The sequence below is a fragment of the Ornithorhynchus anatinus genome, chromosome 2 (genome assembly GCF_004115215.2).
Source record: "Ornithorhynchus anatinus isolate Pmale09 chromosome 2, mOrnAna1.pri.v4, whole genome shotgun sequence".
NCBI classification, from domain to species: Eukaryota; Metazoa; Chordata; class Mammalia; order Monotremata; family Ornithorhynchidae; genus Ornithorhynchus; species Ornithorhynchus anatinus.
The window spans coordinates 106,262,780-106,334,868 of record NC_041729.1 but is presented as its reverse complement, the minus strand read 5'-3'; the positions used below and the strand labels follow the sequence as shown (position 1 = coordinate 106,334,868).

Here is a 72,089-nt window from a genome sequence, read left to right as displayed (position 1 = left end):
AATGTGAGTCAAAGCAGGGAAAAAGGCGACGAGGAAGTGGGAGCATGTGGTTGGTCAATCAGGTGATTTCCCCAAGAAGTCCAGCACAGATTTAAACTGCACTCTCCTAACTCCAATGAGGAAGGTTGGGGTTTGGAGAATAACCATTCTCTGCTTTTCCTGCCCTCCTTGCTAATGGTGCTGTAAGCTATAATTCCTTTCCTTTTCAGCCAGCATCTCTCCCCTCTCAGATTTTCCTGTTGGTACGAATCTGGGATGGTGTGCTCAGCCCTCTAGACTGTAAGCTTCTTGTGGGCAGGGAATGTGTCTGTTATATTGTCATATTTTATTCTCCCAAGTGCTTAGTACAGTGCTCTTCACACAGTAAGTGCTCAGTAAATATGACTGATTGGCCAGAAAGGGTTGTAGGAGGACAAATACAACGCTTTCAATTGTAATGCTAGTCTTGATGGGAAAACCACTTAAGTAACCCATCAATCAGTCCTGGAGGGGCCAATTCACCTGATGATGGCAATAGGTTGAGCTTAGCCGGTTGCAGCAGGGGTATAGTTTAAAGGGGAGATCAGAACCACCAATTAGAGAGAAATGGATGAGAGGTCAAATAATAATAATGATGGCAGTATTTATTAAGTGCTTACTTTGTGCCAAGCACTGTACTCAGTGCTGGGGTGAGTACAAGGAAATCAGGTTGGACACAATCCCTGTCCTGTTTAGGGCTCACAGTCTTAACCCCCATTTTGCAGATGAGGTAACTGAGGCACAGAGAAGTGAAATGATTTGGCCAAGGCCACACAACAGACAAGTGGCAGAGCTGGGATTAGAACCCATGACCTTCTGACTCCCAGAGCCATGGACTAGAGTTCTCCTGCCTTTTTGCTAGGAACTGAAGAAGAATCCTGTAGTGTGGGGACAGAGAATAATCTATGTGTAGATTTTTCCAAGAGGAGAAAAGATAAATGGACATTACTAGCTTTGGGATAACGCAGAGTAAATTAAGACTAATTCCAGACCAGCGATCATCTGTGGCTAAGCCAGGATTTTCTTGGGAAATATCTATTGCCTAGTTATTGTGCCTTTTTGTTTGTACTTCCTCTCTCCAACTGAGACATGCTTAAGATTCTAACCTGAATAGCTTATTAGGCATAGTAAATGTGTTTACAGTTTATTTTAGAAAGAGTGTTGTCTGTGAAAGCCATGCTTAGTTCAGTGCCTGGCACATAGTAAGAGCTTAACAAATACCATTATTATAATTATTTATTATTTATTAATAATAACACCACTATTTGGGGGAAGCAGTGGAAGCAGTTGGCTTTCTTTCCCAATTAGTTGCTGAATTGACAGGGTTCAAGTGAGCAGAAAATCCACTGAAAGCTTCCCATGCCTCTTGGGATACTAAATGAAATGAATAGAAAATTAAATTTTTGGGAGCACAAACCAGAACTCCGTCCCCATGAAGCAAAGTTATCCTCTTACCTGAGATGGGTCTAATCAAGGAAGCTTAAGAGGTTGCTTTGTTGTTTTTTATGCCATTTAAGTGCTTACTATGTGCCAGGCACTATACTAAGCACTGGGGTAGAAACAAGATAATTAGGTTGGACACAGTCCCTATCCCACAGTCTTAATCCCCACTTTTCAGATAAAGTAATTGAGGTTTAGAGAAGTGAAGTGACTTGTTCAAGGTACTAATAAGCAGTGTGGCTCAGTGGTAAGAACATGGGCTTAGGAGTCAGAGGTCATGTGTTCAAATCCTGGCTCTGCCGCTTGCCAGCTGTGTGACTTTGGGCAAGTCATTTGACTTCTCTGTGCTTCAGTTACCTCATCTGTAAAATGGGGATTAAGACTGTGAACCCCACATGGGATAACCTGTTCATCTTGTATACTCTCCAGTGCTTAGAACAGTGCTTTGCACATAGTAAGCACTTGACAAATGCCATTATCATTATTATTATTCTTACCAATAGGCAAGTGGAGGAGCTGGGACTCCCCGCTCTATCCATTAGACCACTCTGTTTCTCTTTGCAGCCTGGCATGGGAATCTGAGAGTCTTTGAGTTTGGGTGAACAATGCCTCTCCTATTGTCTTCTCTCTGTGACATGATCAGTCCCACAGGGAACGGGAAGTGACTTTGTTTCTCAGTGTTTCCCAGCAGAAGCTGTGAAACATTACCAATTTTGAATCTGAGGTAAAATCTCCCCCTGCAATGATTTAGACCACCACAGAGTCAGTAGTTAGGGAAGCAACCACCAATTAATTAATCAATGGTATATACTGTATGCAGAGCACTGTTCTGTCATGAGAAGCAGCATGACTCAGTGGAAAGAGTCCGGACTTGGGAGTCAGAGGTCATGGGTTCAAATCCCGGCTCTACCACTTGTCAGCTGTGTGACTGTGGGCAAGTCACTTAACTTCTCTGTGCCTCAGTTACCTCATCTGGAAAATGGGGATTAACTGTGAGCCTCATGTGGGACAACTTGATTACGCTATATGTCCCCCAGCACTTAGAACAGTGCTCTGCACATAGTAAGTGCTTAACAAATACCAACATTATTCTGAGCACTGGGAGAGTACAGTAGATTTGCTAGGCACAATCTCTGCCTACAAGGATCTTACAGTCAAGAGCGGGGACAGGCACTGAACCAAAAACATAGGGGAAATTGCAGAGTATAGGATATGTACTTGAATTCTGTGGGGCTGAGGGTAGGGTGAATATCAAGTGCTTAAAAGGTGCAGAACTAAGTGCTTAAGCAAAATAGAAGGGAGAGGGTGAGGAGTGGAAATGAGAGCTTAGTCAAAGGAGGTCTCTTGGAGGAGCTGTGATCTTAGAAGGGCTCTGAAAAGGGGAAGAATATGGTAACCTGCATATTAAGGAGGGTGGATATGGGTAAGGGGTCGGCAGTGCAGTAGATGAGACAGAGGTACAGAGAGTAGTTTGGTATGAGAGGAGTAAAGTGTGCAAGCTGGGTTGTAGTAGAAAAGCAGCGAGGTAAATCGGGAGGGGGAGAGCTGATTGAGTGATGATAATTTTCTGTTTGATTCAGCGGTAGATGGGCTACCACTGGAGCTTCTTGAAGATGGTGAGATGTGGACTAAGTGTTTTTTGAGAAAAACGATCTGGGCAGCAGAGTGAAGTAAGGATTGGAGTGGAGAGCGTCAGGAGAGGTCAACGAGGAGACTGATGAGGTAGACAAGATGGGAAAAAAGTGGTTGGAAAAGAAAAGGTCACAGGGGCCCCACTGGGTCACTGGGATCCTCCAGGTATGGGTCCCAGCCTTGGCCATCGAGTCAAGTTAAGTTTCAGGCCCTGGTAAACCAGCCAGGCCTCTTGCAGATACTCCACTCATGGTGTTGGTTCTGCCTGAAGAGCAGATACAAGAGGTCTGCCCTGGCCACCAATCAATCAATAATAATAATAATGATGGTATTTGTTAAGCACTTACTATGTGTCAAACACTGTTCTAAATGTTGAGATAAATACAAGGTAATCAGCTTGTCCCACGTGGGGCTCACAGTCTTTATCCCCATTTAACAAATGTGGTAGATGAGGCACAGAGAAGTTAAGTGACTGATCCAAAGTCACACAGCTGATGAGTGGTGGAGCCGGGATTAAAACCCATGACCTCTGACTCCCAAGCCTGGGCTCTTGCCACTAAGCCGCGCTGCTTCTCTGTGAGCAATCAAGCAATCCATCAAACTATCACCTCTTCCCTCAGGCTTCATCCCTGACATGGCTGAAGGGGTCTTGATGGCGTTTACCCGGGGCCTTGTTACTGTAGCTGAACCGTGAACTGGGAGGTGGGGAAGGGAGGGCATCAAGTGGTGACCTCTGCCCTGCTGTAGTGGTGTTTCTTAGTGTTTAGTATAGGGCCACTGGACAGATCCACACAAATATATTCATTTCCTCTTCTCCCACTCCCTTCTGCCTCACCCTTGTACTGGTTTTGCTCTCTTTATTCACCCCTCCCTCAGGCCCACAACACTTACTTACATATCTGTAATTGATTTATTCATTCATTCATTCAATCGTATTTGAGGGCTTACTGTGTGCAGAGCACTGTACTTAGCACTTGGAAGAGTACAATATAACAATGAACATATTTCCTGCCTAAAACGAATTTGCAGTCTAGAGGGGAAGACAGACAGTAATAATAATAATAATAATGCTGGTATTTGTTAAGCGCTCACTACGTGCAGAGCACTGTTCTAAGCACCGGGGTAGATACAGGGGAATGAGGTTGTCCCACGTGAGGCTCACAGTCTTCATCCCCATTTTACAGATGAGGGAACTGAGGCACTAAATAAATGAATTAGAGATATGCACATAAGTGCTGTGGGGCTTGGATGGGCGATGAATAAAGGGAGCAAGTCAGGGTGACACAGAAGGGAGTGGGAGAAGAGGAAAGGGGGTTAAGTCAGGGAAGGCTTCTTGGAGGAGATGGGCCTTCATTAAGGCTTTGAATGGGGGGAGAGTAATGGTCGGATTTGAGGAGGGAGGGTATTCCAGGCCAAAGGGAGGAAGTGGGCTAGGGGTTGGGGTGAGATACACGGAATTGAGGTACAGTGACAAGGTGAGCATCAGAGGAGTGAAGAGTGTGGGCTGTGTTGTAGTATAATAGCAAAGTGAGATAGAAAGGGGCAAGGTGACTGAGCTCTAAAATCAATGGTGAGGAGTTTTTGTTTGAAGCAGAGGTTGATGGGTGATCACTGGAGTTACTAAAGGAGGGAGGAAACAGGGCCTGAATGTTTTTGTAGAAAAATGATCCAGGCAGCAGAGAACAGTTTGGACTAGAGTGGGGAGAGACAGGAGGCTGGGAAGTCAGCAAGGAGGCTGGTAGAATAATCAAGGCAGGAGAGGGTAAGCAATTGCATTAACATGGTAGCAGTCTAGAGTCTTCCCCCCTTGAATGTAAAATTGTTGCGTGCAGGGAACATGTCTACTAACTCTGTTATATTGTCCTCTCCCAAATGCTTAGTACAGTGCTTTGCACACAGTAAGTGCTCAATAAATATAATTGAATGAGTGGACACTGGACAGGAAAGCCATGTGTGTGTTCACCTTCTACCCCAAAGCTGTCCTCTGTTCCTAACCATCGCTTCCTCACTACTCTTCTCCCAGAGATTCATTGCTCACACATCATTTTCCTCCCAGGAACCAACTCCTCTCTTAATTTTATCAATCAATGTCCCTTGCCTCTTTCAGAATTCTCCCTAAAATCCTCCTTTTCCAGGGAGACCACCCTGTTTATTACTCCACCCTGGCCCTCTCCCCAGATACCATCCCAGTCATGTAAACTCCTTGTGGGCAGGGAACATTCTTACCAACTCTATTGTGTGTGCTCTCCCAAGCAGTATAGTTCTCTACAAATGGTAAGTGCTCAAGAAAGCAGCATGACCTAGTGGATATAACACAGACCTGAAAGTCAGAAGGATCTGGGTTCTAATCCCTTCTCTGCCCCTTGTCTGCTCTCTGACCTTGGGCAAGTCACTTAACTTCTCTGCACCTTAGTTATCTCATCTGCAAATTGGGGATTAAGATTTTGAGTCCCATGTGGGATTGGACTGTGACCAACCTAATTAGCTTGTATCTATTCCAACAGATAGTACAGTGCCTGGCACATAGTAAGCGCTTAACAAATACCATAAAAAGTACAATTGGCTGATGCCATCCCCTCAGCACTCATGTGATTATCTGTTTGTTATTAACTTATGTTTTCACTCGTGCTTACTGTTTTACTTTCAACTTCTATACAATCTATTCTTGTCTCCTACCTCTTGAGGGTGGGGAACATGTCTTCAACATTTTGGGGCTTGGGGTTTTTTTTTAATGCTATTTGTTAAGCACTTAATAAATGCCAGGTACTAAGAGCCCGGGCTTGGGAGTCAGAGTTCATGGGTTCGAATCCCCGCTCTGCCACTTGTCAGCTGTGTGACTGTGGGCAAGTCACTTCACTTCTCTGTGCCTCAGTTCCCTCATCTGTAAAATGGGGATTAACTGTGAGCCTCACGTGGGACAACCTGATGACCGTGTGTCTCCCCCAGCGCTTAGAACAGTGCTCTGCACATAGTAAGTACTTAACAAATACCAACATTATTATTATTACAGAAAGCAATGGGGTAGATACAAGATAATCAGGTTGGACACTGTCTCTGTTCCACATGGGGCTCACTGTCTCAATCCCCATTTTCCAGATGAGGGAACTAAGGCATGGAGAAGTGATTTGCCCAAGTTCACACAGCAGGCAAGTGGCGCAGCTGGGATTAGAACCCAGGTCCTTCTGACTGCCAGGCCCAGGCTCTATGCACTAGGCCACGATGCTTCCCAATCTCCTAGTTCTGCCCAGTAGGTGCCCAGTGTAACACCCTGAATGCTGTGGCAGCTTAATACTTGCCAGGGTGGACATCAAGCTCGTGGGCAGGGAATATGGCTATTTACTGTTGTCATGTACTCTCCCAAGCTCTTAGTACAGTGCTCTGCACTCAGTAAGTGCTCAATTAATAATAATGACTAATGTCGGACAAGTTGAAATGTCATACGTAACAAAAATGAAGAATATGGAAGCCCGAAATATAGGTGATAGAATGATGTTAGCTCTTTTACTCTCCCCAAATCCATTATCAAAGCTGTCAGAAGAAGAGAAGCTATCAGGATTTCAAATAAGAGAAATGAAAAATGCATTGACGAATACTTATCTCTCGATCCTCTCTGAATCTAAAGTAGAAAGTGACACCTGACTCGAGAAACAATCACATTTAAATACCCTGCATGGAATGGGGAAAGGAAGGAGGGTGGTGGATAGAGGGGTGAGAGTAGCGGGTTGGTGGGTGATTTTTTCCCACTTCAAGTAAGCAACACAAACCTTTCTAAAGTCTATCGATGTTCCCCATGCAAACTTTGCAGTGCTGTTGCCAGAGAATAAAAATCCAATTAGACCAGTCGAGACAGCTTAGACATGAATTTTCTGTTCTTCCCATAAGCCACTATCTGAAGCCCCATTAGTCTTTACTCTAACTTCACTCTAGACTGTAAGCTCATTATGGGCAGGAAATGGTTGGTGAGCCCTCACTAAGTGGTTTTACCAGTGACTGTTTGTGATCCTGCAAACAACAACAAAGACAAATCTTGCGAAGGAACTGGAGTGCTCTACTTCGTGGTGGGTCACTGCTGGCCTGAGGAGTCAGGGCTTGGAGAGAGATGTTGCCTTCTCTCCCTGCTTCATCCAGTAACGGGCCTGGACCAATCAATGACGGCCATGTAGGGCCACAGCTGTGATGCCTAAGGCAGATAAAAGGCAGTCACTTTGAATCACGAGGAAGCAGAGAATCAGCAGCATGTTGGGGGAAGCTTTCGAAGGGGGAAGCAGTGCTAGGGAGAAGCAGTGTTTGGAGGGACAGAGCCTGAGGGACACAACATTTGGGAGAAGCTGTGAGTGGAGGAGGCTTGTCAGGGTTCTGTGTCGCCAGTAACTTCTCCCAGTCTTCTGCCGTGGGATCGGCAGAATGAGCTCCCTTGACCAGCAGACTGGTACTGGACCCTTGGTGGAGTGAGAGAGTGAGAGTGTGTACGTGTCACTCCCTTGCACAATGTTTAAAAAAAAAAAAAACAACCAACAACAGAAAACTAGAGAGTTGGCTGTCAATCGTATTTATTAAGCACTTACTTTGTGAAAGAGTACAATATAATAGACACTTGCCCTGGCCACAGTGAGTTGTGACAAAAGATATCTCATCCCATATCATTCATACACCTCAGTGCTTGGCTGGACTAAGCCCCCCTTATCTTCTGCTCCTCCTCCCCAACACCCAAACTAGCTCCCTCTGCTCTACCCACCTCCCATCTCACAGCACTTGTGTATATATGCATATTTATTATTCTATTTTATTAATGTTGTGCATAAATTCCATTTATATTGATGCCTGTTCACTTGTTTTGATGTCTGTCTCCCCGCTTCTAGACTGTGAGCCCATTGTTGGGTAGGGATTGTCTCTGTTGCTGAATTGTACTTTCCAAACGCTTAGTACAGTGCTCTGCACATAGTGAGTGCTTAATAAATACGATTGAATGAATGAATGATTGAATGAAGTAGGTGCAAGTCTGGGCAGAGACCTGTGAATGCAGAGATTGGAGGGACAGAATGGAAAGCAATTTTCCATTTGATGGGTTTCTCTAACGAGGCCAAGTTTACTGTGCAGCTTGAATCTTTCTCTTCTAATGGGTGTTCGGGGCCCAGTCCTTGCTTCCGTTGCATCCCACAGTGATCAAGGAACGATTCCTGTGGAAATGTTCTGCACAGACACCACAGGTGGTCTTCATTACAGTGACTTGAATCTTAGAATCCTTAATGAGCTTTCTCTGGAATTTGGGGTGGGAGGATAGATGAGAAATGGAGGCAGGTTTCTTTCTCGGTAACTGAAGGAAATGGAATTGAGACTCGCTGTCACCCTGCCCATGATGCAGGGCAGGCTGCAGGCCATCAGCAAAATAATCAGGTGTCTCAAGGTGTCAATCAGTCAGTCAGTCAATCAATGGTATTCGTTGAATGCTTACTGTGTGCAGAGCAATAGGTTAAGCATTTGGGAGAGTGTGTTACCACAGAGTTGGTAGACACATTCTCTGCCCACAAGAAGTTTGTAGTCCAGAGGGGGAAAGAGACATAAAAATAAACTCCGGTATATTCACAAGTGCTGTGGGGCTGAGGTGGTTTGAATATCGGGTGGCTAAAAGGTACAGATCCAAGTGCATAGGCAATGCAAAAAGGAGAAGGAATTGGGGAAATGAGGGCTTAATCTAGGAGAAGGTATGATTTTAATAAGGCTTCTGAAGGTAGGGAAATAATAATAATAATGGTATTTAAGTGCTTACTTTTGTGTTGGGCACTTTAATGAGCACTGGGGTGGATTCAAGCAAATCAAATTGGACACGGTTCCTGTCCTATGTGGGGCTTACAGGTTCAATCCCCATTTTACAGATGAGTTAATGGAAGCACAGAGCAGTGAAGTGACTTGCCCAAGGTCACAAGTGGTGGTCTATTATATATGAAGGGGGAGGCAGTTCCAGCCCAGACAGAGGACATGAGCAAGGGGTTGGGAGCAAGAGAGATGGAATCAATAGAGGAGTAGTTTGGCACTAAAGGAGTGAAGTGTCCGGGTTGGACTGTAGTAGGAAATCAGAGAGCTAAGATAGGAAGGGGCAAGATGATGGAGTGCTTTAAAGCCAATGGTAAAGAGTTTCTGTTTGACATGGTGGTGGTTGGGCAACTACTGACAGTTCTGAGGAGTGGGGAAACCTGGACGGAACTTGGTTTAGAAAAATGAGTGAAGTAAGAACTCGAGTGGGGAGACACAGGAGGAAAGAACATCCAGAGCATTCTGGGTTTCTCCCCACCCCAAGCTGGCAAGAGTGCAGCTAGAAGAAGTCTCTGAAGGAGTTGCTGGCCATTCCGCTGGGACTCTTGGGAGGAACAGAAATTGTGAGGTCATTCTGTTATGGGGTGAGGAGGTCACAATTGCAGCCCAGTGTTCTTCATTTGTGGGAAGGCAGTGGAATGGGCCACATTTGCCAGAATCAGGAGGTAGTTTCCTCTTAGCAGTAATAATAATAGTAGTAATAATAATAATTGTAGTAGTTAAGTAATAATTAAGTAATCACCTTATATTATTATAAAATATAATAATAATGAAGTGATTATTAAGTAATAGTAAACTTACTATGTGTTGAGCACTGTTCTGAGCACTGGGGTAGATACAATCTGTAGGGTGGGACACAATCCTCTTTGCACATGGGGCTCACAATCTTAATCCCCCTTTTACAGATGTGGTAACTGAGGCCCAGAGAAGTGAAGTGACTTGACCAAGGTCACACAGCAGATACACGGTGGAACCAGGATTAGAATCAAGGTCCTTCTGACTCCCAGGCCCGTGCTCTATCCACTAGCATGCAGTGTTTTCTTCTTTCACTCTGTTCTGTATCTCTCTTGTACTTGTCTTTGCAACCTTTATTCACCCCTCCCTCATCCCCACAGCACTTATGTAATAATAATAATAATGTTGGTATTTGTTAAGCGCTTACTATGTGCCGAGCACTGTTCTAAGCACTGGGGTAGACATAGGGGAATCAGGTTGTCCCACGTGGGGCTCACAGTCTTAATCCCCATTTTCCAGATGAGGTAACTGAGGCACAGAGAAGTTAAGTGACTTGCCCACAGTCACACAGCCGACAAGTGGCAGAGCTGGGATTCGAACTCATGAGCCCTGACTCCAAAGCCCATGCTCTTTCCACTGAGCCACGCTGTTATGTCCATATCCATAATTCATTCCTTTATATTCATGTCTGTCTCCCCCTCTCTACTGTAAGCTCTTCGTAGGCAGGTAATATGTCTACCAACTCTGATAGATTGTACTCTCCCAAGTGCTTAGTGCTGGGCACAAAGTAAGCGCTCAGTAGCTATTACTCATTGACTGATTGATTGACCTGTCATCCTAGAAAGGTTTTCAGCTCTCCCTCAGCAGCGGGCACACAGAGGAAAGGGGAGACAGGAGGAATGGAGCAAATTTTCCCAGAGTCAGGGAAGGGAGTCAGGGCTGGCGGACGAGTGACCAGATATCGCTGCCTGGGTCACCCATCCCTGAGGAGGGGGTCTCCTCAGCCCAGCTGTCCTGACCACAGGCAGAGGTGGGAGCAAGGGTGGGATCTGTCTGGCATGGCAGTGCTGGTGCCAGTGACCTGGATCTGTTCCACATCATGTCCTCAGCAATCCCCCAAGGATGCCAACCATACCCTCTGATACCTTCCTGGGACTTCTGCCTCTAATAGCATCAGCCCTGTATTTGACCTTTTCATCTTGGAGAAACCTTAAGTGGTTTGAGCCCTTCCCTTCTCCATCCAAGCTGTTACCATACTGATCCAAGCATTTATCCTATTCCACCTTGATTGTTGCACCTGCCTCCTCACTGACCTCCCTGCCTCCTATCTTTCCCCACTCCGGTCCACAGTTTCCTCTGCTGCATGGATCCTTTTCAACAAGCAACGTGCAGCCCATGTCTCCCCATTCCTCAAGGACCTCCAGTGGCAGCCCATTTGACTTTTCATCAAACAAAAACGCCTTACCATTAACTTTAAAGCACTCAATCAGCTCGCCCCACCCTACCTCACCTCACTCACCTACTACAGCCCAGCTGGCACACTACATTTCTTTAGCGGCAACTTACTCACTGTGCCTTGATCTCATCAATTTCACTGCCAACCCTTTCCCACATCCTCCCCCTGGCCTGGTACTCCATCCCCTTCCATACAGGCCAGACCACCACTCTCTCCACCTTCAAAGCATTATTAAGGTCACATCTCCTCTAAGAGGCCTTCCCCCATTAAGCCTCTTTTCCTTAGCTCACTCTTCCTTCTGTGATATCTATGTACTTGGATCTGAAACCTCTGGAGGTTCAATATTCACCCCATCCAAAACCCTGCAGCACTTATGACATATCTCTAAATTATATATTATTACTTATTTATTCATATTAATGTCTGTCTCCCCCTCTAGACTGTAAACTTGTTATGGGCAGGGAATGTGTCTGCTCATTCTATTGTATCCTCCTCATTCTATTGTATTCTCCAAAGCACTTAGTACAGTACTCTGCACATAGTAAGTGCTCAATAAATATCATTGATTGATTGTCTTCCCTTATTTCCCTGACTTTCCTTCTCTTGCCACTCTTCCGGGGAGCAGCACGACCTAGTGGATAGAACATGGGCCTGGGGGTCAGAGGACCTGGGCTATAATCCCGGCTAAGCCACTTGTCTGCTGTGTGACTTTAGGCGAGTTATTTAATTTCTCTGGGCCTCAGTTCCCTCATCTGTAAAATGGGGATTAAGATTGTGAGCCCCATGTGAGACAGGGAAGGTGTCCAACCTGATTAGCTTGTATCTACCCCGGTGACTAGGACAATGCTTGGCACATAGTAAGCACTTAACAAATACCATCATCATTTCTGCACCAGCACAATCAGCTCCAAAATAGTTGGGGCTGGGTGGGGTTTTGGGGCACTGTACTATGTGCTTCAGGGGGAATACAAGCAAATCGCCTGGGCATTCTGAGGGTTCCATTAATTCAATTGTATTTACTGAGCACTTACTGTGTGCAGAACACTATACTAAGCACTTGGAAAATACAGTATAACAATAAACAGACACATTCCCTGCCCACTATGAGCTTATTCATTCAATAGCATTTATTGAGACTTACAGTGCACTTACAGTGCAGAGCACTGTACTAAGCTTAGGGTCTATAGGGGAGCTTACATTCCAGAGTCTGGAGGTTCCATTCTCCACCCGGAGCAAAACAGCTGCTGGAAGCCCATGGCGGCCTCAGCCTTCTCATTGACGGGGTTCCGGCTTGGCATGGGCGAGCACAGTACAGTGCGCTGAACAGTGGGCCCCAGTTACAGTCCAGCCAGGAAACAGTTCTGCCGTCGGGTTCTGTTTGCTTTGCTCTTTCTCTTCATGTCATCAAGCCCCAGCCTAGAGAGCAGTTGATGCCTAGCAAAGCGGCAGTAGAGAAGGGAAACAACCCTCATGTTTGGATTTCATTTCTTTGGTCAGGAGGAGGCGGCCATTGGCTTTAGCAGAGGAACCCAGCTGTTGTGTGGCTCTTGGCTCTACACACAGATTGATACACGGCAGCCCGGGCTTAATTGCATGGCCTCATCCTCCGGTAAGAGGGATCCACGTGCCTTTTTTCCATATCCATCAGTGAATGGCTGTGAGTGAACAACAATAACAATGATAGTAATTGTGGAATTTGCTAAGTGCTTACTATGTGCCAGGCACTGTACCATGTGCTTCAGGGGGAATACAAGCAAATCGCTTGGACAGAGTCCCTGTCCCACATTGGACTCACAGTCTTAATCCCCATTTTGCAGATGAGGCACAGAGAAGTGAAGTTCATTCAATAGTATTTATTGAGCGCTTACTATGTGCAGAGCACTGTACTAAGCGCTTGGAATGAACAAGTCGGCAACAGATATAAACGGTCCCTGCCGTTTGACGGGCTTACAGTCTAATCGGGGGAGACAGACAGACGAGAACGATGGCAATAAATAGAGTCGAGGGGAAGAACATCTTGTAAAAAAATTGGCAACTAGATAGAATCAAGGTGCTGTACATTTCATTAACAAAATAAATAGGGTGATGAAAATATATACAGTTGAGCAGACGAGTACAGTGCTGAGGTGCTGGGAAGGTAGAGGGGGAGGAGCAGAGGGAGATGGGGGGAAAAGAGGGTTAAGCTGCGGAGAGGTGAAGGGGGGTGGTAGAGGGAGTAGAGGGAGAAGAGGAGCTCAGTCTGGGAAGGCCTCTTGGAGGAGGTGAGTTTTAAGTAGGGTTTTGAAGAGGGGAAGAGAATCAGTTTGGCGGAGGTGAGGAGGGAGGGCGTTCCAGGACCGAGGGAGGACGTGGCCCGGGGGTCGACGGCGGGATAGGTGAGACCGAGGGACAGCGAGGAGGTGGGCGGCAGAGGAACGGAGTGTGCGGGGTGGGCGGTAGACAGAGAGAAGGGAGGAGAGGTAGGAAGGGGCAAGGTGACATAAAGCCTCGAAGCCTAGAGTGAGGAGTTTTTGTTTGGAGCGGAGGTTGATAGGCAACCACTGGTTAGTTGTTTAAGAAGGGGAGTGACACGCCCAGATCGTTTCTGCAGGAAGATGAGCCGGGCAGTGGAGTGAAGAATAGACTGGAGCGGGGCGAAAGAGGAGGAAGGGAGATCGGAGAGAAGGCTGACACGGTAGTCTAGCCGGGATATAACGAGAGCCCGTAGCAGTAAGGTAGCCGTTTGGGTGGAGAGGAAAGGGCGGATATTGGCGATATTGTAAAGGTGAAACCGGCAGATCTCGGTAACGGATAGGATGCGTGGGGTGAACGAGAGAGACGAGTCAAGGATGACACCAAGATCGCGGGCCCAAGAGACGGGAAGGACGGTCGTGCCATCCACGGTGATAGGGAAGTCTGGGAGAGGACCGGGTTTGGGAGGGAAGATGAGGAACTCAGTCTTGCTCATGTTGAGTTTTAGGTGGTGGGCCGACATCCAGGTGGAGACGTCCCGGAGGCGGGAGGAGATGCGAGCCTGAAGGGAGGGGGAGAGTACAGGGGCGGAGATGTAGAGCTGAGTGTCATCTGCGTAGAGATGGTAGTCAAAGCCGTGAGAGCGAATGAGTTCACCGAGGGAGTGAGTGTAAATGGAGAACAGAAGAGGGCCAAGAACTGACCCTTGAGGAACTCCAACAGTTAAAGGATGGGAGGGGGAGGAGGCGCCAGCGAAGGAGACTGAGAATGACCGGCCTAAGTTCACACAGCAGTGAAGTGGTAGAGTCAGAATTGGAATCCATGACCTTCTGACTCCCATGCCTGTGCAGCTCCCAGAACCGTGTTCTATCCATTAAGCCATGCCTCATCTCTCCCTCTAGACTGTGAGCTCATTTTGGGCGGAGATTATCACTCTTCATTGCTGTATTGTACTTTAGTACAGTGCTCTGCATACAGTAAGTGCTTAATAAATGATTGAATGAATGAATGATGGAATGAATGAATAATTCTCTTCTTCAGTGAGCACTCACTGTATGCAGAGTACTTTCCTAGGCCCAGTTGGTAGACTTGACCCCGGTCCATGAGGAACTGAAATCTAGTGGGAAGGTCACAGAAAAGAACCCATAGCATGTCACCTTTCTTTGTTCAGTTCATCTTACCAGTATGGCATAGTGGATAGAGCAGAGGCCTGGGAGTCAGTGGATAGAGGTCATGGGTTCCAATCCCTGCTCCACCTCATGTCTGCCGTGAGACCTTGGACAAGTCACTTCACTTCTCTGTGCCTCATTTCCCTCATCTATAAAATGGGGATTGAGACTGTGAGTCTTATGTGGGACAAGGATTGTGTCCAACCTGATTTGCTTGTATCCACCCCAGTGCTTAGTACAGTGCCTGGCACATAGTAAGCTCTTAACAAATACCACAATTATTATTATCATTATTATTAAGTGTCTCCTTGACTCTGTAAACAACCAGACCCTCATAGGTTTCCAGGTAGCCTGCCTTCCAGTGTAAAGCCCCTCTTTCCTCCTGCAGTTCTGTAGGGCTAGGAGAGATTTACTTATTGGAAAATGGCTTCTCGGTAAATACATTTTCATCCTTCATTTACTGATTTTCCCCTTTAAATAGGACAGCTAAGGATTTCATCAGTTTGTCACCAATTTCTCCATCATGTTCCTGCTACTTCGCACCTTCTCTCTACTTCTTCACCTCAACAACACTCCAAATGCACTAAACAGATTCAGCGTCTTCCAAATTGAGCAGCTCCGTTCTAGGGAAAGGGCACACGAGGATGATGAATTAGGTCATTGTGTGGTGAGGGTAGAAAAAGTCATCCATTTCTGGGCTTCTCCAGCCCAACTTTGCCCCAACTCTATTACTACTACTATTACTAATAATAATACTAATAATGGTGCTAAGTGCTTATTATGTGCCAAACACTGTTCTAAGCACTGGGGTAGATGCAACTTAATAGAGTTGGATGCGGTCCCTGTCCCACGTTGGATGCCTATTTTCCAGATGAGGAAATTTAGGCCTAGAGAAGTTAAGTGGCTTGCCCAAGGTCATAGAGCTGGCAAGTGACTGAGCCAGTATTAGACTGAGCAGTCTTCTGACTGCCAGGCATGTGCTCTGTCCACTAGGCCAAACTGTACCTCTACCCTTGGAATTCCTCTCTTTTGTCCCTTGCTACGCCCAGGGGAGGAGAGAGCATCAATCTGCTAGCGTGGCCCTGGGCATCCACCCCTCAAACAACTGTCACTGCCAGGAAAGCCCCGAGACCCTGTGTCTTCCTTACATCCCCACGCTCTGAGCATGAGGGAAGGAGGAAGGGAGGACCCACAGGACCAGAGGAGGGACAGGTAGGAAGACAAGCACAGAGACAGAGAGATAGTAACATGGAAAGATGGACATTTCACGGAGACAGATAGTCGTGCAGGTAGTCTGACTGGCAGACACAAATACACTTGTAGAAATAATACTATTAATTATAACTGCGATACTTGTTGAGTGTTTAATATGGGCCAAATACTCTACTAAATGCTGGAGTAGATCCAAGAAAGATCAGGTTGGACATAATCCCTGACCCACTTGGGGCTCACAGTCTAAGTTGGAGAGAGAAATCGGGTATTGAATCCCTCAGAAGTGGAAACTGAGGCCCAGAGCAGTTAAGGGAGTTGGGTCAGATTGCACAGGCAAAGAATTACAGATTACAGAAAAATGCAGACGCTTCATAGTGTAGTAGACAATATCCGACAAGAAGACAGATGCCCAAACAGGTAGGATAACCAACAGAATGCCAGACAGACAACTGAAGATATTCAAGAATCTTGTGGAAATAATAGGCAACAGGATCTCATGCAGAATCTGAGGGATGTATGTGACAATAGTAGGATAAATCCGTGACCCACAGGTTAGCTCCAGGAAGCGACCTGTAGGCTGTCACTTCTCCCTAGATCCAGCTGTAAACGCATCAACCCACGTGGGTCTAAAAGCAGTAAACCGAACCTGGGGATGATTTTCCTGCTGAAGCAGAACGCAAATGAGATAGAATGCCTTTAATCAGCTTGACTGTGAAACTTCAATCTTTCCCTCCAACGCCATCCTCTAATGCTGTAGAAGGAAATATTTTGCTGTTTCAAAACTTCTTAATACTTTCTGTCAAATGCACAATGCTCCATTGTATGTTGAGCATTTAAGAGGCTTTTTTAAAGAAAAAATCATTTTTCTTGGTACAAAATGTCATTTGTGTACTAAATTGGAAAGAGGAACATTTTGGAGAAGACTGAAAACCCTTCACTTAAGAAATATTCGAAGTTATGGTTCACAACTCTGAGTAAGTCTTATCCAAAATGAAGGATTGAGCTCTTCCTTGGTGAGAAAGGAGAACTAATAAGTCGATCAATGGTATTTATTGAGCACTTATCGTGTGCAGAGCACAGTACTAAGCCTTCATCTCTAGACTGTAAGTTTGTTAGTCAGGGAAAGTGTCTACTAACTCTGCTTTATTGTACTCTCCCAAGTGCTTAAGTGCTTAGTACAGTGCTTTGCACACAGTAAGTGCTCACTAAATATGACTGAATGAACGAATGCTTAGGACAGTGCTCTATACTCAGTAGGTGCTCAGTAAATCCGATTGATCGATTGATTGAGAGAGTATAATTCAACAGAGTTGTTGACACAATTCCTGAGCACATTCAGTGAATGGTATTTATTGAGCTCTTACTGTGTGATGAGCACTGAACTAAGGGCTTGGGAGAGAAAGATAGAGTAGAGTCAAGGCAACAAGGAGCTTACAGTCCAGAGAGAATGATTGGGATGATTGAGAAGCAGCATGGCCTAGTGGATAGAGCATGGACCTGGAAGTCAGAAGGACCTGGATTCTAATCCTAGCTCTACCACTTGTCTGCTGTGTGATCTTGGTCAAATCACTTAACTTCTCTGTGCCTCAGTCACTTTACCTTTAAAATGGGGATGAATACCATGAGCCCCATGTAGGATATGTGTATCCAAGCTGATTAGCTTGTACCTACCCCAGTGCTTGATCCAATGCCTGGCACAAAGTAACTGCTTAACAAGTGCCATTAAAAAAAAAAAAAATCATTCCCAAGGGTAGAGCTGAAGTTCAAAGGAAATAGTGAATTTCTTCTGGAAAATTTGAGCATGGGGTTTCTACCTCAACTGACTTTATAATGGTTCAGAATTCTGAAATCATTATTTCTAGGTAGTCAAATCTGCTTAAATAAATTAAGATTCATCAGTCAACCAAAAGCCCAACATCATTAATCTATTCTCCTTTCCCCTATTAGTTTCACTGACTGCTTCATACAGAATGAGTTTTCTGATACCAAAATTTCATCTAAGAAAGAATATGTATGCCTAATTAAACTTCCAGTCAACTCTCAACTGTCCCTGATTGGGTTATAATGATAATAATGGTTGTGGTATTTGTTAAGACCATTCTATGTCCCAGGCAGTGCAGTAAGGCCTGGGGTAAATATGATGCAGTCAGACACAGTCCCCATCCCATATGGGCTCACAGTCTAAGGGATTTGGGATTTTACAGATGAAGAAACTGAGACACAGAGAAACAACCTGACTTGCAGGAGGCTCTGCCATAGGAAGTAAGTGGCAAAGCCAGGATTACTGTCCAGGTCCTCTGACTCCCAGGCCCATGCACTTTCCCCTAGTCCAACTTGCTTCTCATTAACCATTGATTTTCTGTGGAGATTATCTGTGGTTGCTGTCCAAACCCACCTGCCTTTGACATCTCTCACAGTGAAGTCTTGCCATCCATAACAGCCTCCTATTATCCAAACCGGAATTGGCATGATCTAGTTTGGGATGAAAGTCATCTTTGCTTGCTCTGTATTAGCTACTGTGTTGTATTACCCATCTCTCCCCTTTTCTCCGCTATTGGAGGTAGTTGGGTAATAGCTACAAAGTGGGAAAAATGGAAAATTCCAGGAGAATAGCCAAAAGGCTGACAACAGTAACAAGAAGAGGCCTATGAAAGCCTCTGCTTCCGTCTCCAGGATTACATTTACGCCAAGGTCCATTTGGTGCACTGTGGAAGCACTGAATAAATGATGAGGCTGCTACAGCTGATGGTGGACATGATGGGAAGGCTGACAATGCACCGTAGATTCAGCTTTTCTTAGTTCTCTTCATTACCCCAGCATTCCTGACAAGCCTAAAGTAGAAATACTGTAACCTATAATGAAAGCTCTAATACTGGGATGGTGACTGATGGGCTTTTTATAGGGACAGAGCACAGCTGATCAATGGAATGGAGCATTTCCGTATCTTTGAGCTTCTTTGAAAGCACCGGGAGAATTTCCGGCTGCACCGGGACTCCAGTTAACTGGAGACTATCTTCTCAGAGTCTAGTGCTTTCTGCCCTTAATGAACACGCCTCCTGGGGAAGCCAAGAGGGTAAACTTAGTGACCGATAGGCTTAGAGTTGGCCCTTGAAGCTCACTTATTCATTCTGGTTTCTGCACTATTCAGGTAGTAAAAGAGAGAGGGAGCATGTGCAGGCAGTTGCTGTGCAATTGTGAGCTTTGGAAGAGAACAAATGCCTGACTTTGGCTGAATTTGAGAGTCTCACAGAACTTAGGAGTCGCATGGAGTAATGGATAGAACATGGGCCTGGGAGTCAAAAGTTCATGAATCCTAATCCCGGCTCTGCCATTTGTCTGCTGTGTGACCTTAGGCAAGTCACTTCGCTTCTCTGTGTCTCAGTTACCTCATCTGTAAAGTGGGAATTGAGAGTTTGAACCCCACATAGGTCAAGGACTGTGTCCAGCCCATTTTGCGTGTATCCATCCCAGGGCTTGGACAGTGCCTGACATATAGTAAGTGCTTAACAAATGTCAGAATTATTATTATTATTATTGATTGAAAGTTTCCTGTGTTGGTGCCCTCCAGCTGCCTAGGTGCCCTGAGTTAATCTGATCTTTGACTAGCTGGGAGCAAGATGAATGCCCTGCCCATAGATCATTCAAGGGACAGGGGTGGCACTCCATCTTCATTTAGTAAGGGAGGATGAGGGGAATGTCTTTGCTTATTTCTTTACTGAGGGCAATATTTAGTGTTTCAATGTAAATTAATTGTTCACTATTGACATGAAAGTGGTATTTTAGTTCTCTACACCAGATCAATTCATGCTTTTAAAATTAGTCCCTTCTTGCTACTCCCTCCCCCCTCAAAAAAGGCAAAAAGGTCCTGGATTCAATATTTGGGGAGTTTCAGTAAATACTTTCTTCCTCTGCCTGGATGGGTACGGTACAACCTGCGTTTCTTTGGGGCTAATTCTGAGAAACTTTTTAAGATCAGGACACTGGAGGGTGATTAGCATACATTACTTTTGCCTGTATTGGCACTTTGTTTATAAATTAAAGTACTGCAGCTGGGAGCTTGCACATTTTTAATTAATCAATTTACTTCTCGGGCTTTGGACAACAGCATGAACTACCATTTATTGCTATTTTTTCAAGTGATAAATGGGGTTGCCACGAATATTCATTAACGGTATTATAAATATCTCCGATTACTGCAAGCTCCTAAGTCCTTCATTTGTAATGTCGTAGGTCCCTCCTTAGTGAAATTTCAGTTGGCTGGCTGGAAAGATAGAGCAGCTGATATGCAATAGAGACGGATGATAATAGAAACAGGGATACTGAGTAATCAACAGACTACTATTTGCCTTGTTCCGGCTTGCCTGAAGTTAGAAGCCATTTGATTATCTGCCGTATTTATCAGTCCCAGAGAAGTTTGGTTAGGGCAATGGATGAGCAGTCCATGTTGGTGGCTGGAGGGAAAGTCAGGGATGGAGATAGGAGAGTTAGAGGGTGTTGGATGATCCATTTCTAATTCTGAGGGTGGGGGGTCCAGGAGGGCAACCAGTTCTTGGTTCTTCTAAGTGGGACCTGACACAGACGGAACCCCCGACTGGCTTAATGCACACAATGGTGTGTACATATCTATAATTCTATTCATTTATAGTGATGCTACTGATGACAGTTTACTTATTTTGAGGTCTGTCTCCCCACTGTCTGCCCATTGTGGGCAGGATTTGTCTCTATTTGTTGCTGAATTGTACTTTCCAAGAGCTTAGTACTGTGCTCTGCACACAGTAAGCGCTCAGTATAAATATGATTGAATGAATAAATGAAATACCCTTCTATAACATCATAGCAGGCAGGAACAAGCCTGTTATAGTGTACTGTCCCAAGCTCTAAGTCCTGTGATCTTCACAGTAAGCATTCAATAAACACGCTTGACTGACCATCCATAATGATAATAATAATTGTGATCTTTGTTAAGTGCTTACTATGTGCCAAGCACCATTCTAACCACTAAGCACTGTTCTAAGCGCTGTCTGCCTATGTTCTTAATTACTAACCCAAGCTGCAGTGGTGGGCATCCTGTAGAGATTAAATAAAATCTTGTTGAGTGGCTTCACATTTTCCTCTCCAAGTTTTTAAAAAAGGTGCATTCCACCTTTACTCACCTGGAGAAAGTCTGTGATGGGTTTTTCTATTGTGTTCTCCTTAGAAGATGAAAATATATATGATCTATCTTTGGGGTCTGTTGGGTCAAGGTATCCTACTCATAATGTAATATGTCTTTTATAAATACTGTAATACAGATACTGCATTTAATATCCCATAATGGATTAAGAAAATCAATAACATACAAAGGTTACAAAGAACACTTTCTAACCTGGAACAATTCTTTCAACTGGAGCTCAGAGATTGGGTTTTCTTAATGCATCTTGCAACTTCAAGTCAATAACTGTTAAATCGGTTTAGAAGAAAGGATGAAGTTAGAATATTGCTATTCGCTGAAGATGTTCCTGCTCATTATACACATTTCAATGCATTCAGCATTTTAAAGGAATATAAATCTCAAATTGCTCATTCTCGCAATATGAGTAAAAATAATGAATTTCCTGATCCTAGCTAGGAAAAACAATTTTTTCTAAAAAAAAAAAAATTATTGGAAAGTTTGCCTGTGCTTTATATGGTTTTGATTTGAATTATAAATGAAGCAATCATCATTCTGGGGCCCAGAAGAGAACAGTGTCCCTGAAATGATAGTCAGGTCTCTAAAATTAAACAAGAGCTGGATAGAAAAAAATTATTGGAATTTGGAGAGTGCTGTTTGGTCAGAACATAATGCCTTAATAGTTAGAGTATGGGCCTGAGAGTCAGAAGGACCTGGGTTCTAATCCCAGATCCACCCCTTGTCTGTCATGTAATCTTGGGTCAGTCACTTAACTTCTGGGTGCCTCAGTTAACTCACATGCAAAGTGGGGATGAAGACTGAACCCCATGTGGGACATGGACTATTTCCAACCTGATTAGCTTCTATCTACCCCAGCTCTTACCATCTCAGTACTCTACCAGTCTTGACTTTGGGAGGGAGAGTCAAGCAGAGGCATACCCATTCCATTCCTAGCTTGGGCAGTGACTAGAGAGTGGAAGGCAATCTGCTACAAGTTAAAACTCGCCTGTGCTAGGTAGCAGCAGCGTGGGAGAGAGTCAAGGATGGACATCAAGTTTACTGCACGGAAAAAGGCAGTGGTAAACCACTTCTGTATTTTTACCAAGAAAATTCTATGGAGACACTACCAGAATAATTGCAGATGGAGGTGGGCCATTCTGGGAGAGATGTGTCCATGGAATTGCTATGGGTCAGAGATGACTCGACAGCATAAGACAAGACCCCGGCACTTAGTACAATGGCTGGCACCTAGTAAGCCCTGAACCCCCATTAAAAAAAAAAACAATTCTGAGCTATCATCCAGTCAGTCAGCCCTGGACTCAATCTCTGATAGAGATACCCAGGATGCCTGAGGGAACTGTGTACTAGTTGCTTTCCGGGACACCCACTGTTCTGGTTAAGAAAGAACCAACCAACACCCTTAGCTCTTCTGTGCTCGTCTCTGGTTTCCAAACAAGCACAGTTTCCAGACTACATAAAGATTTAATTAACTATTCTGTTGATTCAGCATTTTCTGTTCTCTATGAAGATTCTGAACTGTGTCCTTGAATTGGAATTAAGCAGGGAGAGGTAGGCACAAAAAGCCATAGCATTCTACGAGCTACGGTTAGGAAGAAGAAGGAATACTGTTCCCCTGCTTATAAACCAGAAGAGAACAGGATGTAGACAGGGACAGAGAAGCACTATGACATAGGGGCTAGAATAAGGCCTAGAGTCAGAAGATCATGGGTTCTAATAACTGGGTCCGCCACTATCTGCTGTGTGGCCTTGGGTAAGCCACTTCACTTTTCTGAACTTCAGTTCCCTCATCTGTAAAATGGGGACTGAGACTGTGAGCCCCACATGGGACAGGGACTCTGTCCAACCCGATCTGCTTGTGTCCACCCCAACATTTAGTACATTGCCTGGCACAAAGTAAATACTTAACAATTACCACAATTATTATTATTATTATTATTAGAGTGGAGAAGGGAGGGAGTGGAGGCAGAGCTCGGTTGGCAAGAACCCCATGGCACAATCATTGGGTTTCCAGATTCGTACCTAGATGTGATCTCCAGGATTGAAATGTAGCATTTCTTCAGTTGGTTTTCTTGTTTTGTTTTCACTTAATGAGCGGAATAGGCAGCAGCTTCTGATCAGCGATGTCTGAGGCACACGTGTTGTCAGAATACTGATGGGCAAAGGAACAACACGTTATTATTCCTGTCACCATTAAGCGCAGCAAAATACCATTGTTCAGAGTAGCATGTGGACTGCTCACACTGTTCATTAACTTCTAACATCCTCAACTAGCAGTGACATTCATTCTGAAGTGGCATTATATTGTCATTACTGGATTTAGTTTTAAAAACTATAATCAACACATGGATGATACTTTAATTACTTGTGCCAGGAAGGAAGAGAGAAGAACATTCTGTTAATGGGATGAACACGAGCCATATACTTTTCTGCCTTTTCACTGGGGATAGGAAATCTTTAGGATAGAGGCACTTTTTTATGTTATTAGTTAACCGTTTATTGTGTTCCAGGCACCGTACTAGGAGCTCTGGTAGATAGAAGTTAATGAGGTTGGACACAGTCCATAACCCATATAGGGCTCCCAGTCTCAATTCCCATTTTACAGACGAGGTAACTGAAGCACAGAGAACTTTAGAGACTTGCCAAAGGTCACCCAGCAGGCAAGTGGCAAGACTGGACTAGAACCCAGGTCCTTTTTGACTCTCAGGCCTGTAATCTATATACTAGGCCACACTGCTTCTTGTCGGATGGTGCTTCTTTGTTGCGGGTACATTGGCACTGTGCTAGATGTTGCAGGAGGGATAAGGGGAGGGAAAAATATGTTCTGTTACTGACAATAATAAATTAATCAGTGGTTTGTTTTGAGTACTTATTGGGTGTAACTCTATCACCAGGCCTGCCCACAGGGGCGGCTTAGTGATAGATGTGTAAGTCCTTGCTTTAGAGAGGGCACAGCAAGCTGGAATTCAGAAGCTTCCAGATTTCCTACCCTAATCCACCTTTGACTCTTCCTTTGTTTTCATTTCCTTAGCCATGTAGATAATGGCAGGTTGCTTTGACTGAAGATCGAGGGCCCTTATCCAGCTTTCTCTGCAGATCCACCCTGGCCCTGGTGATTTCCATGAAATAGCTCCTTCAGACTGCAAAGAAATAAATGTCCTTTCCCCCTCCCTCCACTAAACAAAAAGACCTGAATATGATTTGGTGATATGTTAAAGGTTTAGAGAGAGCATTAGTGTGGGGTTTACTGTCTAATGAAAAATCTGTTTTCAAACAGTGTATAGATTTTTCAATAGAATTAAGAGAAAATTTAATCATAAAGCTACAAAGTAATAGCTGGGTGATAAATCCCCAACCCTTAGACTCAGGAGCTGCAGCTTTTTCAGGGGGAAGAAACTTCCTCAGATTAAATAAACCCAGTTGGAAATCAGATGGCATGTCCAAAAGGTGAGCTGCATCTTTAAATCTAAGGAGCGGAAAAAGGCAAGGGCTATTTTTTTTCTTTCTTTCTTTTCTCACTAAGAATCAGAAATGCTTTGCAAGATTTGGGGCTGTCGAGTTTTGATGTCTGCAGGACCCATTATCTGGATTCTCTCTGATCTGGTTTGTGTCAACTGGATGTGTACTGTCCTGGGTGCTACTGATCATTCTATCTGGTGCTTGGGCAACAGACAGAGTCATAATCAATCAATCAATCAGTGATATTCACTAAGCACTCGCTGTGTATCGAGCACTGTAATAAGCATTTGGGGGAGTTTAATGCAATTCACTTGGTAGACATGATCTCTGCCCTCAAGGAATTTACAGACTAGTGGAGAGACAGATGTTAAAAGATCATGCATATTGGAGAAACAGTAGAGTATAAGGTTATTTCATAAGTGCCTTTGGGGGGCCGGTGAGTATCAAACTTCTTAAAGGGTACAGACCCAGGTGCTTAGACAATGCATTGAGGAGGTCTCCCTCTCTAGACTGTGTCTCTTCCTCTAGACGGTAAACTCATTGTAGGCAGGGAATGTTTCTGTTACATCATACTCTCCCAAGCACTTAGTACAGTGCTCTGCACAGACTACGTGCTCAATAAATATGATTGACTGCCTGACTGTCTGAGGTTGAATAGAGGGGGGAAATGAAGGGTTAGTAAGGAGACAGAAAGTTTATTGGAAGAGATATGATTTTAGTTGGGATTTGAAGGAAGGAAGAGGTGGTTTGTTGGGTATGAAGGGGCAGGGAGTTCCAGGCCAGAAAGAGAACTCAGGTAAAACAGATAAGATTGAGGTGATTAGGTTGGTGTTGGGGGAGTGACATGTGCAGGCTGGGTTATAGTAGGAGATTAATAATAATAATAATTGTGGTATTTGTTAAGCTCTTACTATGTGCTGAGCACTGTTCTAAGTGCTGGGGTAGATACGGGTAATCAGATTGTCCCACGTGGGGCTCAAATCTTTTTTTTTTAATCCCCATTTTTATCTATGAGGTAACTGAGGCACAGAGAGGTTAAGTGACTTGCTTAAGGTCTCATAGCAGACAAGTGGGGGAGCCGGGATTAGAACCCACGACCTCTGACTCCCAAGCCATGATTAGGTAGGTGGGGGTGGGGGAGAGCTGAATGACTGAGTCGTGGCCTGGAGGTCTAAATCCTCCTTTCAATGAATTGTGATCAAATAACAAGGAGGAAGATTATTCTCTGTTCTGAAGAAGACTGCTGACTCACTCCATGGCCAGGAGCAACAAATCAGAGCAGAGCTTAGAAGGAGAATATCTGCTGGATAGGAAAAAACTACCCACATTTACACTGGCTCAGTAAATGAACTTCTAAGGAAGATGGTGACACCAATCCCTCCCCAACCCTGAGGGTGCTTGTCTACAAAGTAACCAGCACTTGGGTCCTCCATGGCCTCCTCCAGAAGGCCTTCCTAGACTGAGCCCTCCCTTTCCCTCTGCTCCTCCTCCCCTCCCCATTCTCCCCACTGACTCCCTCTGCTCTACCCCTTTCCCTTCCCCACAGCAGCACTTGAGTATATTTGTATATATTATTTATTACTCTATTTTATTAATGATGTGTATACATCTATGATTCTATTATCTATTTTGATGGTACTGATGGTCTCCCCTTTTTAGACTGTGAGGCCATTGTTGGGCAGGGGTTGTCTCCGACTGTTCCTGAATTGTACATTCCAAGCACTTAGTACAGTGCTGTACACACAGTAAACGCTCAATAAATATCATTGAATGAATGAATGGCACCAGGGAGGCATCACTTAGGGTCTGAAGCATCACTAAAGGAAAAGCGAGAGATGGAGAAGAAAGTTAGGCATGTTGGATGATTTATGCCTAGCCATGAGGGTGGGTATCCAGAATACAGTCAGCACATGTTTCTTCCAAGGATCTTGGTGCCCCTGTGGAAGACAGAGTCCCGGTAGGAACAAGCCATGGAGGTGTCCTAGGAGTGATTTTCTTCCAAAGTACAGTGTTTTGCACACCATAAGTGCTCAATATATGTAATTAAAAGATTGAATGATTTTCATGGGGGCATTAGGACCTCCCTCTTGAATACTGCTTGAAGGAAATAATAATCATAATGGTACTTGTTAAGTGCTATGTGCCCAGCACTGTTCTAAGGACTGGGATAGATACAAGTTAATTGAGTGGGACACAGTCCCTGTCCCACATTGGGCTCACAATCTTAATCCCCATTTTATACATATGAGGTAACTGAGGCACAGAGAAGTTAAGCAATTTGCCCAAGGTCACACAGCAGACAGGTGGTGGAGCCAGTAATATAACCCAGGTCCTTCTGACTCCCAGGCCCACGCTCTATCCACTACACCATGCTGCCTTGGGCTTGGCCTCTGCTAACAACACTATCACTTCCCAAGCCTGTCATTTCTCCCCAACACAATCCTTGGGATGGGCATTACTATTCACCCCCCAGAAACCAAACTTTGTTTCCCATCCTTTGGCGAAAACAGAGCTTTGTCTATGAAATGGTCACTGGCTCTGGCTGTTTGCCCTAGGCTAGAGAGAGAATGTGTAGGTAGGGACAAAGAAGACCATAATAGTTTCCAATCAATCAACATGAATCTCTCCAGGACTCAATAGAGGTCCGGTGCCGAGGCATCTTTGGGATGAGTTATGTGGGAGAAAACAATTATGGCTGCCAAGTTATCATTTCATTATCAAGGCCAGGATGAGCGATGGAGGCTGTAGCCCCGGGTGGCTCCTGTAGGCATAGAATAGGAAGTCAAAGAGGGCTGTGATTCTTCAGAAAAATTAAAAAAAAAGGACTCAGATAAGGATAACTAAAGAAGCCCATTCAGGTACCAGATCGTATTGCATGGAGGCAGCTGTATTCAGAGGCCTGAATGCATCAAGATCAGCTCTTAAACAGTCCACTGCTCTTTCCTCAGCAGACTCACAATCAGCAGGCATCTCTCTGGGAACTGCTGACTTCAATTCTGATTCTCCATTCTGTCATTTCTGGGAGGTTAAATATACCTGTTTGTACATGCACAATTAATCTAAGATATCTTGTAGCCAGGGATGAATCAGAGCTTAATTATATGAAGATGGTTGCACCCACAGGCACCCACATAATCCCTCTGCGTACAAGGATTCAGCTTTGGTTAGCAGCTGATGGAAATTTTACAAATCCTAACCATCAATGGAGATATATTTATGGACTTTAGGACAGTGAAAAGATCTATACTATAATTGGCCTATAATGTTCTCAGCATATTGAGAGGAATTTTTTTTTGGGGGGGGGGGGGGGAATCTAAGTTACTGATTGGGCCCCTATATGATCCAGAACTAGCACAGATCAGACAATGACAAGGACCAATAGTATCCCAGCTTGACCTGTATAAAATTCACAGTTGGGTGTGTCCATGGAGCTGGGTTTACTCTATCCCATCAGAAATGCCCATGGGGACAGGGACTGTGTCCAACCCGATTTGCTTGTATCCACCCCAGGACTCAGTACAGTGCCTGGCCCAGAGTAGGCACTTAAATACCACAGTTATTTAATCCTCTTCTCACTGTATTTTAGGCCTTCTAGAAGGTGCTCATCGGAGAGCGATCTTGTGTCTTAACTTCCTAACCGGGCTCCAGTTTAGCCAATCCCCAGGGAGAATGCACGGTGGACGCATGAGCCAACCATGTGACTGCCTCTGGGTTTCCAAGTTTCCAGGGATCCAGCATGGAAAACTCCCAAGAGGTCCCACAGTGTCCTATTCAGACATCAGGAGCCAACTCTCCTTGCAAGTGGGAACTAAATCCCTAAAACATCCTGCAGTACTTTTTATGGTATTTGTTAAGCACTTACTAGTGTCAGGCACTGTTCTAAGCCAGAGGGTAGACACAAGGTAATCAGGTTGCCCCACATGGGTTCACAGTCTTAATCACTATTTACAGATGAGGTAACTGAGGTCCAGAGAAGTTAAATGATTTGCCTAAGGTCACACAGCAGACAAGTGACACCAGCTCCTCTATCCCAAGAAAGTGAATTACCCCAGGAACAGAGGAAGAATTGTCCTGGAACTCAGGTGGTAAACAGATGACAAAAAACAAGAGGAAAATGGAAAAAGCTAGAGCTAGAGGAACCTCCGGCCTGGCTCTCAGACACTCTGCCCAATCTAATTGTGCGCTCATTACTCCGCTAATAGATAACATAAATGGCAGCTGCACAAAGCCTGAGTTCAATCAAATGATTTTCCACAGTGCGTGCAGCCCTAGCTGTCTTTCAGTGTTTAATTTCATTTATTTAGGGCGGTCGGGGAGGCTAATCTACGTGATGGTGAGAAGCAGCATGGTCTAGTGGAAAGAGCACCGGCCTGGTTGTAAAATGTGCTAGTTCTAACCCTCCCGGCTCTGCCACTTGCCTGTTGTTAGACCTCGGGCAACGTGTTTAACTTTTATGTGCCTCAGTTACCTCACCTGTAAAATGGGGATTAAGACTATGAGCCCCATGTGGGACATGGACCGTGTCCATCCTGATTACCTCGTATCTGTCCCAGTGCTTAGCAGAGTGCCTGACATATAGCTTAACAAATATTTCTTAAAAAAAAAGAAGTGGCATTAGTGAAAAATCCAGCTGCCAACCCAGAGGGTGTCAGAAAACACTCAAACTGCTTTGGAAGAATAAAGTAAAGTGGTGATCATTCCTTATCCACACCACTGCCCCCCATAAGTCCACCCAGGATGCTTCTGCCCGCTAGGAACAAATGTTTCAAACATTCTGAAAGAAACCCAAAGATGACTGAATTCCAAAGGGCCCTATCTCCTGAATGGAGAAAATGTATGACCAAACAAAAGGAATTCCACCTTTTCATTCGGTTGTATTTATTGGGTGCTTACTGTGTGCAAAGCACTGTACTAAGCACTTGGAAAGCACAAAACAGCAATAAAGAGAATCAATCCCTGCTCACAACAGGCTCACAGTCTCACTTCAGAGAGAATGCTTCTTGAGAAGGGATGAGAGTGAATGCTTAAAGGGTCTCTGACCTAATGGAACAATGTTTAGAAAAATCCTCTGCTTGAATTCTTTTTCCTGACATGATGAAGTGCTTTTGGAGCTATTGGGTGGACATTAAACAACCCCAAACAAACCGGTTCTAATATGAGCCAGACTGGCAAGCTAAGGGACTGAACTAGTCTCCATAGAGGCAGGAAGGAGTACCCGGTGAATTAATTGCTAAGCACTAAAGCCCCAGTAGAGTTACGTATCCCCACTGACTCTTTTTCCGTGTATTGATGTTGCAGGAAGAGAAAAAATTCAATTTACTTATAAAGATCTAGGGAACTTTTTTGTAAAAATAAAGATACTTGGGATGATGTATTCCACGATGGGGAACATTTATTTATTCATTCACTGGGAGCCTACTGTGAGGTGGAACACTCTACTGCATGCCTACTATGTGCAGAGCATTGCACGAACCTCTTGGAAGAGCTGAAAAATTATAAAAGGCACCTTCCCTGCCTACAGTCTAATTTGAGGGTTTAGTAGATTTTTTTTGCCAGTTGCTTTTGGCTTTATCCAACCCCAGACCCAGTTCAGGAGTACAAGGTGTTCAGTATTATAATAATAATAATCATGGTACTTAAGCGCTTACTATGTGCCAAGCACTGTTCTAAGTGCTGTGGTAGATACAAATTAATCAGGTTGGACACAGTCCGTGGTCCCTCATGGAGCTAACACTCTTAATCTCCATTTTGCAGATGAGGTAACTGAAGATCAGAGGAGTGAAGTGACTTGCCCAAGGTCACACAGCAGTCATGTGGCAGAGCTGTGATTAGAACCCAGGTCCTTCTGACTCCCATGCCCATGCTCTATCCACTAAGCCATGCTGCTTATCTGCTTCTCTCACTTCATATAAAGTGATTTACTGATTGTTACAAGGGGAAATTATTTTCAATCAGCCCAAAGAGCCTGTGTCCCTCCTAGGAAGAAGTTTCCCATTGATATGAGTGACTTGGCTTGGACTATCCTTCCTGCTGTTTCCCCTGAGACTGCTTTCTCACTCCTCCCACCCCCCAACCAGGATCTACTTCAGAACGACTTGGTGAGATGCCCCAGTGGAGTCCCTCCACGGGGCATATTCTATGACCTTGTGGATCTGTTTCTAGTTGTCCTTTGTACTGGTGAAGACACACCTAAGGGTGAAATTCATCTACAGTTACAGGTTTGACTGAAAAGGCCTATGCGGGATACATAATCCAGGCTTCATTGTTGGGCTATGGTGCTTGTTGCTTACAACTGGGCACTCCTTTCTCCTCTAGATTGTAAACTTGTGGGCAGAGAGTGTCTCTCTTATCTTGTGATGTTGTATTTTCCCAGGCACTTAGTACAGTATTCTGCACATGGTAAACACCCAGTATTGCTCAAAACTGATTAAATGATTGATTTGTCACCTTCCCTCCTGATCTGTACAGAGCTTCCACTCCAAAGGAGCTGCCCCTTTCCTGACTGCAATTTTCCATACTGACCAATCTGCTGCAAGGGTGTCCACTTCTCAGCTAGGAAAGTAGCAGTATCTGAGAGATTCTATCCTTGCTCCATCCTTAAATCACTTTCTCTGTCCTCCTGACTTTTGGTTTCCCAATTTCAGCTTCTCGTAGAGATACTGCTTGGTTATCCTTCTGGCTGTCTATTCTTCTCATGTGATGCAGCAAGCACAGTTGTGCTATCAAACAATCAATCAAGCTATCGTTCAAATGCCATTCACTGATTGATAGCTTCAGGGCTAGAAAAGCAGCCACAACTGAAGAAAACTCCGCCTGATTCAATCTATCGATGGAATTTATTGAGCAGTGTACTAAGCACTTGGAAGCATATATTGCCACAGAGTGGGTAGACATGTTCCCTGCCCACAAGGAGCTTACAGTCTAAATTACTGATATGGACATAAGTGCTGTGGAGCTGAGCGTGGGGTGAACATCAAGTGGTTAAAAGGGACAGATTCAATTGCACTTAACTGATGACCTGGGGAAACGGCAAATTCAAAGAGTTGAAGAAACACTTTAAACAATGAAAGAGTGAAGATACAATGTTATAAGAAAAAGTTCGGGAAGAACATCCAGTCCAAATAGTAATGTGAGAGACAGTTTCAGACACCCATTTTTCTTTGTACAGAGGTTTGCTATGTACAGACGTGAAGAGGGAGATGAGGTGAAGTGGCAGAAAACAGGATCTCTGTTAGCCAAAAGGTCAGACATCTGTCCCTCCGTTTCCACTTCTTACTTAACGGCCTTGCTGCTTCTCCTGCCATTTCCACAGCAGCAACAATCAGCCCGCATAGAGCACTTCGATGGAATTGTTCTGACTCTGCCGGAGGCAGACAGTGGTGATGGGAGGCATGGGGAGAGGAGGAAAGGGGCTTCTCTGCCAGGATCTTCCACCTCCACACATGCTCCACTCCCAGCCATCTTGCTGCCCTATCCCATGCATCTGGGGAACTTAGAACTAGAGGACTAAAGGGAAAGGAACACTCGAGGTGAACAATAATAATAATAATGTTATTTAAGTGCTTGTTATGTGCCAAGCACTGTATGCTGCTGTTCCTTTATCCACATTCTCCCCCTGGCCTGGACGATTAGACTGTAAGCCCATCAGTGAGCAGAGATTGTCTCTATCTGTTGCTGAATTGTACATTCCAAGCACTTAGTACAGTGATCTGCACATAGTAAGTGCTCAATAAATACTACTGAATGAACTCCCTCCCCCTTCATATCAAACAGTCCATAACTCTCTCCACCTTCAAAACCTGAATAAAATTGTATCTTCTCCAAGAGACCTTCCCTAACTAACCTCTCAACCCCCCACACCTCCTGCCATTTGCCCTCACCTTTGCATTGCACATGCATCTGGGCATGTTCCTCTTAAGTACATTGATACACACCCCACCCACAGCCCCACAACACTTAAAAACACATCCTTACACTCTGTCACTTCCCTAACCAAAATCTATTTTAAAGTTTATCATTCCCTCTAGACTGTAAGCGCTAGGTCAGGGAGTGAATCTACCGACTCTTTTGTGTGGTACTTTCCCAAGCACTTAGTAGAGTGTTCTGCACATAATACCCCTGATTGGCTGATAGACATGAAACACTGGCAGAGGCTGTCCCACATGGGGCTCACAGTCTACGAAGACCATGTATAGGCAGAGGAAGAAGGGGAGGAGAGAGCTTTGTTGCACTCGAGTGTGGCAGAGAGACTAGAGTCAATCAATCAGTTAATCAATGGTATTTTCTGAGTGCTTCCTGTATGCAGAGTACTGTATTAAATCCTTGGGAGAGTATACAGCACTTGGTAGACATGTTCCCTACCTACCATGAGTTTATAGTCTAGAGCCAGAGTCCTGCTCCAAGCCTGGACTTGTGGGGAAAGGGTACTTCTCAGCATGGCTCGGTGGAAAGAGCACGGGCTTGGGAGTCAGAGGTCGTGGGTTCTAATCCTGGCTCCGCTACTGGCCAGCTGTGTGACTTTGGGCAAGTCATTTAACTTCTCTGTGCCTCAGTTACCTCATCTGTAAAATGGGGATTAAAATTGTGAGCCCCACGTGGGACAACCTGATCACCTTGTATCCCCCAGCACTTAGAATAGTGCTTTGCACATAGTAAGTGCTTAACAAATACCACCATTTATTTTAGAGAAGCAGCATGGCTCAGTGGAAAGAGCACGGGCTTGGGAGTCAGAGACCATGGGTTCGAATCCCAGCTCTGCCACTTGTCAGCTGTGTGACTGTGGGCAAGTCACTTCACTTCTCTGTGCCTCAGTTACCTCATCTGTAAAATGGGGATGGAGACTGTGAGCTTCACGTGGGACAACCTGATGACCCTGTATCTACCCCAGCGCTTAGAACAGTGCTCGGCACACAGTAAGCGCTTTACAAATACTAACATTATTATGTGCACACTCTCTATTTCTCTCTCTAACTCTTTTGGCTTTAAGCCCTTGTCCCCCTGGGAGGACAATAATGCCCCTAAACAGGCCCTGTGCAGCTCCCTACACAGCTTCAATTATCTAGAAAGAAGGCAAAAATCCCAGCTCACCTGCTGTCAACAACCGACTCCCATCTGGGCCCTTTGGGGATTCAGTAACTTGGCAATGGGACACGGCGGCAGGTGTAAGTCATCTCATTACCGATCGGCAAAACAATCCCGGGAAGACGCCACCCGTAGCCCGGGAGCTCCTGAAAGTTGCTGCCCCAGACCTAGTGATTCCGTTGTGCTTTTCCAATTGGAAAAGCAGAGCAAGTTTCCCCCGCTGGGAGGGCAAACGAGTGTGAGCAATGTCTCGGGGGGACACGGGTTTATGAGGCAGAGCCAGCCGTGGCAGGCTTGTGGCCCAGAGCTGTTTCTAAGCAGGAGATGGGGGGGACACATGTGCTCTGGACAATCTGTGGCCAGAGGTGTAGGGAGTTCATTCCTTCAATCGTATTTATTAAGTGCTTACTGTGTGCAGAGCACTGTACTAAGACCTTGGGAAAGTACGGTACAGCAATAGAGATTGATGATGCCTGCCCACAGGGGAAGGAACCCTCACTCAGTTAACCTGGCAAGAAGTTACAATTCTTGAGCTTTCTAGGCATGTGGTCCCAGAGGAGTCTACATCAGAAGCCGTGTGGTCTACTCCCACTAGGCTTTAAGCTCAATGTGGGCAGGGAATATGTCTATCAACTTCCCTGACTATCCTCTCACCACCCCCACCCCTGATTTACCCTCCCCCTTTGCATTGTACATGCATTTGGGTATGTACTCCTTTAAGCACTTTGCCCCTTAATCCATCCCCAGCCCCACAGCACTTATATACATATCTTTATGTTCTGCCTCTTCCCCTAACTGCAGCTTATTTGAAAGTCAATCATTTCCTCTAGACTGTAAGCTCCCTGTGGGCAGGGAATGCATTTATCAACTCTTTTGTATTGTAGTCTCCCAACCGCTACATTGGTATATTGTACTCTTCCAAGAGCTCGGTATAGTGCTCTGCACACAGTAGGTGCTCAATAAATATGATTGATTGATTGATTGATTGAAAGAGCATGGGCCTGGGAGTAAGAAGACCTGGGTTCTAAACCTGGCTCCGCCACTTACCTGTTGGGTGATCTTGAGCAAATTCACTGCACTCCTCTGGACCTCAGTTTCCTTACCTGTAAACCAGGGATTCAATACCTGTTCTCCCTCTTACTTAGACTGTGAAATGCTCTGCAGGGTGGGGACTGTGTCCAATCTCATTATCTTGGCTCCACCACAGTGATTGGCATATAGTAAGTACTCAACAGCTACCCCAATTATTATTATTATTATTACTTCTATTACTTGGAGGTCTATCTAGAACCCTGCTGCACTGCAGCATGAGAAAACATGTGCATGTGGATGGGGATGGAAAAGGTCTCATGCCACAGTTTCCAATCAAGGGTCTGGAAAACATTCATCTGGGTGGGAGGGTGAGTAGAGATGAATATTGATAGATGGCCATTAATGCAGTGCAGCTGATTCCTGCCATCACCTTCTATCCAATTAGCAGTCATAATACCATCATGGAGAGGAAGGCATTAGAGAAGGCTGCCCAGCTTGTGACTTCTTCAAGAAAAATGAAAATGTGGATGTGGTTGGTTCATCTTTTTGTAGTTTTAATCAATGTGAAGGCTAAGATTCAGGTTATTCCTCCTTGCACCTGAACCAGCATTTTTCTCAATGGAAATGAAATTTTGGCTCTTTTGGCTCTTACTGGATCTGTGCCCTCTAGGGAAGCAACATAGCCTAGCAGAAACAGCACAGGCATGGACTGAGGACCTGGGGTCTAATTCCCCATCTACTACTTACCTTTTATTTTAATGGTATGTGTTAAGCACTTAATATGTGCCAGGCAAATAGAGTTGGAGTAGATATAAGGTAATCATGGTGGACACAGTCCCTGTCCCACATGGAGCTTACATTATTAATAATAATGATGATGGTATTTGTTAAGCATTTACTATGTGCCAAGCACTGTTCTAAGCACTGGGGTAGATGCAAGGTAATCAGGTTGTCCCATGTGGGGCTCACAGTCTAAATCCCCATTTCACAGATTAGGTAACTGAGAAACAGAGAAGTTAAGTGACTTGCCCAAAGTCACACAGCTAAATTGTAGATATGGGATTAGAACCCATGACCTCTGACTCCTAATCCCGTGCTCTTTCCACTAAGACATGCTGAGGTACCTGAGGCACGGAGAATTAAAGTTATTTGCCCAAGGTCACATGGCAGACAAGTGGTGGAGCCAGGACTAGAACCTAGGTCCTTCTGACTTCCAGGCCCATGCTCTTATCACTAGGCCATGCTGCTTCACCGTTGGGTGAACTTCAGCAACTCCCCTAACTTTTCTTTGAAAAATGGAGATTCAATTCCCGTTCTTCCTCCTACATAGGCTGTGAGCCCCATGTGGGATAATAATAATAATTGTAGTATTTGTTAAACACTTACTTTGTGCCAAGCACTGTTCTAAGCACTGGGGTAGATACGGGGTAATCAGGTTGTCCCACATGGGGCTCACGTTTGTAATCCCCATTCTACAGATGAGGTAACTGAGGCACAAAGAAGTTAAATGACTTGCCCAAGGCCATAAAGCAGACAAGTGGTGGAGTCCTCTGACTCCCAAGCCCATGTTCTTTCCACTAAGCCATGCTTATCTTTTATCTTCCCCAGCACTTAGTACAGTACTTGGCACAGAGTAAGAGCTTAACACATACCACACACTATTATTATTATTGTTATTACCATCCCATGAAGTTTGTGGAAATTTGGGGGAGTTGAGCTCATCTGTCACTTCCCTTATTTTTCCTTCCTTCTACAGAAACTCTGCAATTTTTCATTCCATCCCCACAGAATTTATATCTATTTCCATCAGTAAATTTATTTTAATTTCTCATTTCCCCTCTAGTCTGTAAGCTCCTTGTGGGTCGGGTGCTCTTTTTTGCATCATGCTCTCCCAAGCACTTAGTAGAGTGCTCTGCACACACAGTAAGCACTCAATGGATTCCCTTGACTGATTGATTGACTGATGAAACCCATACCTTGTTATTGCAACTCTTTCATCTTCTCACACTAATGCTGTGGATTCCAAAGGCACTGCCAGGAGCACCATCACCAGAACTTAGGGAGCCTTTGCTGTGGGCAGAGTAATTTCCTGGGTACCTGTTTGCAGAGCACTTTACTATGTTCCTACTATACGTGAGCACTGACCTGGATGCCCATTATGTGCAGACCAGTGAAGAGTGAATTGGGTGAACTTGATGGATAAGCAGAGGGAATAAAAAAATACAGACCCAGCCATCAAGGAGCTTATAGTCTGAAGAGATTTCTTGAGGCAGCAGGCCACCAGGGAACATCAGGGTCTTCCCTCCCCCTCTGTTTGTTGAGGCCCAGTATGGCTGATTAGATTATGACTAGGCAGAGGGGAACACAAGCCAGCACTGAGGGAGTGAGAGTCGACACCCAGCCTGATATACCTCTTTGATTTGGGGACAGTGTTTTGAGGGTGGTTTATTTCTCTTCTCATGGTATACCAGTGAACTAGTTTAAAGTATCTCAAACACTCTTTCTCATCCATAGACCCTTACTCAGGCTCAGCACTTCTAGCTGATGAAACAGATCAAAGCATTGCTAACTACAAACACAACAAAACAATAAGGGATGGTCTAGGTGCATACACAGGGTGACCACAACTTTGTAGCCAAGTGTGCAACCTTAGATGGACTTTATTGCCTGTGAATTAAAAAATGATGAAAATTATCTGTCTCTCTCTACCTCTCTCTGTGTGTCTCTATTTTTCTACTTCTAAGTTTCTATGTCTCTTCCTTTTCTGCCTCTCTGGAGTTTCCCTCCAAGGCCCTGAACCATTCTCAAAACATCTCAAATCTTGCCTTCTCTTCTGTCCCTCCTAAATGGGGCAAGGACAGGAATGGTTTGAAATGTCTCTGTCCAACCGTGTTTTTGTTCTACGAACAGCTTTGAAGTGAGAAATCTGTTGCGGAAACGCAGCTGAGATATCGTGAACTGGATTTGAGATTATCCATTTTACATGCTTTCTCAGACTTTAGCAAAGGAGCACTAAAATAGCATTACAAAGAATGGTGGTTGTGTATGTATGTATGCTATTTCCAAGGATTAAAGACTTTCTCAGTTATTTTGAAATCAAACTTGCTTCAAAGAATGCCAAGAGCTACAGTTCACATGATGAACTCACTGCCTATAAATTATAATTCTTCATAGGCTTCTTTTCCCAAGAGCTCGCAGAGTTTCTCTATTGGTTCAACCTTCACACCATCTCTAGAATCTACCCTTTCCTCTCCATCCAAACTATTACCATGTTGAATGGAGCATTCATTCATTCAATATTTATTGAGTGCTTACCATGTGCAGAGCACTGTACTAAGGGCTTGGAAAGTACAATAGGGCAACAGATAGAGACAATCCCTACCCAACAATGGGCTCACAGTCTAGAAGGGGGAGACAGACAACAGAACAAAACAAATAGGCATAAATAGCACCAAAATAGATAAATAGAATTATATATACATATCATTAATAAAATAAATAGAATAATAAATATATACAAATATACACAAGTGCCATGGGGCAGGGAAAGGGGTAGAGAAAAGGGAGGGAGTAGGGGCAATGGGGAGGGGAGGAGGAATAGAGGAAAAGGGGGGCTTAGTATGGAAAGGCCTCCTGGAGGAGGTGAGCTCTCAGTAGGGTTTTGAAGGGGAGAAGAGAACAAGTTTGGTGGACGTGAGGAGGGAGGGGGTTCCAGGCCAGAGGTAGGACGTGGGCCAGGGGTCAATGGCAGGACAGGCAAGAACAAAGGACCGTGAGGAAGTTTACTTGTTTTGATGTCTGTCACCCCCCTACCCCTAGACTGTAAGCCCGCTGTAAGCAGGGTTTCTCTCTATTGCCGAATTGTACTTTCCAAATGCTTAGTATAGTGCTCTGCACACAGTAAGCGCTCAATAAATATGAGCAAATGAATGACTGTGAACCCCATATGGGATATGGACTGCAATTAGTTTAAATCCACTCCGTGCACTTAGTACAGCACCAGGCACATAGTAAGTGCCTAACGACTACCAAAAAAAGTCAGTCCTTACTCTAAAGGTGCTTAGGGCATTAAATCTGGGGAACAATTCAATCAAGCATATTTACCGAGTGCTTACTGTGTGCAAAGCACTGCACTGAGACCTTAAAGACGAGATGCTCCATTTCCCGTTTAGAGAGCCTGGCGTTGTCCGCCTGGACCGAACTCACAGCATGTCAGTGTGCCAGGGTTTCCGCAGATGTAAATAATAATAAATAAATAACAGTGGTATATGTTAAGCGCTTACTATATTCCAAGTACTGTTCTAAGCACTGGGGTACATACAAGGTAATCATGTTGTCCCACATCGGGCTCACAGTCCTCATCCCCATTTTTTACAGATGAGGTAACTGAGGCACAGGGAAGTTAAATGGCTTGCCCAAGGTCACACAGCAGCCAAATGGGGGAGCTGGAATTAGAACCCACATCCTCTGGCTCCCAAGCCCAGACTCTTGCCACTGAGTCATACTGCTTCTCCTAAGCTGCTTTCCACTAAGCCACTCTGCTCCTTAAAATACAAGGTGGAGCTCCTTACATCAGAGTGTAAGATACACTCTGTTAGGTAAGATACGCTCTGTAAGAGCAGAGGGTGATGGGGGCAGCGGTGACCCGAGCTCTGCGCAGGAATGCGGGATTTAACATGCACCGAAGCCCCGCTCATCCAACACAGGCACCGGGCTGGGGGGATGGGGGGTAAGAGGGGATGGGAGGGGCAGCATCCTCTACACCAAAGCCCTTCTGAGCCTTGCATGTGCCTGGGGAGGGGTGCCCTAGGAGGGGTTCCCCAGGGAGGGTAGCCCCTCTTCTGGCCCGGCAAGGGGTGGGGGTTACCTTGACTACTGCATCAGCTTCCTCATTGACCTCCCCTCTCCAATTCATACTTCATTCTGGCGCTTGGATCATATTTCTGAAAAAACATTCAGTGTACATCTCCCCACTCCTCAGAAACCTCCAATGGTTGCTCTTCCATCAAACAGAACCTCCTTGCCATTAATTCATTCAATTGTATTTATTGAGCACTTACTCTGTGCAGAGCCCTATATTAAGTGCTTGGAAGAGCACCATACAACAATAAATAGACACATTCCCTACCCACAACAAGCTTATTCTAGATCTCAGTAAGAACAGTCTAGAGCTCAATAAATATGATTGAATGAATACCATTAGCTTTAAGGCACCTCATCAGCTCTAATCTCACTGATTTCCTACTACAGGCAAGTCCCAGTACTCATCTTCTCTAACCCCGTTGTACTCTCTGTCTCTCAATCTGATCTATCCCACCACTGACCCTTCACCCTTGGGCCTGCAACTCCCTTGCCATTCAACAGTCCATCACTCTCCCCACCTTCAAAATCACATCTCCTCCAGGAGGTTTTCCCAGCCTAAGCTCTTTATTTCCCCTATCCACCCACCCCTCTGTGTTGACTACGTATGTGGCTGTGTAACCCTAGCAGCATGGCATAGTGGACAGAGCATGGGTCTGGGAGTCAGAAGGCAATGGTTTCTAGTCCCCAGTTCTGCCACATCTGCTCCGTGACCATTTCACTTCTTTGTGCCTCAGTTATCTCATCTGTAAAATAGGGATTAAGACTGTGAGCCTTATGGGAGACAGGGACTGAGTCCAACCTGAGTAACTTGTATCTATTCCAATGCTTTACATATACCACAAATTTTAGACTAAGCTCATTAGTGACAGCGACCATGTCTGCTAATTCTGTTGTACTGTAGTCTCCCAAGCACTTAGTACAATTCTCTGCACATAATAAAAACTCCATAAATACAACTGATCATCATTATTATTATTAACAAAGATGAATGGGTCTGGTTTCCTAACCCACTGCTCTTTCGGCTGTGAGGATGACAAGTAGAAGTGAAGAAGGAAAGGAAGGATGAATCCTCCCCTGGGGGGCATCTCTGTGCTACTCTGTCTGGCAATGGAGGCCACATGACTTGGATACTCTGGGTTTTCCGGCTCCTGCCACATACCCCTCTTTCAGAGAGAGAATGTTTCCTTCTGAGATTTGCACTGCATCAGTGACTCAAGAAAAAACTCAAAGGGCCAGGCAGAGCTGAGTGGTTTCGTCTCTGGCTGCTAACAGTCCAGTGCTCCGAATCCTAGTATTTGGGGTTTGTAACTTTATCCTCAAAGGATTGTTTGGGGACCAGGCTGATGAAAGTTGGGGGGGCATGCCAGGGGAGGGAAGCAGGAAACAGAATAAATGATTTCTAAACTCCCAACTGAGCTCCTTCAGGTTTTGAAGCAAAGGAAGCACGACAATTGCATTTTCTGGTCGCTAGTTACATCTTGTATAGGCAAATTCCCAAGCGAGTCCATGACTGGCGTGTCAGGACATGGACCCCAGCTTTCTGCTTGGCTCTGGTGGAAATTCAGGCTCTTCCCCCACAAGAAGTATTTAATCTTGTTTTGAAAGACACTCAAAGTGAGATGAGGAGGGAATTCATCATCTCCAGTCACGAGCCTCTTTAATTACAAGTCTCTCAACTGAAGTGACTCATTTGGGGCCAATTAGTAATAATAATAATAATGATATTTGTTAAGCGCTTATTATGGGCCAAGCACTGTTCTAAGGGCTGGGATAGATACAAGGTTATCAGGTTGTCCCATGTGGGGCTCACAGTCTTAATCCCCATTTTACAGATGAGGTAACAGAGAACTGCCCAAAGTCTTAAAGCTGAGAGTGGCGGAGCGAGGACTAGAACTCATGACTTCTGACGCCCAAGCTCCGGCTTGTTCTACTAAGCCATGCTGCTTTTCTATCATTCCTGATAAGTACAGACAATTAACCATTAACCACATCATCTTGATCAATCTATTAATCAATTATTTATTGAGCACTTTCTGAGTGCAGAGCACTGTACTAAGAGCTTGGGAAACTACAATACAACAGAGTTTATTTTTTATGGTATTTGCTACACACTTACTATGTGCCAGGCACTATACTAAGCAGCTTGAGAGTCTAAGGTTGACTTCGAGGGTGAAAGCTTTGGCCACCCTAACAAGAGGATCAGAGATCTTGACTAATAATCTGGAACACAAACGTCCTGGATAATAATTATAATAAGTTTATTTAATAATGATAATGATTGTTACACACTTACTATGGACTAAGCACTGTACTAAATGCTGAGGTGGATAAATAGCAGGTGCTCTACAAATATTAAGCACTCAATAAATACCACTGATTGATTGGAAATGGTCCCCAACTCACTTGGGGCTCCCAGGCTAGGCTGAGAGAGAACAGATATTGAATCACAATTTTACAAATGAGGAAGCCACAGCACAGAGAAGTCAAGAGACTTGCCCAAGGTCACACAGCAGACAAATGATAGAGCCAGGACTAGAACCCAGGTCCTCTGACTCCCAGGCTTGTGCTCCTTTCAGACTGCTTCTCAATCCCATTTTCCCATTATCCCTAAATCACGTTATGAACTCTGTGCTTCTCTGGACCTCATCTGGAGCTCGGGTAGAGACATGTAAATTAGCCACCTAAGAATTTAGTGAGAAGTCATGGAGAAAAGCAAAATGCACTTCATAATCCTGAGTTGTTCATATAAGAGTTTCTTTCAAAACTTAACTCACCAATAGCTGCCTTCAAATCAGAGTATCAACACCCCCACCCCAACACACACACACATTACAAAGAAAAATGACAATTTGGTGATTCTGATGGGAAATCTTAATTGACTCAAGATTACCTTGAAAAAAATCAAAGAACATGTTTGATTGCCTGAGGAAAACTGGACAAGTTCCAATTTGCAAAAAAGAAAATCTATTCTGTCTGGTCAAAGTTTTGATGTCTGAAATAATCTCAGGCCCAAATGACCTAAACAACTATTATTTTATGGGTGATCAATTTTGATCAAATTGACCTTGGCATTAGTCATAGAGAATACAGTATTATCAAATCATACAACACATGTATATATATTTAGTTATCTTTCATCATTGAAGAAGACTTGGGGAAATTCAACTTTGAATGTCCCTGTGTGATGAAAATCCAATACAAGATCTCCAAATCTGGCCACAATGTTTAATGGTATTTGTGAAGAGCTTACTTTGTTCCAGACATTGTACCAAGTGCTGGGGTAGACACAAGATAATCAGGTTGGACACAGTCCCTGTCCCAAAGAGGGCTCACAGTCTTAATCCCCATTTTACAGATGAGGTAACTGAGGCACAGTGAAGTGACTGGCCCACAGTCACACTGCAGACAAGTGGCAAAGTCAGGATTAGAACTCAGGTCCTCTGACTCCCAGTCCTCTGCTCTTTCAACCTGCCCATACTGCTTTTGCATTTTGTGCACAGAAAGTCTATCCTCTTTATGCTGCTATGTTTAATGTTTGTAGTGCCTGGCCCCTTTTTTCTTTTTTTTCTTTTGTCTCTTTGTCTTTCTTTCCTATTGAAGCTCTTGCTCACAAAGAACTGTTCATTTCTTTTTATCAGTATGCCATGTTTCAGAAATTAATTCCCAGTTTTCAGCTGGCATGCAGCATTGCATAGGCATTATTTTACCATGCCCTTAAAACTTATCCTCTGCCCTCCTTGCTTTCAAGTTTTCCAGTTTCAGCTCTCCACACAGCAACTGTCAAGCGTCCTGCTTTTAATTCATTCTCCTCACACATGCCACCCAACGTAGATACGTTGAGGTGAGCCTAGCTTTGATGTCAGGAGACTGACTAGCTCTAGTACTTCAGTGTTCATATCTTACCTTTTGATATTGAGTGTGGCCCGTAAAAGACGCCATTGGAACTGAACAAGTCAGTCAGATGTAGTTAAAGCAATCATATTTCTTGAGTACTTACTGTGTGCAGAACACTCTACTAAGCATTTGGGAGAGTAAAATATATCAGCAAACAGGCACATTCCCTGCCCAAGGAGCCAGAAATGGCACCTAAATAGGTTCCAGGTCTCACAGTTGTACAGGAGATAGGATGACACTACAGCTCTGTAGACCTTTAGTTTGGTCTATATTAATGTCTGTCTCCATTCACTCATTCAGTAGTATTTATTGAGTGCTTACTGTGTGCACAGCACCGTACTAAGCACTTGGAATGTACAATTTGGCAATAGATAGAGACAATTCCTGCCCAATGATGGGCTCACAGTCTAAACAGGGTGGGAGGGAGGGGGGACAGAGAGCAAAGCAAAACAGAACAAAACAAAAACAAGACATCAAAATAAATAGAATCAAGGGGATGTGCTCCTCATTAACAAAATAGGGTAATAATATATATAAATGAGCACAGTGCTGAGGGGAGGGGAAGAGAAGAGGGTAGGAGGGAAGGGAAGAGGAGCAGAGGAAAAGGGGGGCTCAGTCTGGGAAGGCCTCTTGGAGGAGGTGAGCTCTCAGTAGAGCTTTGAAGAGGGGAAGAGACTTAGTTTGGCGGAGGTGAGGAGGGAGGGCATTCCAGGACAGCAGTAGGACGTGGGCCAGGGGTCAACGGTGGGACAGGTGAGAACGGGGGACGGTGAGGAGGTGGGTGGCAGAGGAGTGGAGTGTATGGGGCAGGCAGTAGAAAGAGAGAAGGGAGGTGAGGTAGGAGGGGGCAAGGTGACAGAGAGCTGTGAAGCCAAGAGTGAGGAGTTTTTGCTTCATGCGAAAGTTGATAGGCAACCACTGGAGGTTTTTAAGGAGGGGAGTGACATGCCCAGAGCGTTTCTGTAGGAAGATGATCTGGGCAGTGGAATGAAGAATACACTGGAGCGGGGAGAGACAGGAGGAAGGGAGATCAGAGAGGAGGCTGACCCAATAATCCAGTCGGGATATTATGAGAGCTTGTACCAGCACGATAGCTTTTTGGATGGGAGGAAAGGGAGGATCTTGGTGATATTGTAAAGGTGAGACCGGCGGGTGTTGGTGACAGATTGGATATGTGGGGTGAAAGAGAGAGCTGAGTCAAGGACGACACCAAAGTTGCGGGCCTGTGAGATGGGAAGGATGGTCGTGCCGTCCACCTTGATAGGGAAGTCAGGCAGAGGACAGGGTTTGGGAGGGAAGATAAGGAGCTCAGTTTTAGACATGTATAATAATAATAATGATAATGTTGGTATTTGTTAAGCTCTTACTATGTGCCAAGCACTGGGGTAGATACAAGGTAATTAGGTTGTCCCAAATAGGGCTCACAGTCTTCATCCCCATTTTACAGATGAGGTCACTGAGGCACAGAGGGGTTGCCCATGGTCACCCAACTGACAAGCGGCAGGGCCGGGATTAGCCTGACTTCTGACTCCCAAGCCCAGACTCTTTCCACTAAGCCACGCTTCCCTCTAGACTGCAAGCTCATTGTGGCCAGGGAACGTGTCTGCCCAGACTGTTATTTTGAATTCTCCCACATGCTTAATACAGGGCTCTGCACAGAGAGTAAGCACTCAATAAATACCATTGATGACAATGGGGGAAGGGAACAGCATGGCCTAGTGGATAAAGCGTAGGCCTGGGAGTCACCACTTGTCTGCTGTGTAACCTTGAGCAAGTTACTGAATTCCTCTGTGCCTCAGTTACCTCATCTGTAAAATGGGGATTAAGACTGGGACCCCGCAGCGTGGCTCAGTGGAAAGAGCACGGGCTTTGGAGTCAGGGCTCATGAGTTTGAATCCCAGCTCTGCCACTTGTCGGCTGTGTGACTGTGGGCAAGTCACTTAACTTCTCTGTGCCTCAGTTCCCTCATCTGTAAAATGGGGATGAAAACTGTGAGCCCCACGTGGGACAACCTGATTCCCCTATGTCTACCCCAGCGCTTAGAACAGTGCTCAGCACTTAGTAAGCGCTTAACAAATACCAACTTTATTATTATTATTACTGTGTCCAACCCAATTACCTTGTATCTACCCCAGAGCTAAGCACAGTGTCTGGCACATAATAAGTGCCTGACAATTACCACAGTGATCATAATTATTATGATGATGATGATACCTAATACTACACTGCCATCACACTCTGCATGACAGTCTCACTTTCATTTTACTTTCATTAGAATATTATTGTTTATCTTAACCTTGTTTACTTAATTGGAATGTGTGAATGAGTTCTCAATCCAGTAGGAAAATGTTCTGTGGTAATGACAATAATCATGCTAATGATAAAATTGGTATTTGTTAAGTGCTTACTATGCATCAAGTACTGTTCTAAGTGCTGGGGTAGATACAAGCCAATCCAGTCTGGTGCAGTCCCTGTCCTTTAGGAGACTCAGAGTTTAAGTAAGAGGGATTGGATCCCTAAGAAGTAATAGGTATTAGATCCCCATTATTTGGACAACTCATTTTACTTGCCCTAGGTCACACAGCAGAGAAGTGCCAGAGCCAGCATTAGAACCCAGGTCATCTGACTCCCACTCCATCCTCTTTTTACTAGAGCACACTGCTTCTAAGACATAAATCAGCTGGGTTGAGTTTCACTCACTACCTTCTCAAGGAGAAAAAGCTTACCCTTTCTCTGCTGTCTGTTCCAGAAACTTCTGATAGGGCAATGACTTATTATTATCAAATGCCGTTGATTTGCTTCCGATTCATAACGACTCTATGGATGTATTTTCTCCAGCACATCCTATGTTCTGCCATAGCCCGTAACCTTGCTAACGGTTCTTCCGTTATCGTCGTTATGGTTTCTATCCATCTAGCTGCTGGTCAGTGCTACTCCCCCTGAAATCTGGGAGAAATTAAAATCTATACCATTAAAATGGAATTAAATCTAAAGTGAAAAAATGTCAAAATGCAAGGATGTTCATAACTGTGGGGGGATGGGAGGGCAGTAGACAAGATTGGTGCTTTGAGTGGTGCTTGGCTTTATGGCTGGTTGAAGGTTTTTCTTCAAATAGAAAAGGTGTTCCTTTTTTTTTTTTTTTTTATCAAGTTTGCATTTTTAATCACTTTTTGACTTAAAAGCTGCACCTTTTGTTCTGAGACTTCATTTGCTTTTGAGAGGCCAGGCTTGCTGCTGTCATGCATTCCCCCAACCCTCCCCCACCCACCCCACACCGTTCAGAGCCTCTTTTTTAATAATAAGGTTGATTCCCTCCTTGCCAATTCCACTTATTCCCAGTCGTAACATCTAGAAATAGATCCTAATCGTGTCTGACTCCCTTTGGACTTGAAAAGCTGAAGCAATATGAATGCCTGATATGTAACTTTTAGCTGCTACTGTCATATTTTCTAATAACGATTTTCCCAATTCGTTTCCCAAAATCTCTTACTGAAGAGCAAGATCTTCCCGTCCTTTGAGATGAGATAATATTGAGTCATTCACCCACTGGAGCTCTGCATTTCAGGAGGGCCTGCGTTCGTTTGCATAAGAAAGGTTAAGCAGAATCAGTGAAAAGAGGGACACTTCCAAAAGGAGGGCTGAACTTCAAAACAGAATCACCTTTTCCAAAGAGTTTAGTAATCGGGCTGGTTTCTCTAACAGATACTGCTTTTTAGGGAAGCTGTGAGCTACCACTGTGATTCCTTGAAGTGTGGTTGCCTGCTGTCTGACAACTTAGATCACAATAGGAAGGCAGAATGGAGTATTGGTGAGACCTAACAAACCATATCTTCCCACATTTATTAGAGGCAGCAGGCTCTAGTTCCTCCCAAGTGCCTCTAATGTTGTTTCCATACAAGTGCCATTTTTTTTTTTTTTTACTTCTAAGGAGCTTCTGGATATAAACTTAATTTAAGAAAAGGATTCATTTCCCAAGGTACATTTTCTGACTTGCATTTAAGACATGCATTATGAAAGATAAGCCTTTAAACATCAGTTGATCAGTGGTACATATTGAGTGTGTGCTGTATGCCAAGCAGTATATTAGGCGCTTGAGAGAGAACAATATTTTTCTGATATTTCAGAATCAGTGTGTGACACCAGGAAGGCCTATGTCTGAGATTGGGAGTGCTTTCTCAACCATCTGACCCAATTCCTAGTGGGTAGAGCACGGGTCCGGGAGTCAGAAGGTCATGGGTTCTAAGCCCGGCTCTGACACTTGTCTACTGTGTGACTTTGGGCAAATCACATCTCTGTGCCTCAGTTACTTCATCTATATAACAGGAATTGAGACTGTGAGCCACTCATGGGAAAGGGACTGCGTCCAACCCAATTTGCTTCTATCTACCCTAGCACTTAGAAAAGTGCCTGGCACATAATGCTTAATAAATACCATTATTATTATTTCCTGAATGGAGAAAGTCCTAGAGTTAGCTTATACCCCTGCTCTCTCCTTTTCCCATTCCTTCCCTTTCCCAATCCCACTGACAGCAACAGCTGCCTTTATGAGGCAGACACACCGGAACAAAGATGTCATCTCACTGCCCAGTGTGCACTGTGGTGTAATATAACATATAGCATGGTGGGGGGGTAGGGAAATGTTTCTAGCAATACTAGAAATAGTATTGCTCTCTGCTCGACAACTGCATTTCATTTCAGCAGCATGATCTAGTGGAAAAAGCACAGGCCTGGGAGTAAGAAGACCTGGGTTCTAATCCCTGCTCTGCCACTTGCCAGCTGTGTGACCTTGGGCAAGTTACTTAACTTCTTTCTGCCTCAGACTACTCACTGGTAAAATGGGGATTCAATACCTGTTCTCCATCCTACTTTCACTCTGAATCCCATGTCGGAAAGAGACTGAGGCTGACCTGATTATCTTGTATCTACCCCTGTGCTTAGCTGACCTGATTATCTTGTATCTACCCCTGTGCTTAGTACGGGGCTTGACACACAGTAAGCGCTTACCAAATTCCACAGTTATTATTTTTTGGCTCTTCTGCAGTAAAGGTTACCATCTCCTGTGGGAGACCTAGCAAGTGACAGATTACCCAAGAATCCTAAAGGATTTTGGTATGTGAGCAAGAAAGAAGTTGCTTTAAATTCTGTGTTACATGAATTCAGTATTTCTGGACTGAACCTCCCTTTCTCTCTGGTTCTTGAGGTGGACCTCTAATCATTATGGTATTATGGTGTTACAGTCACTCATAAAATACTTCATATCCCAAAGAAAAGTAACCATATTCTAAGCAGGAAGGACATACCTGATAGGGGAAAAACTTATATTTATAAGAATAATTTATAAATATTTATAAATATTATTTATATTATAATTTACTTGAGAGTAAACAAAATCGAAGTGACCAATAATGACGATTGATGGTACTTAAGAATGGTGGGATTCTGTGAGCAGTCAGACTCCCACATAAACCCCACAGAATCAGGAATGTGTCTTTTAGGCTCTTGGACATCTCTGCCCTTTACCTCACCAAATTACTCTCCCAGGCACTTAGTAGAGTGCTCTGCACACAGGAAGCATTCAATAAACAATCCTTGAAATTTCAAACTGTACCCTCGTAGAGCAAGCAGTCTGTTTCCCAAACCTGCAGTTTCCCTACTTCTGCTACAGACACAGTGCATGGATTTCCCAGGAAAGACAGGGTTAAAGAGCTCCCTACTTCATTTACATCAGGCTGCTATTCTTTGAATGAAGCTTCCAAGGAGGGAGCAGAGCTGTCTGTCAAGTCGAAGATATACAAACCTCTCAGGCAATTCTCAGAGCAGATATTTCATACAATAGAACACACAGATTCTGGTCCAGAGGAGGCAGGTGGGTGGGTGGGAGAGGGGCAGGAGCTGAGAAGAATCATCTCCCTCTCCTGGGTCACCCTTACAGGCTCCAGCCAAAGCATCCTAATGGGCAGTGTTTGCTTGTCAATCCCACAGTCCCACCTGGGACTGGATTTACCAGTACTGAACAATGAGGAAGGATACACAGATCAAATAGCCTGAAGCTTCCCCAGAACTTTATTTTCTTTTTGATTTATTTTTATGGTGATTGTTAAACGCTTATTATGCTTACAGTGCAGGGCACTGTACTAAGCATTGAGGTAATAATAATATTCATGATAATGGCGGTGTTTGTTCCAGCACTTAGAACAGTGCTTGGCACATAGGAAGTGCTTAACATATGCCATCGTTGTTATTAGTATTATTAAGTGCTTACCATGTGTTAAGCACTGTTCTAAGTGCTGGGGTAGATACAATCAAATCAGGTCAAAGACAGTCCCTGTCCCACTTGGGGCTCACAATCTTAATCCCCATTTTACAGATGAGGTAACTGAGGTACAGAGAAATGAAGTGACTTTCCCAAGGTCACACAGTAGACAAGTGGAGGAGCTGGGATTAGAACCCAGGCCTGGGCTCTCTCTACTAAGCCACAATGCAGGGTAAATGCAAGATAATTAAGTTGGACAACAGTCTCTATCCCTCATGGGGCTCACGATCTAAGACACAGAGAGGAGGATTTATTTCCCATTTTGTCTATGAGGTAACTGAGACACAGAAGTTAAATGATTGGCCAAGGTCATGCAGCAGTCAGGTGGCAAAGCCTGGAGTACTTCAATACAAGCTTCACAGATTAGAGTGGCCTAGTCTTCGCTCTTCAATGGATTGCTCTTTTGACTTTTAATAGACTTTCTTGTGTATCCTAAACTACCTCAGTCAATCAATCAATGGTCTTTAGTGAGCAGCTTTGCTGCGCGCAAAGCACTGCATTAAGTGCCCACCAGAGGAGTACTACAGAAGCAAGAAACATGTCTCCTGTCTAAATTGTTTGCAATCTTATGGGAAAACAGATGGATAAAAACTATTTATAAGTTATGGGAGCAGGAGAAGGAAAAAGAACATGGCCTGTAGTAGTACAACTAAGAAATTATTGAATAAATAATTGAATGCACATATATACACTATATAATATACTTACATATGTACTATATGTCATAATTGAATCAAATCATATAGTACTTGCTTTCAAACATACTGTACAATATGATTTAATGCAATTGTACAAATATAGTACACAAATGGTGACAACTGGATTAAAGTGCATAAGTGCTCAGAGTGGCTGTTGGGTTGATCTCACAAAGGTGGCATGAATTAAATGGGGAAAGCTTCCTGGAGGAGGTGAGATTTTAAAAGAATTTGGAAGATGGGGGAACTGTGTTTTGGAAGTTTTGTAGGGGAGGGCATTCTAGACTGGGGGAATGTCATGAATGAGTTATCAGAGGCAGGAAAGGCAAAAAGAAAATACAATTAGAAAGGGAGGTTGGATGGAGTTCGCCACTTCCTAGGTGCCCACAGAGCATTCATTCAATCATACTTATAGAGTGCATACTGGGTGCAAAGCACTGTATTAAGTGCTTGAGAGAGTACAATATAACAAACAGCCACATTCCCTGCCCGCAAGGAGCTTACAGTCTCAAGACTGGTAATAAGAATCCTTAAAGTGTCATTTCAAATGTGTTACTGTTTCCAAAATATAAAAGCACATTACCAATTTAAGGATGTCATTTTTGTGAATTGGTAGCAAGGAGAGATTCACATACTAAGTAGTTCATCCCAACCTCTGGAGGAATCTAGCTAGAATTTTCACTCATCAAAGAAGATATTGCCACCCTTGAGTGATCATTTTAATCAATTCTAGGGGAAAAAAAGGATAGTGTCAATGTAAAATTCACGAGCAGTTCTAAAGCTCACTGAAACTCAGATCCCCTGTTACTAAAGCAGAAATGATTTTTCCAGATATTTGTCATGATAAACTAGTAGCTATGCAGCACCATGATACACCTTGGTATTTCCCACTTAGGCATTGTGATCCTTTTAAATAAAATGACTCATTAAAACTGGAGAGCTTGTCTCATTTCCCTATTTCAGGATAAGAAGGAAAAGAATCACTTGACAGAAGTATTAAATTACAAAAAAGTTTCTCAGTATGATTCCACTAAACATTTTTTCTTCCACATATAATTGTTGAAATTGTGCTATTGGGCTGTTTCAAATGCAATATAAGTACAATTCTTTCAGTCAATTAAATCAATCGATTTCTATTGAGCAATTACTGTGTGCAGAACACTATACTAAGTCCTTGGGGAAGTACAGTATAATAGAGTTCGTAGACACGATCCCAGTCCATAAGAGGCTTACAGTATCCAGAGGGAGACAGAAATTAAAGTCAATTGTGAAGGGAGATAAACGCTAAATTAGGGGGAAACACCAATAACAGTGTTTCCAGGTCAACATTCTCAGTTCTTACACTGAAAGCCTAACCATGGCCACCGGGGTTATCCAGAGAAAACAATCCAGAGCCACCTGTCCCTTTCCCTGGGAAGCAGCGTGGCTTAGTAGAAAGAGCATGGGGCTTGGGAGTCAGAACATGGGTTCTAATCCTGGCTCTGCCACTCATCTGCTGTGTGACCTTGGGCAAGCCGCTTAACTTCTCAGTACCTCAGTTACCTCATCTGTAAAATGGGGATTAAAACTGTGAGCCCCCCATGTGAGACAACCTGATTACCTTGTATCCACCCCAGTGTTTAGAACAGTGCTCAGCACATAGTAAGCACTTAAATACCATAATTATTATTTCACACAGTGACCATGGAAAGTTCATCTTCTCCCAGACTGATTTTTTTTCTTCTTTTTTTTTTAAATGGTATTTTTTAAGTGCTTATTATGTGTCAGGCACTGTACTCAGGGATGGGGTAGATACAAGTTAATTAGGTTGGACACAGTCCCTGTCCCACATGGACCTCAGTCTTAATTCCCATTTTAAGGTGAGATAACTGAGACACAGAGAAGTGAAGTGACTTGCCCCAGGTCACACAGCAGACAAGTGGCAGAGCCAGGATTGGAACCCAAGTCCTTTTGACTCCCAGGCCCATGCTCTATTCACTAGGTCATGCTGCTGATGTAATGGATGCCAGATTATTAATATGGTATTTGTTAAGCATTTAATAGAAGCAGCATGACCTAGAGAGCAAGGGCCTGGGATCCAGAGAACCTGGGTTATAATCCCAGCTCCACTACTTACCTGCAGTGTGAAGTTGGACAAGTCACTTAGCTTCCCTATGCCTCAGTTACCTCACCTGTAAAACGGGGATTAAGACCGAGAACATTATATGGGACAAAGACTCTGTCCAACCTGATTGTCCTGTATCTATCCCAGCACTGAGTACAGTCCCTGGCACATAAGTAAATTAATCCATCACTTGCATTTATTGAGTGCTAACTGTCTGCACTATAGACAGTGGAAAGCAGCGTGGCTCAGTGGAAAGAGCCTGGGCTTCAGAGTCAGAGGTCATGGGTTCAACTCCCAGCTCTGCCACTTGTCAGCTGTGTGACTATGGGCAAGGCACTTAACTTCTCTGTGCCTCAGTTACCTCATCTGTAAAATGGGGATTAACTGTGAGCCTCACGTGGGACAACCTGATTACCCTGTATCTCCCCCAGCGCTTAGAACAGTGCTCTGCACATAGTAAGCACTTAAATACCAACATTATTATTATTACTATACTAAGCTCTTGGAAGAATACAACAGGTGGTTGACACTTTTCCTGTCCACAGTGAGTTTACAGTCTAAAGGGGGAGACAGACAAATATGAATTGCATTACAGATGTACCTAAGTGCTGTGGGGCTGAGGGAGGGATAAAAGGTGAAAATCCTAATGCAAAGATGACACAGAAGGGAGTGGGAAAAGAAGAAAATGAGAATTTATTTGGGGAAGACCCCTTGGAGGAGATGTGCTTTCATTAAGGCTTTGAATGCGGGGAGAGTGTGCATGTGTAAGATATGAAGAGGAGGGAGTTCCAGGCCAGAGGCAGGAGGTGGGTGAGGGGTTTGACAGTGAGATAGACGAGACCAAGGTATAGTGACTAGGTTGGCATTAGTGACCTTGGGCAACTTACTTAACTTCTCTGGTCCTCAGTTACCTCATCTGTTGGCATTAGAAGAGTGAAGAGTGCAGACTGGTTTGTAGTAGGAAATCACAGAGGTAAGAATGGAGGGGTCAAGGTGACAGTGCTTTAAAGGCTGTGAAAGAGTTTCTGTTTGATATGGAGGTGGATGGGCAACCACTGGAGGTTCTTGAGAAGTGGGGAAACATGGAGTTTTGTATCTACTACAATTTTGCAGACAAATCAATCATATTTGAGTACTTACTGTGCACAGAGCACTGTACTATTCTAGTGAGAGTACAGTATGAAGTAAAAATAATAGTGATAGTATTTAAGTACTACATGCCAAGCACTGTTCTAAGCATCAGGGTAGATACGAGGTAAGCAGGTTGTCCCACATGGGGCTCACAGTCTTAATCCCCATTTTACAGATGAGGTAACTGAGGCACTGAGAAGTTAAGTGACTTGCCCAAAGTCACACGGCAGACAAGTGGCCAAGAAGGGATTAGAACCCACGACCTCTGACTCCCAAGCCGTGCTCTTTCCACTAAGCCACACTGTGAGGAGAAACAGGATGCAGGCACATCAGAAAGGAGGCTGATGTAGTAGTCAAAGTGGGTTAGGATAAACTATTGCTGCTACCTTCACAAACACGTTCAAGTCTTATTATTCAAAAAATGCCCTTTCTCAGTGGCCCAGACTCCTCCAGCTACTGCCCCAATTTTATAATCCCATTCCTTTCCAAACTCCAGGAATGGGTTACACACATCCACTGTGTCAATTTCCTCTCCACTGACTTTCTTTCCGACTCACTGCTGTGAAACTATTAGCTCTTTCGCTCCATCCATCCTCTCTAAGGTTATGTCTACCTACTCTTTTACACTGTACTCTCCCAAATGCATAGTACAGTGCTCTTCACACAGTAAGCAGTTAATAAATGATTGATTGACCAATGTCCTCCTTAGGAACCAAGTCCAAAGGGATAAACTCCATCCTGATCCTCCTCGATCTTTCTGCTGCTTTGGCACCTTTCCCTACTCCTAGACATGGTTTTACCTTTCAAGGTCACACCTGGAGAGTTACCACTACGCTACCAGTCTTGGCTACGGGAGGGAGAGGCAAGCAGAGGCCTACCCATTCCATTCCTAGCTTGGCCAGTAGCTAGTGAGTGGAAGGCAATCTGCTACAGGTCAAAACTCCCCTGTGCTGGGCAGCAGCAGCAGCATGGGAGAGAGTTGAGGGAGGGGACTTGGTTTAAATATGATCCTTGGCACCCATCCCCTCGTCTCTGTCCATACAACAATTATCCTGGTATAAACCCTGACTAAATCTATCATGGCTAAATACCTTTATTTTTCCAGTGCTTAGTACAGTACTCTGCTCAATAAATACTACTGATAATCCATCATATTTACTGAGTGCTTACTGTGGGCAGAGCATTGGACTAAATGCTTAAAAGATTGTCCCGGCCTCTCATTTGGTCTATCTTCAGCCTCTCCCCCAACTAATATATATCTATATGTAGATATAGATATCTATTATCCACTGTTGCACTTTCCCATTACAAGTGTAAATTTCTCAAGGGCAGAGAAAGTGTCATTTCTCTGTTTTGCATTTCCCAAGCACTTATCACAGTGCATTGCACCAAGGGGATGATCAACAGATATGACTACTACATTAGCAAAAGGCAGACTCAAGGCCAAGCCTGAAGGCTTTGTTTTTCCCCTGTACCCATCAATAATAATGGCATTTGGTAAGTGCTATGTGCCAACCACTGCAGTAGATACCAGGTCATTAGGTTGGACACAGTCCCTGTCCCTCATGGGGATCATAGTCTAAGTGAATGGGGTTTAATCCCGACTCTATAGAGGAGGAAACCGAGGCCCAGACAAGTGAAGAGACTTCTTCAAAGTCTCACAGCAGTCAAGTGGCAGGGCCACAGACAAGCAACAGCATGGCCAGTGACTCGAGGGCGGCCTGGGAGTCAGAAGGACCTAAATTCTAATCCCAACTCTGCCACTTGTCTGTTGTGTGACCTTGGGCAACTTAACTTCTCTGTGCCTCAGTTACCTCATCTGTGAAATGAAATTAAGACTGTGAGCTTCACATGGGACCTGTACTATATGTCCAACTTTACCTTGTGTCTATGTCAACCCTTAGCACAGTGTCTGGCACATAGTAAACACTTAAACACCATTAAAAAAATTAAAATCACTATATAGGACCATGTCTTCTGACTCCCAGGCCCAGTAAAAAGGCATTTCATTTTTGGTTCCATTTTCTTCTGGGCAATCCTCTCAGAGAGGTGGAGAGAGTCATTTGATTATAATAATTAATTCATAATTGTAGTATTTGTTAAACCCTACTCTGTGCCAGGCACTGTACTAAGTTCTGGGGTGGATACAAAAAAAAACCCAAAAAACCATGGTATTTGTTAAGCGCTTACTAGGGGCCAAGCATTGTTCTAAGTCCTGGGGTAGATATAAGGTCATCAGATTGTTTCACATGGGGCTCACAATCTTAACCGCCATTTTACAGATGAGGGAACTGAGGCACAAAGAAGTTAAGTGACTTACCTAAGGTCACACAGCAGTCAAGTAGCAGAGGAGGGATTAGAACCCACATCTTCTGACTCCCAAGCCCATGCTCTTGCCACTAAGCCATGCTGCTTCTCTTAATCAGACTCCCAGTCTCAATCCCATTTGACAGATCAGGTAAAGTGGCAGAACTGGGATTAGAACCCAAGACCTTCTGACTCCCACGTCCCTGCTCTATCCACTACACCATGCTCACGGCATGAAAGTCTCATCCATCTTTGCTGACTTCCACCTTGGTTGAGAAATGTCGTAGGCAGCAAGAGGTTCCTGGGGCAGTGGATGCTCCAGATTGTGTTACTTCCCAGCAACCACCGTATGCCTCATCAATATGAAACCCCGCTGATGATGATCTCCTTTAGCTCAGAGTTAGGCAGAATGTTTGAGAATGGGTCTGCTTTTCTGTGAGACTTTGAGAAAGACAGCAACAGTACACTGCAAATTTGAGGTAAAGTTCATTACATAAAAAGAAAGAAAACCAATTAAAATACTTCACGCAGTCCAAATGAAATTCAGGTGTTTTAATTCTTCTTGATTCTAATAACGCCACAGATTATTAAAACTGAAAGACTGAGAATCCAATTTATACTTCATCATTTATGTTCTTGATTTCCTTTTTGCACTCCTCTCAGCTCAGATCCTGAAATGAGTGCATCTATTATTTCTTTTCTAATCATCTTTATTTTCTATTTCTCCTGATTTATGGTGACCTGTATTCACCAAATTCCAGTAAGACCATCAGAGAAGGAGCAACAGCACCCTGGGTTTGCACAGCAGTTGATCCAGTTTATTTATATTAATGTCTACCTCTCTAGACTGTAAACTCATTGTGGACAGGGAATGTGTGTGTATTGTTAGATTGTACTCTTCCAAGTGCTTTTTACAGTGTTCTGTACATAGTAAGTGCTCAGTAAATATAAATTTACTCCCTCATTGACTGACAGGACTTTGTCTTTAACAGAAGCAGCATGGCTTAGTGGATAGAGCATGGGCCCTGGGAGTCAGAAGGCCCTGGGTTCTAATCCCAGCTCCATCACATGCCAGCTGTGTGGCCTTGGGCAAATCAATTAACTTCTCTGGGCCTCAGTTATCTCATATGTAAAATGGGGATTAAGACTTGAGCTCCATGTGGGACAGGGACTGTGTCCAACCTGATTACCTGTAATGGAGAAGCAACATGGAGTAGTGGATAGAGGACAGGCCTGGGAGTCAGAAGGTTAAGGGTTCTAATCACTGCTCTGCCAGTTGTCTGCTGTGTGACCTGGAGCAAGTCACTTTACTTCTCTGGGTCTCAGTTCCCTCATCTGTAAAATGGGGATTGAGACTAAGCCCCACATGGGACAGGGTGTACCCAACCCAGTTTGCTTATATCAACCCCAGTGCTTAGTAGAATGCCTGGTGCATAGTATGTACTTAACAAATGCCATAATTATCATCTAACCCAGGACTTAGAACAATGTTTGGTACAAAATAAGTGATTTACAAGTACCATTATTATTATTAACGGGGGCAACAGGATGTCTGGAAAGACAAATGTGGCTGTCTCCTTCCCGTCCACCTGCCTCCATGGACCCACACAACAATCCAACTCTATGCTGTAACTCTTGACACTCCTATAACTAGGTAAAATATGAAAAAAAATTCATTTGTCACATCAGGAACTTAGTTATTTGCTACTCGTATAGGGCTCCATGAGCAACACAACACTGTACACAGCAGATAACCAGCACAGTGGTTAATGCACAGTAGATGCTCGATGAAATATGATGAAGACATATTGCTCATAAAACCAAGAAGATGTTTTTAACCATTTTCCTTATCCTGTGATTTATTTCAGTAGCAGGTTTTGTTTCTTCCACAGCTAGATAAATCCATCTGGGGAACAACATTTCCAATGGTGGGTCAGTCGGAGAGGGTACACAAAAATCATCACAATAAATTGTGATATTTGTAAAGCCCTTATTCGGTGCCAAGCACTGTTATAAGAACTGGGGAAGCTACAAGATAATTAGGCTGGACACAGTCCCTGTCCCACAGTGGGCTCAAGGTCTAAATGAGAGGAACAGGTATCGAATTCTCATTCTGCAGATGAGGAAACTGGAGCACAGAGAAGCTAAGTGACTTGCCCAACGTCACACAGCAGATAAGGTTGGATCCAAGATTAGAACCCAGGTCCTCTGATTCCCAGGTCTGGGTTCTTTCCACTGGGCCACACTGCTTCTCTTTAGCTAGTTCGCAAGGTTTTAGTCAGGCTTCGGGCACTCATTTTATTTTGTGCATTAGTAGGGATAAAATTTGATTTTAGAGAATCTTTGGAAATTTCCCTTTTCAAGAAGGATTTCTCTTCTTTTGGCTTTTCATAAGTAGTCCATCATCATAGTCATCCTCCTCATCTTCCTCCATAGGATTGATCGAGTACCTGCTCTGTTTTAAGTTCTGTCCTGGGCACTTCTAGCGTGTAAAGCTTTTGGCTTCTGCCCTCAGGGAGTTTATAACAATGGGAGAAGCAGGCAGGCAGAGACAGTATCCTTACCATGGGGACAAAAGGAAAAGCAATGACTTAACACAAATGGGCCCAAAATACATTGATAGTAGAATAAATGAATGGATCACTCCAACAGGACCTAAGTGTCTTATTCAGAAGGGGACAGAACTGGGCAGGGCATATCATGTGGATACCTCCATATTTTCCTTCAGTTTGATCAAAGGCCAAAGGATATATATTTCCACCAGTGGCATGAACAATTTCAGATGAAACTCATCTATGCCCCACATAAAAATGTTCTATTTATGCCTCATGATACTCAACTGACAGTTTACGGGATGCATAGTTCTTCAGGTCTCTCGTCGACCCTACTGAAAAGATAAAGTTCCCAAGCATAAACTATGTGGAACTATGTGTAAGTCCACAGTAGCCAGCTGAGTTCCTGGACATCACTGTGGATAACTAGGACAAACCTTTTTCTGGCAACCCTGGCGTTAATTTGCACTCTCTAATGTTCCCTCCAAGACCTGTTTCTGTGGGAGGTACATTGTGGCTTTGGACATTTTCACATAGACTTCAATTTTGATTGGACTGCACATTTCTTACACCTCTTCCTATGACTTACAGGAGGAATAAAAAGAAAGAGATAACAGGAGGAGCAGTGTAACCTAGTAGAAAGAGCACAGGCCTGAGAGTCAGAGGACCTGGGTTCTAATCCCAACTTCACTACTTGCCTGCTGTGAGGCCTGAGGCAAGTCACTTAACTTCTCTGTAAAATGGGGACTGAATCCTACTTCCTCCTAATTAGTCTGTGAGCCCCATGTGGGACAGAGACTGTGTCTGATCTGATTCTCTTGTTTTTTTACCCCACTGCTTAGAACAGTGCTTCAAACTTAGTAAAAATTCAACAAATGACAATTATTCTTATTATTAGAATTATCATTGTCATTATTCTTCCCTGACTATAAATGTGGTATTTGTTAAGTGCTTACTATGTGCCAGATGCTGCACATAGCGTATTAAGCACTGAGGGGAGTACAAACAAATTGGGTTTGACAGTTCCTTGTCCTACACTGGGCTCACAGTCAATTCCCATTTTACAGATAAGGTAACTGAGGGACAGAGAAGTGAAGTGACTTGCCCAAGATCACTCAGCAGACAAGTTCATTCATTCATTCAATAGTATTTATTGAGCACTTACTATGTGCAAAGCACTGTACTAAGCGCTTGGGATGAACAAGTCAGAAACAGATAGAGACAGTCCCTGCCGTTTGACGGGCTTACAGTCTAATCGGGGGAGATGGACAGACAAGAACAATGGCAATAGAGTCGAGGGGAAGAACGTCTCGTAAAAACAATGGCAACTAAATAGAATCAAGGCGATGTACAATTCATTAACAAAATAAATAGGGTAACGAAAATATATACAGTTGAGCGGACGAGTACAGTGCTGTGGGGATGGGAAGGGAGAGGTGGAGGAGCAGAGGGAAAAGGGGAAAAAGAGGGTTTAGCTGCAGAGAGGTGAAGGGGGGTGGCAGAGGGAGTAGAGAGAGAAGAGGAGCTCAGTCTGGGAAGGCCTCTTGGAGGAGGTGAGTTTTAAGTAGGGTTTTGAAGAGGGGAAGAGAATCAGTTTGGCAGAGGTGAGGAGGGAGGGCGTTCCAGGACCGCGGGAGGACATGGCCCAGGGTCGACGGCGGGATAGGCGAGACCGAGGGACGGTGAGGAGGTGGGCAGCAGAGGAGCGGAGCGTGCGGGGTGGGCGGTAGAAAGAGAGAAGGGACAAGAGGTAGGAAGGAGCAAGGTGATGTAGAGCCTTGAAGCCTAGAGTGAGGAGTTTTTGTTTGGAGCGGAGGTTAATAGGCAACCACTGGAGTTGTTTAAGAAGGGGAGTGACAAGTGGCAGAGCGAGGATTAGAACCCATGGCAAGGGGCTCTCAGCACTAAATCTGCAGGGGCAAAAGGGGTGGATGCCCACCTGTTTTACAGCTGTGAGGGGTGAGGAGGCTTAGGGTTCCCTTTGTTCGTGTATTCCCCCCTGCTGTCAGGGTTGACCATCCTCTCTCACCCTCGATCTCTGACCAGCCTGGAGAGCTTCTGAGCAAGACTGTTAGTTATTTCCTTGGTTTTTCAATAGCCAAAAGGGTATATTCACTCTCCTTTGAAGGTTCAAAGTTCAGGGCAACTGTGTCCATTTTTGTTACAAAGAAAGGGAAATCAATAATCATGCGAATAGAGGGGAACAAATAGGAATAATGCACTTAGATTTTTCACAAGACCTATGACATGGTTTCGCACCAGAGATTTTTTAAAAAATGGAACAATTATGGGATTGCAAAAAGTGTTCTGTCACGGATGGAAAACTAGCTAAAAGATTGGAAGCAAAGAGTTGAAATAAACAGTCACTTTTGGGGGTGGAGGAATAAAATGAAAGAGTTCACCAAGAGATCAGGGGCAGGATTGGTGTTATTTTTGTTTAATTCTGGTATTTGTAAGGTCAGACAGTCTCCCTTCCACATCAGGCTCACAGTCTATAGGAGAGAGAGAATAGGTACTGAATCTCCAATTTACAGATGAGGAAAGTGAAGCACAGAGAAGTAAAGTGACTTGCCCAAGTTCACATAGGTGTGAGATTTGGTTTTGGTTAATAACTTCATAGATTGAGAGAAGGAGTGTGTGATGAAATCTCCAAGTTTGAAAAAAAAAACCTAACTTCACCTGGATAGTGAAATACCATGAAAATGGGACAAAGTCCAAGGATAAATATGGACTAATGAAAGCAGCGGATTTTCTGTGTGAGGAAGGGCTAACTAATGCAGTCAGTAATTCAAATTAAGGCTAAGTGATGTTGAATTCAAGGAAGAGATCTCAGAGCCTCTTCTTTCATATCATTGGTACAGTGTGCAGTATTTGCTGAATGGGTCACCAGTGTTGAGGAGCTTCAGGAAATGGATAGAAAACAAAACAAAACAAAAGCCATAGTGCCCACAGAGGGAATATACTGTGTGCCCTTCTCATTGCCATATTAGAGCTGGATATAGAACAAAGAAAGACAACCACAGTAGTCAGTGCTGTGGAACTGATTTTGTTTGAGGATGGATTGAAATGTGTGGATTCTGGTCTGGAGTCATGCAGACTGAGAGCGGGCAAGATTAGTACTTAGAATGCAAGTAGTAATAGTAGTCAATTTGACTATGTGGGGTGAATGAGAGAGATGAGTCAAGGATAATACCAAGGTTATGGGCTTGTGAGTCAGGGAGGATGGTGGTGCTGCCTACAATGATGGGGAAGTCATGGAAGGACAGGGTTTGGGTGGGAAAATGAAGAGTTCTGTTTTGGACATGTTAAGTCTGAGGCATCAGTGGGACAGCCAAATAGAAATGACCTGAAGGCAGCAGGAAATATGAGACTGTAGAGAAGGAGAAAGATCAGGGTTGAAGATGAATATTTGGGAAACATTTGCATAGAGGAGGTAATTGAAGTCACGAGAGTGAATTAATTCTCAAAGGGAGTGGATATAGATGGAGAATAGAAAGGAACCCAGAACTGAGCCCGATAGGGTGTGGAAGGTAGAGGAAGAGCCCACAAAAGGGATTAAGAATGAGTAGCCAGAGAAATAGAACGAGAACCAGAAGATGACAGGGTCAGTGTAGCCAAATTTGGATAATGTCTCCAGGAGAATGGGATGATCCACAGTGTCAAAGGCAGATGAGAGATTGGGTAGGATTAGGATGGAGTAGCAGCCCTTCAATTGGGCAAGATGGAGATCATTGGTGACCTCTGAGGGGGAAGATTCTGTGGAGTGAAAAGAGTAGAAGCCAGATTGGAGGGGGGCAAGGGGAGAATTGGAGGAGAGAGAGAGACAGCAGGTGTAGACAACTTGCTCAATGAGTTTGGAGAAGAATTGTAGGAGGAAGATGAGGCAATAACTGGAGAATGTTGTAGAGTCAAGGGATAGTTGTTTTCATTTAGAATAGGGGAGAAATAAGCATGTTTGAAACGAGTTGGGATGAAGCCCTGAGAAAGTGAACTGTTGAAGATGGTGGTCAGGGAGGGAAGAAGCGAAGGGGCAAGTGTTTTCATAAGGTGCAGAGGGATGGGGTCAAATGCACAGGTGGAATGGGTGAATTTTGAGATAAGGCTCATCTCTTCTTGAGATACTGCTGGGAAAGATGGGAGTGACTATAGAGGAATTTATCTTATGCCACTGAATAATCCTTAACGACTCCATAGACAACTTTCCCGGAAAACCCCACCTTCATCAGCAATCATTCTGGTAGTGTATCCATAAAATTTTCTTGGTAAAAAGAAAAAGTGGTTTACCATTGCCTTCTTCCATGCAGTAAACTTCTATCTATGCCCTCAACTTTCTCCCCTGCCAAGTGACTTTTGACTTGGGGCAAATTGCCTTCCACTCACTAGCCACTGCCCAAGCTACAGATGGAATGAATATGCCTCTGTTTCATTCTCCCTCCCATAGCTGAGACTAGTAGAGTTCTAGAAACTCTCCAGATGCAATCCTGAGATGGGGGAAAAGAATAGGGGATATTTGAAGGAGAGCATGTCTAGAAGTAGTAGGGAAGTAATTATTAAGAGTTTACCATATGCAGAGTATCATACCCAATATCACAAACCCCCAGTTCACACCAACCAAAGCCTTCCTGGATCAGGAGAGACTCAGTGACACATAATAAAAGTCAAACCACATCTCTGATTATCAAGGCTAATGTGAAATATCCTTTACTTAATTTTTACCAACATGCAAGGGTGTGACACTCAGAGGAAAGAGCACAGGCTTTGGAGTCAGAGGTCATGGGTTTGAATCCCCGCTCAGCCACTTGTCAGCTGTGTGACTTTGGGCAAGTCACTTAACTTCTCTGTGCCTCAGTTACCTCATCTGTAAAATGGGGATTAGGACTGTGAGCCCCACGTAGGACAACCTGATTCCCCTGCGTCTACCCCAGCGCTTAGAACAGTGCTCAACACATAGTAAGCACTTAACAAATATCAACATTATTATACACTCACCATATCAATCTGTGGTCAAAGGAGTCCATTCTATCAGTAATTTCTCTTTTAGCTTCCACGTGCTACTCTTCTATTTCAAGGCTTCTTTACCTCAACATGCCTCCATACTATACACATCCCAGGTGCAAGCCTCAAAGCAACTTCCTTTTATCTGGCTTAGGCATGGCAGCTGTGGCCTATGTAGCAGTCACTGATTGGTCCAGGCCTGTTACCAGGTAGAACAGGGAGAGAAAGCTAAGCCTCCCTCCAGGCTCCACCCCTACAGGCCAGCAATCACCTGCTCTCAAGTAAAACCCTTCAGTGCCTTCACAAACTTTGTGGTTTGAAGGATAAAAAATGGTCACTAAAAAGGCAACATGTTGTGAGCTTACCACACCCAGAGCAGGGAGAGAATGTGTAGATGGGAATGGTGTGGCCAGGCTGAACATGGATTATTCTCCAAATTCCACCCCCATAAAATAAGGAGTACCTGTTGGAACTCAAGAGTGGCAGACTCAAACTAAGTAAAAGAAGCATTTCTTCATGGAGCAGAAGGTAAGATCATGGATAACATTTCCACAGGAAGCTATGCAGGTGAAAACCTAACATGTTCCTGAGGGATTTGGATTGATCTATGGACAATCTGTCCACAGTGGGTCATTGGTTGGGCAGTTATGCATATTGGTAAGTCCATTTCTAATCAAGAGAACTGGTTTCCAAGCACACAACCAGCACATGGTTCCTCTGAACATACCAATGCACCCTGTCAGATACAGAGTCTTAAGGTGGATAAATCATGGGGTTGAGGCAGATTGTGTTCTTCATGATCTTATTATGTAGAGAGACACAGGTCTAATGGAGCTCAGATGAGAGCAAACCTGAATCCATTCAGCTTTCACCATTACTCTAAACAAGCTATCCAAAAGTCAACTCTTTAGAGCATCGAAGCTCAATTAGCGTAAATTTGCCTCTTCAGAAATGAGATGTGAAAAGTTCTGTGGAATAAAAGGGATTTCTCCCATCCCATAAGGAGGAGTACTGCCCTAGATCTAATGATGCTTCAGTGCATGCTGATACGTCGTGATCAAGTGTAATAAGAAAAGTGCAGAAAAGTCCAGAAGTCATCAATTCTCATCCATGCTTAATTACCTGAAAAACTGAGAGAGGTTTGAATCTACAAGCCACTGGGGTCTCCTCTGACCAACTGCTTCTAATAAACACATGTGATCAGGAGGTGTTCTGCTTTCTTAACCCCCAACACTTAAAAATAGCAGTGGAAAGAAGAGCAGTCATCAAGTGGATGTGAAGTAGGCTCTGTGGAACATTAGGAGACAGTACATTCATTAAGCTGTTCTTATGACACCATAAACTCTTGAGTTCTAAGGAACACCACATAAAACCCCAGGCTTGCTAATATGGCAATTGGGACCACTTGATTTTTCATAATATATGGCCCTTTCTCTCCCCCAAATTCATGACAAGTTCAGAGCAGTTTTCCCTAGTGAAAGATAGCCTTAATGTTATATTTCATTATGGCTTTAAAGTGGTGGTATAGGATAGTTAAATTACCATGAATCACTGCTGTCACATTAAAAAATCATCCCCTGACAACACCATACCTGAGCCATTAAGCGTCATTGCAGGCAACAGACATGTATCATGCCTTCCACCATCTTGGTAAAACAAAGATTCTTGGCAGTTAATGATAACATGGTTACAGGGTTGCTGGGAATGATAATAATAATAATGGTATTTGTTCAGGGTTTCCTATATGTCAAGCACTGAGGTAAATAAAAGATAATCAAGTTGGACCCAGTCCCTGACTTACATGAGGAGCATGATTTAAGGGGTTGGAACAGGTATTTTGTCCCCATTTTACAGATGAGGAAACTGAAGCACAGAGAAGTTAAGTGACTTGTCCAAGATCACACAATGGGTATGGGGCAGATGTGGGATTAGGACCCAGGTGTCCTTACTCCCAGGGCACTACTCTATCCACTAATCAGGGTAAGAGAGAGTCCCACCCAACTTCACTCCACGAAATATGTAAAGCAATCGTCAATGGAGAGAATCTCTTATTGGTGAGTAAATAGTATTCATTCATTCAATAGTATTTATTGAGCGCTTACTATGTACAGAGCACTGTACTAAGTGCTTGGAATGTACAATTCGGCAACAGATAGAGACAATCTCTGCCCACTGACGGGCTTCAAGTCTAATCGGGGGAGACAGACAAATATAATAGCAATAAACAGAATCAAGGGGATGTACGTCTCATTACCAAAATAAATAGGGTAATAAAAATATATACAAATGAGCGGACAAGCACAGTGCTGAGGGGAGGGGAAGGGAGCGGGGGAGGAGCAGAGGGAAGGTGGGGAAAAGGGGGCTTAGCTGAGGGGAGGTGAAGGGGGGGCAGAGAAGGAGCAGAGGGAAAGGGGGAAGCTCAGTCTGGGAAGGCCTCTTGGAGGAGATGAGCTCTCAGTAGGGTTTTGAAGAGGGGAAGAGAATCAGTTTGGCGGAGGAGAGGAGGGAGGGCGTTCCAGGACAGCGGGAGGACGTGGCCCAGGGGTCGACAACGGGATAGGCGAGAATGGGGGACAGTGAGGAGGTGGGTGGCAGAGGAGCAGAGCCTACGGGGTGGGCAGTAGAAAAAGAGAAGGGAGGAGAGGTAGGAGGGGGCAAGGTGATAGAGAGCCTTGAAGCCTAGAGTGAGAACTTTTTGTTTCGTGCCGAGGTTGATAGGCAACCACTGGACGTTTTTAAGAAGGGGAGTGACATGCCCAGAGCGTTTCTGCAGGAAGATGAGCTGGGCAGCGGATGGAAGAATAGACTGGAGCGGGACGAGAGAGGAGGAAGGGAGACCAGAGAGAAGGCTGTCACAGTAGTCTAGCCGGGATATTACGAGAGCCCGTAGCAGTTAGGTAGCCGTTTGGGTGGAGAGGAAAGGGCGGATCTTGGTGATGTTATAAAGGTGAGACCGGCAGGTCTCGGTAATGGATCGGATGTGTGGAGTGAACGAGATAGACGAGTCAAAGATGACACCGAGGTTGCGGGCCTGAGAGACGGGAAGGATGGTCGTACCATCCACGGTGATAGGGAAGTCTGGGAGAGGACTGGGCTTGGGAGGGAAGATGAGGAGCTCAGTTTTGGTCATGTTGAGTTTTAGGTGGCGGGCAGACATCCAGGTGGAGATGTCCTGGAGGCAGGAGGAGATGCGAGCCTGAAGGGAAGGGGAGAGAACAGGGGCAGAGATGTAGATTTGTGTGTCATCTGCATAGAGATGATAGTTGAAGCCGTGAGAGCGAATGAGTTCACCAAGGGAGTGAGTGTAGATGGAGAACAGAAGAGGGCCAAGAACTGACCCTTGAGAAACCCCTACAGTTAGGGGATGGGAGGGGGAGGAGGAGCCTGCGAAGGAGACCGAGAATAAACAGCCAGAAAGGTAAGAGGAGAACCAGGAGAGGATGGAGTCCGTGAAGCCAAGGTGAGATAAGGTGTGGAGAAGAAGGGGATGGTCTACAAAGTACTTGGGAGCATCCAATATAACAATAAACAGACACATTCCCTGCCCACAATGAGCTTACGGTCTAGAAGGATTGATCAAGTGGCATGATCTTGTGGAAAGACCATGGGCCTGCTAGTTAAGGACCTGAATTCTAAACCTGTCTCTGCCACTTGCCTGGCTGTATGAACTAGGGTAAATTACTTAACTTCCCTGGGTCTCAGTTTCCTCATCTAGAAAATGAGGATTCAATACCTGTTCTCTGCCACCTTAAACCTTAAACTGGGATAAGAGCTGTGTCTGTCCTGACTGTCTTGGATCTACCCAGTGCTTGGCACAGGATAGGTATTTAACGAGTACCATAGTTATTATTATTATTAGATTATATTGTATCCTTTATCAGGGTACAGCAAACATAAAATATTTGCTCGTAATGGGTCAGAGAAACTGACAGAAAAGGTTAGGGAAACAGTGTGGCCTAGTGACTAGGACATGAGCCTGGGAGTTAGAAGGACTTAGGTTCTAATACTGGCTCTGCCACCTGTCTGCTGTGTGATTTTAGGCAAGTCACTTCACTTCTGTGTGCCACAGTTACCTCGTCTGTAAAATGGGGATAAACACTGTGAACCCCATGTGGGACATGGACTGTGTCCAACGTGGTTAGCTTGTATCTACCCCAGTACTTAGTACAGTGCCTGGTACATAGTAAGAGCTTGACACATAGCATAAAAAAGAAAAAAAACCCTGTGTGTTAATACTCTTCAGTGTGTGTAAATCCATTATGCAGGTCTCTGTGAGAGCAGGTATTTGTATCTGTGTCAGTGACAAATAATAGAGTAGACCAGGTTCTTTGATTTCTATTGCACATCTCTGTGTACAGCTTTTACAGCCTTAAAGGGAATTTACCTATACTTGTCCAAAATCTGGATTTTTTAAAAATTTCTGCTCTTCTAGTTGGTCGCTTGGTAGAGGAGAGAGGAACTTAGGGGTTCTATGACCTGTTGGAAAGGCCATGGGATTTGGAGTCAGAGGATCTAATCCCAGCTGGGGAACTGCTGTACGGCCTCTAGAAAGTCACATCATCTCTCTGGGACTCAGTTTCCTCATTTGTAAAATGGGGATAATAATCCCAGTCTCTCCCTGCTTCAGGGATGAAGAGAGGGTAAAATGAGAAAACCAATGTGAGAACGTGATTGAATTGTTGTTGTTGTATATATTTATAGTGATGCCCTATAAATTCAAGGTAAGGTTTGTTCAAGTTTCTTCCATAGCTGGAACTATGGGCCTCCCTTTGCAGGAGATTTATTATTGATCCTAGGGAAAATAACTGTGTGTTGAGAGGAAGAAATAATATGTGCCTTGAGATGAACTGGAAGTGAAAATCAGGTAATAATAATAATAATAATGTTGGTATTTGTTAAGCGCTTACTATGTGCCGAGCACTGTTCTAAGCGCTGGGGTAGACACAGGGGAATCAGGTTGTCCCACGTGGGGCTCACAGTCTTAATCCCTATTTTACAGATGAGGGAACTGAGGCACCGAGAAGTGAAGTGACTTGCCCAAAGTCACACAGCTGACAAGTGGCCGAGTGGGGATTTGAACCCATGACCTCTGACTCCAAAGCCTGTGCTCTTTCCACTGAGCCACGCTGCTTGGTGAAGGTGTTCTTCAGCTGCACCTGGAAATCCAGGTTTTAAGTATGAAAGCAGATTGGGAGAATGTGAGCTAAAGTGAACTTGGCTCTATTCCTCAGGCCTGGTGGACTTTTCCTCTCTTGACCCCTACCAAGTTCGAGGTCTTAGGAAAACACTTGACACCATCAGAGGTTTGGGCTCAGGTGCTACTAAGTCAATTTGGTTGTTTAGGAAGTTTATTAAGGTTCTGAGGCCAGTTTAATCTGTCAAGAACATGTTGAAGGTTTGTTTGTGGTAGCTCTCAATCTCTTCAATGCCACTGCCTTGCTCAAGGGTGCAAGAGACCTGGAAGAGAGCCGGAGAAGATCCATTTTGAATCCTTCCAACTCCACCATCAACAAAATCCTTACATAATGCAGAGATTCCTTGAATTTTGAGTTCCAAGGGAAGCTGCATGGCCTAAAGGAAAGAGCACAGGCCTGGAAGTCAGAGGACTATTTCTAATCCTGGGTCTACCACTTGTCTGCTATGTGATCATGGGCAAGTGAGTTTACCTCTCTGTGCTTCAGTTACTTCAACTCTAAATTGGAGATGAAGTCCCCTTCCCTCTGACATAGATTGCATGCCACATATGGAACAGGGACTATGTCCAATCTAACATATCTGCCCCAGATCCTAGTACAGTGCCTGGCACATAGAAAATGTTTAACAAGTGCCATAAAAAAAAAAAAACCTGATGACTATGTTCTGCAGTTGCAAAAAGAAGTAAACTACCTTACAGATCCAACAGAGCTGTATGGGCTGAGAATAAGGCCTAGAAAAAAAAAGCAGTGGTTACCTGGTTATTGCCTTACTAAAGCACCAAAATAGGATGAGAACGAGGTCAAGAAACAGTGATATTGAAGCTGGAAAATTATTGGCACGGTGACCAAATGGATGCTGTTTCTCAATCAAGTGCTTAACACATGCCCCCAAGTCTACTCAAAGGAAACTGCAGGAGGGAAATGCTTGGTTTTGTTGTCTCCACGGAAACACTTCTTTGCTTCAAAAGCAGTTTTCAACCAAAGTGCAAGATGAGGGGGCAGAAACTGTTCTGTGGGAGTTGATAAAATAGGTGTAGTGTTGGGAGATGTTTCAACTTTAAAGTGCTCCAAGAGGAGGGACTCGGCCTAAAAAGTTTATCATGAAACACGCTCTAACCACTGTCCGACGTTCCCTTAGTAAACAAGGCTCTAGCTAAGTGGAAGCCTCACTGGTCTTTTCAGACTTAATTTCCTTCCTTGTTGCATGGAAATTTCTGAAAGTTATTTTGTTTAGTTTTCAGTTTAGGAAATTTAAAGTCCCTTTTGGAGGAATTGTGGGCCGCCAGTGAATGCAGGCCATGTATGCTGGAGTTTTGCTGAGTAGGAAAGTTTGGAAAATGGTGGAGGATTTTTTGTTGTTTTTTTAAAGGAAATGCTAACACAGCCATAAGCACAAAAGACCGATATATGAGTAGCAAAAGCTAAACGTATTTGTAGTCTGCATAATGTGCACAGTCAAACAACCATATAAAAAGATCTAATTAAAGATGTAATTAGAAAAAAGTTTTCTCTAATAGACAAACAATAGCCTGTAGCTGTATCATACATTTTTTGTCTTAATTTTACTCTGCAGATACAATGGTATGCACAAATGACCTAATAGCAGTTCTTGGATTTATTTTGAATAAATCTATATATCTCTCAAAGGCACTCTCAGCAAAGCATCATTATTGCTTTATTAAATACTACTTTCGCCTACTTGAGCTTAACAAACAAATCTAATGGTATGAAAGAATTTAATTTCAGAGCTGGATGATAATTTGTTAGGCGCTGTTAATTCACATAATTCAAAGTTAATTATGTTTGCGATATTAGGGAGTGTGGTAATTTTGCTCTGTTCAGCTGCAGCTCTTATGAAATTTTACTTTTTGATTAGGCCGAACAGGTTGGTCAGAAAATATGTGCAGTCCATTTTCAGTGTGGATGAAGTCCTGGAGAGCTCACACCTGTCCACATTCTTTGGAGAATAGACTGATTGACTATTTTGATCGGTGAAATATTTCCAATTCCAGCTTTTGTCTGCTCTGCTTTCCCTTCCATGGGACTCCACTCTTTGGAACCCTCTCAATAGCTCATCCTACACATCATTTGTAGTCTACTCCTAGTGGATATGCATTTGGATCTGTGAGCTCTGGGCATTTAATATTTGCCCCACCCTCAGCCCCACAGAACTTATACATATATTTATAACAATAATGATAATGATGAGATTTATTAAACTCTTACTATGTGCCAAGCACTGTTCTAAGTGCTGGAGAAATACAGGTAATCAAGTTGTCCCATGGGGGGGCGCTCACAGTCTTAATCCTCATTTTACAGATGAGGTAACTGAGGCACAGAGAAGTGAAGTGGTTTGCCCAAGGTCACACAGCAGACAGGTGGTGGAGCCGGGATTAGAATCCACATCCTCTGACTCCTAAACCCGGTCTCTTTCCACTAGACCACACTGTTTACTTATTCACATTAATGTCCGTCTCCCTCTCTAGACTGTAAGCTGGTTGTGGACAGGGAGGGAATGTGTCTGCCAATTTTGTTGTACTGTATTCTACCAAGCACATAGTACAGTGCTCTGAACTTAGTAAGCACTCAATAAGTATCAGTGATGATGATTGCATCCACTAACTCTGTTGTATTGTATTTTCCCAAGTACTTAATATAGCGGTCAGCACAAAGTAAGCTCTCCATAAGTACCATTGATTGAACGATTTAGGAAGAACATCACGGACACCATATTTTCTAAGGATCCTGAGGACACCGTCTGCATCTACTGATTCTCTCATACTCTCCCAAGTTCTTAGCCCATTGCTCAACACACAGCAAATGTGCAAAAAGTGTACTTTCTCTCAAAGAGGATATCTGGCTAGATTACATCACTCAATCGGTAATATTTACTGAGCTCTTCTTGTGCGCTGAGCACAGTGTTAAGTACTTGGGAGAGGAAAATAGAATTAGTAGACATGATCCCTGCCCTCAAGGAGCTTACAATCTAGCAGAGGAAACAGACCCTAAAATAAGTTGCAGATAGAAATAAGCAATATCCTTTCATTCCTTTATTTAGCAGTTCTAATTGATTGCCTACTGGATTCAGAGTACTGTACTGGATGACTGCTTGGTGAAGAAGTTTAAAACAGGTGTATGTAGAAATAGAAGAAGAAGAAACAGCGTGACTTAGTGGAAAGAGCAACATCATGGGCTTGGAAATCAGAGGTTGTGGGTTCTACTCCTGTCTCTGCCACTTGTCAGCTGTGTGACTTTGGGCAAGTCACTTAACTTCTCTGTGCCTCAGTTATCTCATCTGTAAAATGAGGATTAAGATTGTGACCCCCAAGTGGGCAACCTGATAGCCTTGTATCTACCCCAGCGATTAGAACAGTGCT

General features: G+C 44.1%; 1 long non-coding RNA gene and 1 other non-coding gene across 3 annotated transcripts; one reads left to right on the top strand and one right to left on the bottom strand.

Moving 5' to 3' along the window:
- Window positions 1–15,185: 15,185 nt before the first annotated feature.
- On the bottom strand, window positions 15,186–64,809 carry LOC114809214. Of its 2 annotated transcripts, none has more exons than XR_003756975.2 (4): window positions 64,640–64,809; window positions 23,114–23,243; window positions 21,290–21,361; window positions 15,186–15,335 (listed from the first exon to the last, which is right to left on the bottom strand). It is a non-coding gene; the product is annotated as an uncharacterized LOC114809214 (long non-coding RNA). The 2 variants fall into 2 exon arrangements; XR_003756976.2 differs by lacking the exon at window positions 64,640–64,809 and adding an exon at window positions 63,512–63,661.
- On the top strand, window positions 54,461–54,598 carry LOC114809570. The gene has a single exon (XR_003757346.1). It is a non-coding gene; the product is annotated as a small nucleolar RNA SNORA7 (small nucleolar RNA).
- Window positions 64,810–72,089: the final 7,280 nt, after the last annotated feature.